This window comes from Asterias rubens, chromosome 8 (assembly GCF_902459465.1).
Source record: "Asterias rubens chromosome 8, eAstRub1.3, whole genome shotgun sequence".
Taxonomy (NCBI): Eukaryota; Metazoa; Echinodermata; class Asteroidea; order Forcipulatida; family Asteriidae; genus Asterias; species Asterias rubens.
This window is the reverse complement of record NC_047069.1, coordinates 7,572,843-7,644,931: the sequence shown is the minus strand read 5'-3', so window position 1 is coordinate 7,644,931 and position 72,089 is coordinate 7,572,843. Positions and strand designations below refer to the sequence as shown.

At 38.0% G+C, this 72,089-nt stretch overlaps 2 protein-coding genes across 2 annotated transcripts; one reads left to right on the top strand and one right to left on the bottom strand.

Moving 5' to 3' along the window:
• The first annotated feature begins 16,924 nt into the window (after nucleotides 1–16,924).
• Nucleotides 16,925–48,495, top strand: LOC117293742. The gene is made up of 15 exons (XM_033776170.1): nucleotides 16,925–17,115; nucleotides 25,238–25,311; nucleotides 31,350–31,470; nucleotides 32,124–32,198; nucleotides 35,540–35,628; nucleotides 36,571–36,644; nucleotides 37,314–37,554; nucleotides 38,889–38,966; nucleotides 41,208–41,268; nucleotides 42,482–42,593; nucleotides 43,415–43,575; nucleotides 44,492–44,737; nucleotides 45,475–45,600; nucleotides 47,315–47,374; nucleotides 48,077–48,495. Exons 1-15 carry the CDS (start codon nucleotides 17,050–17,052, stop codon nucleotides 48,296–48,298), a joined length of 1,806 nt encoding a protein of 601 aa, XP_033632061.1. The 5' UTR covers nucleotides 16,925–17,049; the 3' UTR covers nucleotides 48,299–48,495.
• A 3,283-nt stretch (nucleotides 48,496–51,778) lies between these two features.
• On the bottom strand, nucleotides 51,779–62,057 carry LOC117293549 (cyclic nucleotide-binding domain-containing protein 2-like). The gene is made up of 13 exons (XM_033775909.1): nucleotides 61,987–62,057; nucleotides 60,534–60,666; nucleotides 59,528–59,602; nucleotides 58,638–58,729; nucleotides 57,976–58,138; nucleotides 57,273–57,356; nucleotides 56,507–56,713; nucleotides 56,094–56,208; nucleotides 55,595–55,729; nucleotides 54,794–54,852; nucleotides 53,894–54,022; nucleotides 52,796–52,939; nucleotides 51,779–51,922 (listed from the first exon to the last, which is right to left on the bottom strand). The coding sequence occupies exons 1-13, from the start codon at nucleotides 62,055–62,057 to the stop codon at nucleotides 51,779–51,781; spliced, it is 1,551 nt and encodes a 516-aa protein (XP_033631800.1).
• Nucleotides 62,058–72,089: the final 10,032 nt, after the last annotated feature.

Here is a 72,089-nt window from a genome sequence, read left to right as displayed (position 1 = left end):
AACTGCCTTTAAAAACCTTGTCCTTCGTGTGTGTTGCTTTGCCGCAGCCCCCCCCCCCCCTCCCCCTTAATTATCTGGTAAGCCCGCTTCATACTTCGTGCGAATGCGAGATGATGCGACTTATTTGTAGCGAATTTTGTGAAGCGTTCGATCATATGAACCATACTTAATTTGCTAACCATTGTTCAGCGAATAGTGACCTCTCGTTTGATGCCCTTTCACGCTTATTATTTTTTGTACGTTAAATTATTTGTCTACAGTTAGACCTTTTTAAATTTAATTTAGATATAAATAAATCGACTGTTCGAAGAGGACACTTTGTCCTAAACCACTTCGTACCCTGGACACTTCTTACAAGACGCAATGAGCAAGTTTGTTCGAAGAGGACACTTTGTCCTAAACCACTTCGTACCCTGGACACTTCTTACAAGACGCAATGAGCAAGTTTGTTCGAAGAGGACACTTTGTCCTAAACCACTTCGTACCCTGGACACTTCTTACAAGACGCAATGAGCAAGTTTGTTCGAAGAGGACACTTTGTCCTAAACTACTTCGTACCCTGGACACTTCTTACAAGACGCAATGAGCATGTTCGAAGAGGACACTTTGTCCTAAACCACTTCGTACCCTGGACACTTCTTACAAGACGCAATGAGCAAGTTTGTTCGAAGAGAACACTTTGTCCTAAACCACTTCGTACCCTGGACAGTTCTTACAAGACGCAGTTAGCAAGTTCGAGTAAAGCACTAAGTCGACCACTGGTTGATTTGTCCTGGTACCCAAGATGTATTGAGTTTATATGTAACCATGGAACATTGACCGAAGGTCGACATTGTGCCCCAGTCGAACTTGCTCTATAACTTGTACCTTTTTTGTACCACACTATTTTGGCATTATTTCATTGTTTCATCGATGTGACCATAGTTTACTTTGCCAGTAATATCAACTAATCGACAAGTGAAAGGTATTGATTTATTTTTTGTGTAAACATTTGTTTAAACTATCAGGACTAGCTTACTTGTAATAACAGACTTTAAAAACCATGTACGAAAAGCTCGTCTCATTACCTGAGCGTGAGTACTCGTCAAAAATAAAATTATTTCTCGAGAATGTTGAACCCTTTGAAAAAGTTGGCATCCATTCAAAAAAGAGCCAGGGCAACCAGCGACACGTGTCGTATAGTTGTGTGTTGAATTACTATGTTTGCATATCATTTGAAACTTGCATATCCTAAAATGAATTCTACCTTTGAAAACCCCATGTCCAAACTGCTGCAACTTTGAATTGATCAAATGTTGCTTTTGTGATTATTGTAAATTGTGAACCAAATGAATAAGTACTGTTACAATCACAACTGACACGCAAAGCTTGCCGAGTCATCATACAGTGTACTTTTGATATGGTTTCAAAGCATATATTTTCCAAAGTTAGTGAGAGCTGAATATTGCGAGTCTAATACGGAGGCTTTGAAGGGCCACACAAAAAAATCGAAGTGCCGTGCTCTCGAAACATAAGCTCCAAAAGAAGGTCAAATGAGCACAAAACATCTGCACCATCGACCATAGGTTGCCTTGCGGCTGTCTGACTTCGTTCATTCAATAACGCAATGTGAGACATTTGCTGGTCAAGTGATGGTTAGTGGGGGGGGGGGGGGGGGTCGAACCCCTCTGGAGCTACCTGTGGATAATTTGCCTTGGATCTCGGGAAGCACTTGTATAAATCACCGAGAAAGATTTGTTTCCAGAAAGATTTATTGTAAACAGAATATGCCTTTTCAGCGAACTTGCCCTTTCCACCATTGCCCCCAAAATTGCGAAAACGGTCTTTGGAAACTGGATACAAGCGAAATCATCATTTTGTATGTGCGCTGTTCATTGTTTATGACTATTCAGCCAACTCAAAAATCTGTAATTTTAGATACTTTTTGCTTAAACAAGTCAATGGAAAGCAAACTATTGTCAACCTCTCGTAAAACATGTTTCGCCAGGGTACTGAGTAGGGTATGGTACTTTCGTTACTCATATAGACTTGTACGTTCCATGGACTTGCTATAGCAGGCAAGACATTATACTGGTCACATGGGAAATTTCAACATTCTGTTTCCTGATTGCCACGTATATTCAAGAAATATAAAAAACAACAGAGACAGGTTTTGAGAAGTGCCATCTTTCCTCATATCAAAAGTTTATAAAAATCGGAGTGGAGCAGTGATGCCTTGAAGACCCTCTAATGACAGCAACGGGAAGGCTGTGAGATGCGCCCAATCCTGGACAAACATTTGAAGAGTAGATGATGAACTCGAAAAGAAGAACACCAATCCTTAGAGATCTGTGAGACGATTCATGCATTTTTGTCAGATTCTTGTTCTGGGCAAAACAAATATCCAAACCACACTTTTAAGGGAATCCTTTCTCAAACTAGTTTATACTTTCAACAGCTGAAGGGCTTCTCTAACTCACAAGTAAATTGTTATGATCATTGATCTGTGATCCTCTTCAGACATCGATTGGAGAATAACGGTACACTCGACGAGTCGTCTGCAAAGGAGGGTCTAAGTCTTCCAGGCACGGATAACCATTGTGATAGTCTATTTTTGGAGAGCCGACGACTATTTCCATCTTTGTCTTTTCCATTTTATGAGTCTCACCCATGGACCTAGTGTTTGTAATGTGAGAGGTGCTGTATCTGTACTGAGGCCCTTTGCGAAACCACGGCTTCGGTTCCGGATTCGGTTTAAGGCTAGCTTGGCCCCGCGGTTGTTTTGGCAACTGTGCGTGATTTGTGCACGTGCTCAGTCAGGGTTTCAGATGAGAGGACGAAGCCTGAAGCCGAATCGAGAGCTGAAACCGCGGTTTCGTAAAGGGCCGAAGTTTCGGCTAGCGGTAACACCGCGTGATAAAATCTATACTTGATTGTTCTTGTAAGAACTTAGTGTTTTATCTACTGCATGCTCCTAGCTCCATGGTAGGAGTCGAGAGAATATCGAGCTCAGATAAGAACTGATGTTTATGTACTGACTCCGGGTAGATTGGGAACACAATGAGCTTATACTATTAATAATACTTAATGGGATTTGAGGGCGTTGCTTGGTGAGGTATCAATATATATATTGGTTTGCGGTAACACTGTACTCGCTATAGGTAGATTATGTTCTTTTGAGAACTTGTCTTGCTTTATAATACACCGCGAATAGACTTCTCTACTATACCACGGATAAGATTTTCGGAATCGTCGGGAGACTTCTCAGTTCTAGAAAGAAATGCCCTGGTTTTTAACTGCTACCTGGACGGAAGGTATGTTCTTTTGAGAACTTGTCTTGCTTCATATTTAACTATACCGCGGAGTACATTTTCTGATTCCGGAAGACTTTTCTATCTACCATGCAGAGTAGATTCTCTGAATTCGGAAGACTTCTCATTTTTAAAAAGATTTGTCCTGCTTCTTTACTACTACATGGACGGAATTATAGGAAATTGACCGAAACTACTACTTTCGCTTTTTAGAGGATCAAGGGGACTTCTGTTAATAAACTACACTACCGCTATGCGCCGAGTGAGTTCTTAATTGGTCGGTCTCGACGTTTCGACTAGCTTGCTCTAGTCATCGTCAGGAGTCTGGTTGTGACTTGAAACCGTCCAGTTGGCTTTCGTATCTTTACTGTTGCGGAGTTAGATGATGTTGTAAACTGGATGGAAAAGTTTTCGATAAAACTGCCTTTTTAATTTTTAATCCAGGTTTGAGTTGGTCTTGGGATAGGTGTTGTTGTGTGTGTGTTACTCAAGACCTTGTCGGTCGTGTCCGGTTCTAATGTCAACGCCAAGCAGTTCGTTTCTATCCATCGAAGATTTCTTTAAAGGCAATAAACACCTTTGGTAGTTGTCAAAGACCAGTATTCTCACTTGGTAATTACCTCTCTCTCTCAGCAAGTGCGTTACTTCAGATGGAGCCGTTTCTCACAATGTTTTGTATAATCAACAACTATCCATATCGTCAGACCAAAGTAAGTTTTTATATTAACAATCATTTTGAGTAAATTACCAATAGTGTCCAGTGCCTTTGAGTTAATACTGATTCCAAGTTCAAACAGCGTGACGACCAAGGTTCACCTGGCCGTGAACGTACGCTTGTTCACGGTGGAGGCTGCTGCACGGGAGAGACACGATCGGACTGCTACCGAGGTTGGTAGCAATTAACTTTGGAATCAAACCCGGCAAATATATCGCCCCCTGAAATTGATCTCTGTGGTTAATTGTTCTCCACACGAAACCAATGCTAAGGTTATGTCTATGTGTTCGGATCAACTTTCAGTGTATATTCTATACAGTTGACACCAGTCGGGCCTTGTATGGCTAAACTGTGTACATTTCTTGGGTATAGGCCTAGGTCCTATGCACAATTTAACCAGAGCGTTGTGACTAGTATCCAATTCTGCCTGTTGTTGCACTTTGAGGTTTGTCGACACTAGAGTCAAGTTAGGCACACTGTAGTAACGAATAAGTATCTTTCAACATGCAGTCGATTGGAACGGTGATAATTGACTTGCTTTTAGAGTTATCAACATATTATTATACACAACAGGAGTAAAATAATTGGCAGCTAATCACACGACGTATAACTCTGTTGATTTTCAGCACTTCAATAATTTGAAACTTGGCATGGTGGAAGTATAACTATCAGAGCAGTTTGCGGTATTACCATTTGAATATCTCTTTTTGAGTAGAGTTGGTTCTGGGAAAAACAACAGTGGTTGTTAACGACTCAACGTTTCGACCAGTATGCTCTGATCATCTTCAGGAGAATGATGGACTCTTGTGCTGGATGCAGACTTGGTACTTTGTGTTGTGATTGTGCCTCATAGTGTTTCAGGGAAATTGAAACAAAGTGTAAACATTTTAACAGCAAATAAATAAAGCACACTTTGGTTGAGTAGCTACAGGCGAGGGACAACCGCAATAGTTGGGTTTGAACTCTACTGATAAAAAAAGTTGACCCTTCTCTAAAAAGCTGACCTTGTGATGGTGCTTAATGACCTGCGCCATGCTGACAGTCAAATAAAATCATACGAATGGAACAACCACAACAACAAGGGTTTTTGTAAATACAGCGTGACTTGGATGAACCTATAAAGGATTTTATTTGTGCTCAGTGATTCCATAAATTGAAAATGTCAAGGTTTTCGGGGAGGCGAAGTTCAGTTGGTTTTTACCGCACAGAACAGACCACTGAGAGGACTAAAGTCAAACGGTCGCCCGTAGGAACGTGCCAGCTCCCCGGCGTTAACTCGGACATCGCAGAAGACACTTTCACGGAGGAAGAAGAACTCCGTATGATGAACGAGTGGGAGCGAGGGACTCACCCCGCCCAGCGGAGGAACACACTCGGGCAAGACCGGCTGCCTCCTCCTCCGCGGACGACGGCCGTGATGCCCGGACGGCGTGTCAGCCGTGCCGGTCTCGGGGACGTTTCGGACCGGGGGAAGTTGCCGCCCGTCGGTAGAAAGTGTCGGAGGTTTTCGCTGTTTAATGACGGGAGACCGCCAGCCGATAGACCCATGGTCCGGGCCATAAAGGAGATCATCCGAAGGAAAAGTTGCGAAAAAGTAAGATACAGTCCAACATTATACCAATATGAAGTTTACAATATATTTTAGGGATAGATATAAATGTTGAAAACATTTGTTTTGACCTATTTTATCTTTTGACCTCAATAAGACCTTATAATTCAAAACCATGGATTGGTATCCACCGTAAACTCTAGTCTTCTTGATCCCATGAGTCTAACATGGATGCCAGCCATTAAAGGCAGTGGACACTATTGGTAATTACTCAAAACAAATATTGGCATAAAACCTTTCTTGGTGACGAGTAATGGGGAGAGGTTGATGGTATAAAACATTGTGTGAAACGGCTCCCTCTGAAGTGCCATAGATTTCGAGAAAGAAGTAATTTTACACAAATTTGATTTCGAGACCTCAGATTTAGAACTTAAGGTCTCAAAATCAACCATCTAAACGCACACAACTTCGTGTGACAAGGGTGTTTTTCTTTCACTCATATCTCGCAACTTTGACGACCAATTGAGCTCAAATTTTCACAGGTGTGTTATTTTATGCATATGTTTAGATACACCAAGTGAGAAGACTGGTCTTTGACAATTACCAATAGTGTCCACTGCCTTTAACAAACTATGCCGTCCAAAGTGTAATTTCACACTGGATGGCCTAGGCGTATACTATAAGAAAAGCTTACAATCTTGATCTCAATTTTTTTATGATAAACTTTGTCTTTGCTTTTGCCGAGTTGAAAAGGCGCTGTGTTCTGCGTGTGTATACATTTCAAAAGGCTGCTGAGCTATGTGCATATTATTGTGAAATTTACAAATTTTTAAATTGTGTTTTTTTATATATTTATTTTCTTCGTTAGTTTTTGATGAGTCCTATCAGTTTTAGAATTTCTTGAACTTGCTATTGTGGCGTAACCAAAGGGGCGGAGCGATACTCCCCAAAACCATTGCCCCTTCATCACCAAAAATGAAATTTTAATTTGGAGAAGCGAATGGTTCGATTTACTTTAAGGCACCAGGGTACTTGTATAAACTTTGGGTAACTATCGTACTTTACAATCAAGTTAATGGCCATGAAAACTTACTTGTATAAAGCTCTGAAGAGCTGTTGTTGTTGATAAACATTGTTAGAAATGGCTCCCTTTGAAGCAATGCGGTTAATAGAGAAAGTTATAACATTCACCACAAATTCTGAGAGAGGCTTCTGTGATGAAATTACTCGAGGGTATGGGAAACACTAAATGGTAAAATTACACATGAGTATAATAACGATAACCATGCACCAGGCTGCAAAGCCACACAGCCTCGGTTTGGTTACATTAAGAAATCATTACAGAACACATGAAGGTTACACCGTGACAAAAGGGTCCGTTACCAGACCCTACAAGATAACCAAATATCCTTGTCACATAAAGTGTTACTGATTGCATAATCCTTGGATACTAACACACAGGGAACAATCGATAATCACACCGAACGATAGAAAATTACAAACGAATACAATAGCCGGTGCCGTCAAAGGGAAACCGTTTACACTGGAAGGCCGTCCAACCCATTATAAACTGCCGCTCCCACAGCATGTGTAATATCCTTGAAGCAAAATAGTGTACCTCATTGGTAACTCATTGACAACACTTTTTCTGTAGGTTTCTAACTCGCTTAGAGTCAAGATAAGGTACACCGTACGCTTACTCTGCTTTGAATCAATATAATGTACATTGATTGTGGGCGTACTCTCTTTAAATCAAGATATTTTACATCGCACGACACTCACTCTCTTGGAAACAAGATAACCTCATCGTACGCTACTTTCTATATTTGAATCAAGATAAGGTACATCATATGCTTACTCTCATTGCATCACTCTCTTTGAATCAAGATAAGGTACATCATATGCTTACTCTCATTGCATCACTCTCTTTGAATCAAGATAAGGTACATCATATGCTTACTCTCGTTGCATCACTCTCTTTGAATCAAGATAAGGTACATCATATGCTTACTCTCATTGCATCACTCTCTTTGAATCAAGATAAGGTACATCATATGCTTACTCTCATTGCATCAAGAAAAGGTAAACCGTACACTCACTCTCTTTGAATCAAGATAAAGTACATCATCGTACGCTACTTACTATCTTGGTACAGTGTACAATCACTCTCTTTAATACAAGATAGCGTACATCATACCATGGAGGTAGTTCTACCTCCACGATCAAACACTCACCCTCTTTGAATCAAGATAATGTACATCGTACACTCACTCTCTTTGAATCAAGATAAGGTACATCGTACACTCACTCTCTTTGAATCAAGATAAAGTACATCATCGTACGCTACTTACTATCTTGGTACAGTGTACAATCACTCTCTTTAATACAAGATAGCGTACATCATACCATGGAGGTAGTTCTACCTCCACGATCAAACACTCACCCTCTTTGAATCAAGATAAGGTACACCGTACACTCACCCTCTTTGAATCAAGATAAGGTACATCGTACACTCACTCTCTTTGAATCAAGATAATGTACATCGTACACTCACCCTCTTTGAATCAAGATAATGTACATCGTACACTCACCCTCTTTGAATCAAGATAATGTACATCGTACACTCACCCTCTTTGAATCAAGATAATGTACATCGTACACTCACTCTCTTTGAATCAAGATAATGTACATCGTACACTCACCCTCTTTGAATCAAGATAATGTACATCGTACACTCACCCTCTTTGAATCAAGATAAGGTACACCGTACACTCACTCTCTTTGAATCAAGATAAGGTACACCGTACACTCACTCTCTTTGAATCAAGATAAGGTACATCGTACACTCACTCTCTTTGAATCAAGATAAGGTACACCGTACACTCACTCTCTTTGAATCAAGATAAGGTACACCGTACACTCACTCTCTTTAAATCAAGATATTGCACATCAAACGCTCACCCTCTTTGAATCAAAGAAAGGTACACTGTTGTGCACTCGCTATCTTTGAATCAAGATTAGGTACATTAAACACTCAATCTCTTCGGATCAAGATATCGTACATCATACACTAATTTTCTTTGAATCAATAATAAGGTACATCGTACATTCACTCTCTGTGAATCCAGATAAGGTATATTGAATGCTTACTCTCTTTGAAACAAGATTCTGTGTACCGTACACCCACTAACTTTCAATCAAGATAAGGTACACCATACACTTACTTTCTTTGAATCAATATAAAGTAAATAGTTTACCCACCAACTTTGAATCAAGATAAGGTACATTTTTATTTTATATGTTATTACCTTCATTGCACAAATACAGAAAACTTACATTGGTGCAAAAGGGAAACCCCGAACAGGCACATACACTTTCTTCCTTTGAATCAAGATAAGGTATACCGTACACCCACTATCTTTGAATCAAGATAAGGTACATGATACACTTACTTTCTTTGATCAAGATATGGGGTCATCGTACACTCACTCTCTTTGAATCAAGATAATGCAGCTCTCTATAAGAAAAAACTCTACCTGGCAAGTAGATACGCACATGGTGTTACCGCAAACCAAATATATTGATACCTCACCATGCAATGCCTCGAATCCTATATATTGCATATCGTACACCCAATATCTTTGAATCAAGAAAAGGTACATCATGTGCTGTTGAACTTTTTTTCAAACTGACAACTTCATACACATGTAATGGCGTATAAGAAAAAAGGAGAGACATTGAGTGTCGCTTTAAAAAGGGAACAATAGAACGTTGATAAGTCATTTTAGTTTAAACGGCCTCTATTGAGTCACGACTGAAGCAATTATTATTTATTACATTATTAACAAAAACAGTAGTCATAAAATGATGAATTATGGACGTAATATAGATCGAAATCAAGCTATATCTCTACTTGATCTCAATTTGACCCAGAAAAACACCGTTTTTTAAGAGCAAGCACTTAAAAAAAAATAGATGAATAGGGGTGTTTACCCGCGTTGCCATTGGCAACGTAATCATCGTTCACGCACCATTTACGATATTGTCACCACTCGCTAAATTATCTTCTTTTGTTAACGGCCCTAGACCTAAGTTGACCCTGTCGCATTGGTCTACACGTGACACTTTTGCTTAAACAAAGTATTGTTAGCGTCCAATGAAAAATTATGTACGCATTTCATTTATTAGCATTTATTTCTATGCTGTCATTCAACATACTTAGGTTTGTAGAAATTTTAAAAGTAGCATAGTTTGATGTATAATGATGTATTAAGTTCACTAATTAATCAATAATAGCAGTTAATTAATTACAACATTTAGGTATGAGGTTAAAGGCACTGGACGCTATTTGTTATTACTCAAAATAATTGTTAGCATAAAAACTCACTTTGGGCAAACGAGCGGTGGAGAACTGTGATAGAATAACACATTGTGAGAACCGGCTCCCTCTGAAGTTTTTTTGACAAAGAGGAAATTTCTCACTCAAAAAGACTTCGGCTGAAGCCTTTTATAATGCATCTGAAAGCACATAAATTTGTGCAACACGGATGTCTTTTCTTTCATTATTATTTTTGCAAGTTCGATGACCAATTGAGCCCAACTTTTCACATGATTGTTATTTTTGTACGCATGGTCTTTGACTTTTTACCAGACGTGTGCATAGCCTTAAGCGATATGCTTTTGTTCCCACCTATATTGACAGACATGTTATCGAAGAAGTAACTATGCCATATTTGAAAAAAGAAAAATCTGTCTTATTCCTTGAAGACAATGGACACTATTGGTAATTGTCAAAGACTAGTCTTCTCATTTGCTGTATCTCAACATATGCATAAAATAACAAACCTGTGTAAATTTGAGCCCAGTCAGTCATCGAAGTTGCGAGATATATAATGAAAGAAAAAACACACTTGTCACGCGAGGTTGTGTGCTTTCAGATGCTTGATTTCGAGACCTCAAATTCTAAATCTGAGGTTTCGAAATCAAATTCGTGGAAAATTACTTCTTTCTCGAAAACTACGTCACCTCTCCCCATTACTCGTCACTAAAAAAAGGTTTTATACTAATAATTATTTTGAGTAATTACCAAATGTGTGTACTGCCTTTAAATGTTTGACTGCAGAGGGCTAAAACGTGTCATTTCTTATACGTTGCTTGCAATATTGATTTCATGAAGGGGTACAAGACAGTCATTGCGGCTGCACACAGAGGAAAGATTACACAACTTGTGTAAAATATTACCTGTTTTAGATGTAGTGGGCGAACACCATAACTATTAGGTAAAACTTTACCCAACAGGCGTTGGGTAATATCTTGCTTAATAGCTGTGTAAAAGTTTACATAAATATTGGGTAGTTTTCTTTACTGAATTGTTGGGTAAACCCACTCATGTAAAATATTACTTAATTGTGACGTAAGACTTTACCGCTTTACAATGTAAATAGTTGTGTAAAACTTTACATCAATATTGGGTATTTTTTTTTACTGAATTGCTGGGTATAAATCCACTCATGTAAAATAATTACTCAATTTTGAAGTATAGATTTTACCGATTTTTAATGTAAACTGTGTGCCTTTAAAACTGGTAATAATATACACAATGCTTGTGTTGAATACTAGCAAAGTGTTATTTCATGGAGTTTAGGGCTGTAATAAATGGACACATCATAAATACTGAGACTTGGCGACTACAACATGAATTTCAAGATAACAACTTTTTAATAAAAATTTAATGGTAATAATATTAACAATCCAAAACATCACATGTGCAAAAATGGGTTTTCTGTATGTTTCATAATCAGTCAACAATTTCAGTGAATTTAAAAAATTACAAAAAATCTACCTAATTGGCAAGGTCAGAATAAATACTTCCAGGCTAACACAGTTTAAACTGTAAGGTTGTTCCATAAATCAAAACTATCACAACTATCACATCTCTTATGATTTTGATACGTATTTGCAAACATTTTGTGCAAGAACTTTCACTGCACCACCCGAGTTTCTGAAAACCAATTTTTCAAGATTCTTGCAGTAAACAACTGGAATCGTAGTTCAATTTTTAACAGATAGCTTAATATTTATGCACAATTTTTTACCCTTTTGGTAATGTTTGTATAAAAGTACAAGCTCCCATTGGGAACAATAATCAGCTCTCGAATATTTTTTTGTAAGGATAAAATGGACACAATAGCTTTTCAAGGCTTTTATCTGGCTCAATGCTCATACTAATTAAATGCGAAGGCGTTAGTTTTCGACAACATCATCAATCATTAATGATGAATAAATACAGTTTCCTTTGTGCTTACTAATTAGTATGAGCTAAATTATTTCATCAAAGCTAATGACGATGAAATAATTTAGCTCATACCAATTAGTAAACACAAAGAAAACTGTATTTATTCATCATTAATATTGATATTGTCGAAAACTAACGCCTTCGCATTTAATTAGTTTGAGCATTGAGTCAGATTAAAGCCTTGAAAAGCTATTGTGTCCATTTTATCCTTCCAAAAAAATATTCGAGAGCCGATTATTGTTCCCAATGGGAGCTTGTACTTTTATACAAACATTACCGAAAGGGTAAAAAATTGTGCATAAATATTAAGCTATCTTTTAAAAATTGAACTACGATTCCAGTTATTTACTGCAAGAATCTTGAAAAATTGGTTTTCAGAAACTCGGGCGGTGCAGGGACTAGAGGGTTAACTACAATGCTTCTGGAATGGTCAAATTACATTAATTGGCAAGGTCAGAATAAATACTTCCAGGCTAACACAGCTTAAAGAAGAACTCCAAGGTAAAAATTCAATTTTGGGTTTGAACAATTTGTATGGGGAATTATTGGTTTATCCTCATTGTCGCTAAGCAATCAAAACGGCGTTGAATTTGACATTTTGACAAATTTGACAAAACTGGAAGGGTGTTGAATACAAATTTGAATTTGACCTTTGAGTTCCTATTTAAACTGTAAGGTTGTTCCATAAATCCAAACTATCACAACTATCACATCTCTTATGATTTTGATACGTATTTGCAAACATTTTGTGCAAGAACTTCTTTAACTACAATGCTTATGGAATGGTCAACATTAATCAGATGCATCATGAGATGAACAGTAAGCCCTGAACTCTCGAATAGTGCTGCTCTTCACACCGCCTTTGAGTTCAAACACAACCAATTCAATGAACTCCCAAACGCCAGAACACTCCTCCTGGTAGCTCAAGTCGAAGACAAATTGTGTTTTGAAACACACATCCAGTGCTTTCACAAGGGATGACTGTTCAAATGCATTTGCTCAAAAATTACGAACACTTGCTGTGGAGCCAGTGCAGACCCACCTAATATCAGCATGGTTGCGATCTGGTGTCCCTGTTGATGTCTTTCAAATACTGGTCCAAACTTGTGTTTTCCTGCATAAAGGGGAATAATATTAAACACAATAGGTTAAATTTCAATGGGGGTGCAGTACAAATTGTATGACACGTGTATATTGTCTGTAATGAACTTAAAGTATTGTAATATTACAATTAAACCAATTTTGCTGTAAAATAATGATTTAATCTGATTGTCTTAAGGATGGGGTACACACAATGTCAGATTAAACCATTATTTTATATCAATAGTGGTTTAATTATCATATTACAACACTTCAATAGAGACAACGTTCCAGTACTGCAATGTATGTGCAATACAATTTGTACATGATGTACATGCACATAAATTTAAAAAAGTACAAATACAAATTGAAATAAAATAAAATAAATAAACAAATACATAGGGGCTTAAAAAATAAACAAATCAACAAAAGGTTCAATGATGGAGACTTGCAGTTCTGGAATAAGGTGATAGGATCCCAGGAGGAGAGATAATTTTGGTGCTATTTTTATATGCAATCCCACATAACAGTAGGCTACCTGAAAACTTTGATTTTTCTTGATCTTTATCTGATTTTTCTTTTTGTTCTTTTTCTTTCGTCCTTTTTTTTTGTGTGGGGGGGGGGTGAGATTTCTTGAATAATTCCTTTAACAGGTTAAAATAAACAAAGGGTAGATGTGTTTGTGCGATTCCCCTCTCCCAGAATTTGCATTTTAAGTCAGTTGTATCATTTGTCAGTATCTTGTAAAGACAAAATGTTGAAAAGTTATTTGATTGTTCTTCTGAACAAATGAGAGATTAAAGTTAGCCCAATCATTGGCCTGATGCACCGTGGCTGTATGCAGTGGTGGTGCTTTAACACAGTGGCGATGTACATGTGTACAATGGTCTTCAACGATGCATGCTGTACGTGTACTATGTGCACAATACGGGGACCATTGATCAGACCTACGTATGTATTTGTGATATTCAAGTCACTGTTCAAAAGTGTTGTCAGTCAAAATATGACGTTCAACTGTCCCTTTATCTGTGCTAACTCGTGCTAACGAGTCGTGTATAGTCTATCACTACAGATAATAACATCAATACAGAAATATGTTATAGTACTTACCTTCAAACGTCTCAACTAAATGAGGGAAGTTCCACTCAAGAAGGTTTTTTTTTTCATGAGATCCATTTCGTTACGTTGTGTGTGGTTACACTGTGGTACTGCAGAGCGCGACCCCAGCAGACAAGTCACACGCTGCGTATTTTGCACAATACTTGAGTAAAATATCGTGGTTTACTAAACACCATGTAAACTTTTACAACCAGTTCAGTAAAATTTGCATAATATGTGTTTAAAGTTGCTAAGTTATGTAAACTATTAGTTTTACTAACTATTTGAGTAGTTTTTTATTTACACAAACATTTTGTTTAAATTTTTCATTAATTTTTACTTATGTTAAGTATTTTTTCACTTAACACATTTAACATAACTTTTTTTCACCATTCTTTTTCTGAGTGTGGAAATTGTTAATTGAACGTCTTGACAATACTTATTGAAAAGGGCCTTAATTGGAAAAGATCAAAATTACCTCGTGGTGGAGGTTTTAACAACACATTGAAATAAAAAGGTTTAAAGTCTCAATGTTTGGTGTATTGTTGACAGGCACTCCATATGACGTCACAACGTTGCCAAATTTAGTCAATGTTGCCCCTTTAATATGTCACTCAAACGCGGCATAATTTGGGCAACTAAATCACATTCGGGCTATAAATTTGTCATTGTAACTGCAGTATTGGTTGCAATGGTGAGTTTCTTTAACCAATTAGGAATCCGTGAATGGGCATCGTAAAAGAAGCTCACGTCTTCACGGAGAGAATGCGGTGTCACGCAACTCAGCTGAAATGTCACGCACACTCCACTTTTGATGTAGGCCTTTAGTCTTAATTCCAAGACAATCTAACACACAACCAACGTGGGCCGCACTACACACGTTTCAAATGATAAAACATAGAGGGGGCTTTGTAACTATTTAGTGATTGATTCCTCCATGATTGTACCCCCTTTTTGTATTGATCCATGTTTATAGACAATCGGGAAGGCCAGGCCATTGTAATAAGTGCTGAATCATCGGCATGCATACTTCAGAAATGCCCTGTTTCATCCCGTTTTTCCCGGGCAAATTATGATGTTCTTCAACCCATTTTACATTCGAGGAAATTGAATGGTTGACGGTCTTGCCGCTAGCTTTTACGAAATGGAAATAGTCTTACGAGATGTCGACATTATGTTATGAATTTGAATGATCTTATTTTGAAATTTTAGACTGGTGAACGTTTACTTAAACACTTAAAAACCTATCGTTTAATGGGTGCTTTAGCCAAGTTCAACCTTTGCGATAATTTTCAATTGTATTCCTCCAATTTCCAACCAATACGACACTTGATTATGTTTGATTATGTTGTGTGACATCGTTACAGACAGAAGCTATCTGTTTCTGCTATGCACTTCGTCTGTTTAGAACTATAGGGTCCAATAATGACAATTTCATATACAGGCCTGCATATTGATAACAAGATCCATGAAAAACGCTTAACATAATACGTAAATCAAATTAATTAAAAAAGGAATATTTTACTTGGGAAACGAATGTTTCTGTTTGATCACCGGTAAACAAAATTTACCGGAGGCTCAAAATAATTAATATGCAAAAGCAGTTTTGTGAAATCCATACAAATTGAAAAGTTGGAACCTAGTAGCCTTCTGTGCAGAATATGTTGGCTCTCCATAGTTTTCCAACCTCAGTTCGTTGCAAAAAAAAAGGTCTATACACCATCCCGAACAACAGCAGGTGTCTGGATTCCTCTTGAACAAGTGTTCCTAGAAGAGGCAATAGTGTCATACAACTTTCCATTCTAATCCAATAATAACTTCCCATAATGCGCTCAGCAAACAACATTTCCCTTCACAAGTTTCGACTGTGGGAGGGCCTGTGTTTACGGACAACAAAAGTTGCGTTCCTAAAATAGACACTAAATGCAAACATTATAATGCACGTCAGGATCATTGAAATGATATACATACGACTGTTGCGTGAATTCAAAATATTGTGACTGCCAAACTATTTATATTGTTTTTTCTATGTCTTGAAGCCATTGGACCCTTTCGGTACAGAAAGAAGGAAAAAAATCACAGATTTACAAATAATTTACAGGGTTTACAAAAGGTAATGGTGAAAGACTTCTCTTGAAATATTAGTCCATGAGATGCTTTACTTTTTTAGAAAACGTAAAACGATATAAATTCTCGTTAGCGAGAATTACGGATTTATTTTAAACACATGTCATGACACGGCGAAACGCGCGGAAACAAGAGTGGGTTTTCCCGTTGTTTTCCCCCGACTCCGATGACCGATTGAGCCTAAATGTTCACAGGTTTGTTGTTTTATATATAAGTTGTGATACGCGAAGTGTGGGACCTGGACAATACTGTTTACCGAAAGTGTATAATGGCTTTAAGTGTTAGCAAATTAACATACAAAATATGTTTGAATTGTTTCAAATTTTTGTTGCTTACAGGTTAAACTGCCTTTCATAATAACAAATGCACAATTGTATATACAAGTTTGAAGTGAAAGCGAAGAACTTAAGATGGTAAAGTACTTTTCATTAATGTTTGGCCACCCATCTAGTTTTAAATTAAACTTGTGAGAAAAAAATTTGCGGGTCAAATGTTTAATGAATTTGTTTGTTGAACATGCTTAGTCCCAACCATAATGTATATGAGGCCCTTGCTTAGTGCGTGCACAAGTATGCCTATATACGATACATACATAAAACAGCCGTTGACACACCGTATCATTGAAAGTTCGTGAGTGATTGTTAAAGACTGAACTGAGCGGATTTTCTTCTCATTAGGAATTTGTACAATGGAACATCCCGGTCTATTAGTATTTTAATAGTGTTGAATCGGTCTGAAGCACAAACCACGCCAGTTTCACGTCTTTTACCGTGTGTCCCCGTGTGAGGTTGGCCGTTGATAAGCGCTTATCTACCCGTGACTTTACGCTCGCTGTTCGGATATTACCGGGTTTGAAAGTTGGAGATTTATAAGACCATCTTGGGGTTTTTTCGACATGGGACCGCAGAGTATTTATATGTCCACAGACGGTGTCAGCATGGAGGAACCGCCACTGTATAAGGTGCGTTGATGTACTGTTATTTGACGATTTAAAAAAAAAATGCATGGTGTAGCATTTTACTAAAGTGTATATTCGTTCAAAATGTGCAATTTGAGTTCTAGTCCTGGTGCCGATTTTACAGAGAGATAAGCCTAGTCTTATATGAAGTTAGAACTAGTAACTGGTCCTAACTTGAGACTAGTCGTATCTCTTAAGCATTGCCTTTATATAGGACAAGTCCTAAGTTAAGGGACTTGTGAAATCGACCCCAGTACATGTGTTTTATAATTGCAGGTGTACAATATCATTTTGGGGGGTTTTGTTGAGTAAATTTTATTTCCACCTTTCAGTTGTGACGGTGACCATCCAACGTCTGTAAAAAAATCATACCAACATTTCTTCGGTCCTATTTGGTAAACACCGCGGTGCGGTTTATAGTGACAGGGAGTTGGCGCACTATTTTGATTGCGTCGATCAAAGTATATAACAGTCTTGGAATGCTGTTTTCTCAATACTATATCGTGCATTTTGTCATTGGTTCTCTGGCCTTTGTAAACACTGAACGCTTAGGTTTAATACTCGTCATTTTGTTGCTGTGGTTTTATTTTTGAGGTTGTTGTTGTTGTTGTTGGTTGTTATGGTGGTGTTTTTTGGCTGATAAACATGGGGGTTCCCTATTCTGTACCTCGACGATTAAGGCAATTGTGTCTGTTCTAGAGAGACGACAGGGTGGGTTCGAATCCCACCTGAATGGCTGAGAAAGCTCTGAGCTTCAGGTTGGGTTATACTCCCCCGTAGTGACACTAACGTCCTATCACAGGTACAATACATCGACAGACAAACGGTGCTAAGAGTTGAAACACATTTGCGGTACCCACTTTCTAAGCATGTTTAACTAATAACAGATTTATAATTTGGACACCTGCTTACATGATGTGTAGGTTTCCAACACACTGCAGAGTCTCAATAATTATGTTAAACATGTGGAAACAAGTGTGTGTAAAACTTGTGCTTATAGAAAGGTGTTGGAAGAAAGCACTGTTTTTATAGTCAATCCGTGATTACAATATTTAAACCATTATTAATATTACTATTATCTCTGTTGCAATAATCAATTTGACAGGCATAAGATTTCTCACGAAATTTCCTGATTTCAGAATTCCTTTTTGAAAGCTACGTGAGCCATGAACAACCAACAGGAAAACAAAAGTAGTCCACGTTGTGTCCACAATTTGTCTGACGATGAAGCACATAGTCTGTAAACCCTCCTGAATTGTAACAAAATGTGAGAGCTTTATAAACGTGAGGTTCCGGAACTAGAATAAGGGGACTCGGGCATGCAAGCCATGTTCAGGATTTTGACATTGCGCCAAATCTCATTCCCCGAATCATATCTATAGTGAGTTCATATAACCATGGTAACATTGTTTATGTTTACCTTGGACACAAGTTGTGTGTTCTGATTATAACAACTGTCTTGTTGTACAAGGTCTTTTTTGTGTGAGCATCTTTTGAATCTAAAATTGATATGAAAGTTGAAGGCGACACCTATACCGAACGTTGATTATTGATGTTTTATACCATGGTGCCCTTGTTGGGTTGTTTTCAAATTCTATGGGCCTGACACCCTGGCACGTTTTCACTTTCATTTTTGTAAAGCTTGCTTTCTTTCTGTGTATATTCTGTGTGTACTGAAGGTTTATCTTTTGGAAATAAATGGCTAAATGGAATGTACTGCAATTGATTGGAGTCTCTACAGGTTCGTTCAAGGCAGTGGACACTAGTCAAAATAATTATTAGCATTAAACCTTACTTTGTTACGAGTAATGGGGAGAGGTTGGTGGTATAAAACATTGTGAGAAACGGCTCCCTCTAAACTGAGGTAGTTTTCGAGAAAGAAGTATATTTCCACGAATTTGATTTTGAGACCTCAGATTTCGAATTTGAGGTCTCGAAATCAAGCATCTGAAAGCACACAACTTCGTTTATTATCTCGCAACTTCGATGACCGATTGAGCTCAAATTTTCACAGATTTGTTACTTTGTGCATATGTTGAGATACACCAATTGGGAAGACTGGCCTTTGACAATTACCAATAGTGTCCAGTGTCTTTTAAAGTATACCGGTACCTTTTATTTTTAGAACCATTCGAATCTTATGACCCAAGACTACAGCTAAAATTTGTTCTTCCAGAACATAACTGCCCAGAGATTTTATATAGAACACCATGTGTTTTGTTTAGTGTAACGCTGCGTTTTGAGTCCGGGGGTTAAATTTCCAAACATTTTGAAAATGTAGACCTACGTGAATACTGGTTTTAGTAAATAATTTGTATGTAAATAAAAAATAGAAAAAATTATTTTAGACCTCATTGATACCCTTAATTTTTTACCAATAAATAAACATGTAGGTCTTAAAATAGAATAAACACCTCGCTATTTTTAACTTTTAAAAATATCTTTGGCCAATTCCGTTGGAGTTCTTGGAAGGGCAAGTGTTTTTCTCGTTTCACGTCATCGATTTTCGTTAAACACAAAAACTGTCCACAACCCAATTTTAGATGATTATGCAATTCACTCCTAGGTTTACCCTGTGTTGTAAACCCTTGTGCACACTCAGAAGTGTTGTACCCTATTATACTCCTATAAAGGATATGTTGATAACTTTTATTCGCTCAAGGTTTTTTTTATCAAAATAGCTTTTGAAATTTCTCTCTAAAGCACAGCAGCACGCCAATTTATTGATCCTGATGAGTAAAAGGGAGTTCTCCGAATTATAGACAGAATAAGATCTTTGGTTCAATGTGTGGTCCGTGTAAAGATGACGTATGCGTAACCATGGGTTGCTGCTCGCTCTCAATTGGTATCTTTGTGTAGTTCCCTGTCTGCTTAATTATTCATGAGTGCTGATCGTTTTCAGCTGGAAGGGGGCCAGACTAGTATTTGCTCGTTCAGCCTCCGATAGGTGTTTACTCTTTAAAATGAGGAAGGTCTGATGGGAGGGCGCATGTTTTTCTTTGATGACGGTTTCTTCTGTCTTTTTCCTTTCCCTGGATGGCCGCTGCATGTTATAACTTGTGTATAGCTTTTTAAAATTTTACAAAATACAAATTAATTAATTGGATTGCAAATAAAGGAACCAAATTCAAGAAATACGGGTTGACAGGATTGTAGTTTTTTGGTGACAGGTCTGGCGATGCAACTGTACAGGTATTCTACAGGATGGGTAAGGATACAAAACATCATTGTTCAATTTTAGTCGGCTTCTAGAACCATTTTGTGTTCGATGTTTCCCTCTGAAATGAAGTCACATTCGAGAAAACCGTTTCTGAAAACCTACAAACACCTGATTTATCACACCAAAAAACAATCTGCGACGCTTGTCTGCTCTGCCAATGCATGTAATAGGCCTGCCTTACTTGACACTATTTGTAATTACTCAAAAGAATTGTAAGCATACTAACTATCTTGTAACGAGTAATGGAGAGCTGAAGGGCACGACCTAGCTGGGTCAGTCTGATCTTAACCGTATGTAAAGTTGACCAAGAAAGGGGTCAAACTTACGTAGAATCAGAGTTAAAAGTTCCTGAATTAGTTCCGAGCTTCGGCTGGTCTTTTTTCGTGCATGATATCTGGGGGTGCCGCGTGGGACACGGAATCCGGTTCAATTCGGACCCGGAAGATTTTAGAGTGTCAATAATTAGGTTGGTTCCGATACATGCATTTCACGGTTGTTGTTTTTTCGTTATCTATCTGTAGACTATCGGATGGGGTGTTGGAGGAGGCTTCGTATATGGTCACTGTTTAACCCCCCCCCCCCCCATAATGTTGCTTTTTTAATGTAAACCCTTTGTCTATGGTGTCCTTTTCTCTTTTGTACTTAAAATAACAAGCCTCCAAACCCTGGAGGCAACATAGACGTGTGAACCACTTAACAGTCAGCATCACTTTCTTCCTCATAGCCTGACCATCGATCGATGCAATTTGGCCCCACTGGAGAAAGCACTTGAAAAAGACTCGTCTCGTAACAATTCAGAAACTATCGAGACAGGCGTCTCGTCTATATAGCGATTGTATATCCGCTAATGATTCATTGAAGAGTTTGTAATGAGTCTCACGCTGATTTTTGCTGCTCGACTCACAAAATATTCTTAGTTGGGGAAATCTGGCCTATGCTGGGTTTTTAGATCAAGCCCCAATTTCATAGAGCTGCTAAGCAGAAATTTTCGCTTTACACTTCCACTGAGCAGAATTGAGCAGGATATTTGGTTTGATTGGTAACCTTATTCTGGTAAGCATAATTTAGTTGAGCTTAGCTACTTTTTGTGGTTAAGCAGCTCTATGAAATTGGACCCTGCTATATAGTTTTGTGTGATTAATTACCAGAACTGCGATCACAATGCCATGATTTGATTGCTACTCCCGAATTAATCAAAGTAATTATCTCTCACCCAGTAGCCTTGCTATAATTAGGTCATTGCTTAATTGGAACATAGACCTAGATTAAGTCAACACTTACATGGCAACTACTGGACTAACCTTCCGATGTTCCCCTTATTCAAATAGAAAAATGTGGTTCTGCCAACTGGGCCAGTGGGTCTCCATATGCACACATTTCATAACGTTGTTAATCGTGATAAGATAGTCAGAGTCAATAAAGTAGCCTAGTGATAAATTACTAGCAGTGTTTGCAAACTGACAACGATATCGTAACATGGATTGAAGTTTCCTCTCTATCAATTGCTGGTCGTAGATTGAGCTGCCACTAACCGAAAATAGTTGGATGAAGGAAGAGTCTCTTGAATGTGATAATTTGGTAGGAAGAAACTATAGTAAACTTGCGGGTACAGCCATGTGTACATCTCTGTTGAGGGAGTGTTGCCGCTGAAAAGAGCTGGTGTCAGATCTCGACTTTTCGAACACTATACTCCTGCTCGTCTTCAGCAGAAAATAGTTGACAGGAACAAAACTTCAACGAGAATTGGTTGTTCAGTTGCCAAGAGTTTATGTTTGTGTTTCATGGAGGACGCATCGCAGAATTGTTGGGCCAGGGTACGGAAATCGAGCATAAGGAAGGGATTGTTGTCCGCCGTGTCCCGTCGCGGCACCCCGGTGGGTCGACGGATGGGATTTTATATGGATTTGTGTGACGACAGCACATCCAGAGCGTCATGCGAGGTAATAACGTTATCAATTAAGTAATGTTTGGAGCTTTGCATGGTGTGAATATTATTATATTATTTAAAATAGGACGAAATTATGAATGAATAGTCAACTTGCGGGTACAACCAATGTGAAAATCTGAAAAGAGCCGTTGTGGTCTCGACGTTTCGAACAGTATACTCTGCTGGTCTTCAGGAGAAATCTCATATAATTACGTTTGGTTTGAGAATTATTACAAATATTTTATTTGGTTTGCGGTAACACCATGTGTGTCTCTACTTGCCAGGTAGATTTTGTTCTTTACATAACTGTCTTGCTATATTCGACTACCGCTGAGTAGATTTTTGGATTTCGGGAGACTTCTCATCAGTTCTTAAAAGAACTGTCTTTTTTTATTTCTACCTGGACGGAAGGTAGAAACTTGGCTGGGACTACACTACTCTCGCCTTTTTATAGAGGATCGTTTTTAAATTCAATATCACGGAGTGAGTTCTTAATTTGCACCAACGTTTCGACTAGCTTGCTCTCTGGTCATCATCACGATGTCCCTTACAATTACGTTGTCATGTTCTTTTTCTGGACAATACTGAAACGGGACTGTGTTTTTTTATAGGATTATGCTTTTTCTTTTTTGTGTCAAATCCCTCAAAAGACTATATTGATCGTGTCTCCCGGACTGTGATAATTTATCTTGCCATATAGAACGACATCTCCCACACCTTTTCAATGGTTGAAGTCTTGTTATGGTCACAGACCAACCATCGATCGTGTATCGGCGCGGACGGGTCCTCCACCGAGCGAGGCAACCAACCCCCGGGGCGTTTCGTGTCGTGTCCTCGGCGCTCACCCCGAGGCATCGATGGTATCCTTTCGGAGTTTGTCATTGGGGGGGAAACGTCGTTAAACTTTAATCTTTACATACGGATTGTTCGCCTCGTTGGATAAATCCTTTTAATTCGCTATGATCGGCTGACAATAGATAATCATTTCAATCCATATCGGTTTTCTTTCGGGTACAAATCCCCCCTTCACCCGCAGGTGTTAAACCCCATTTGGAAGAACTCTGTGGCCACAATTTCATAAAGCTGTTAAGCAGACTTAATACTGCTTGACAAATTCTTTGCTAAGCAAAACTTGATTTGGAGCACGAGTCACAACAATGTTAATGTAAGGTAATTTTGGGCTGGTAACCTATTTCTGTTAAGCATTACTTTGCAAGAACGGGGCCCAGTTTCATAAATTTCAGAAAGTACTACTGCTTGACGAATTTCTTTGCTAAGTAAAAAATGATTGGGGCACCAGTCACACCAATGTTAATGTAATGTAATCTTGGCGCACTGGTAACCTATTTCTGATAAGCATTACTTGTATGTGCTTAGCAAACTGTTGCGCTTTCATGCTTTTGGGCCCTTGACGTCAGGCTTTTTTCTTGAACAAATTATTTATAACAGCATTTTTTTTGATATTATTTACTGGGTGGAACGTAACGTAAATTAATTGAAACTGAAGTTAGCTTGAAGGACTATAGTCATGTTTCGTTGTACGTGTGATAGCCATCAACTATCTCTTTGATACAGGCTTCTGTATGAAAGGTTGGTTGCTAGGGTCAAAGCAAGATAGCTTGCCGAGTCTGGTCGGATCGTTAGCATGATGACGAGGTTGCCAAGCCGATACTAAAGGGTTTTGCTACCTTTTATAGTTTTATTTTTGACATGACATAAATCCTTACTCGCTCTGAATGAAGATGTACATGTATGTTATATTGTAATGTACCTGTAGAAGTTTCAGCATTATTAGTCGTCAAGTTGTTGTTGTTGTTGTTGTTGTTGTTGTTTTTTTTTTTTTTTTTTTTTTTTGGGGGAAACAAGTGAAAGTCTCAGAGCGATGTCTTCAGTTGAGTCGCGTAGTTCTGCTCCAGAGCAGACGAAAATTGTTTTCGTGACATTGTTATACTCATTTCTACAGCACCTCAGCAAGCTTTTTGACCATCATTGTCTGCAAACCGTGTTGGTCTAATGTAAATATGGACGTTATCGTTATTTCTGTATATCTTTTTAGTTTTCTGTTTTGGAGCATTTTATCAATGTTTAGAAATGTAGAAATGTAAATTTTCCATTTTTGTTTTATTTATCATTGACAAATATATTATAGTATACAAAAACTAATATTCTTCAAATTTAACATCTATTAAATATATTATGGAATGATTTGAATGAATAGTAAGTGTTTTGTGTCCTACAAAAGATACCTTTAACATTGACGTGTGATTGACGTTTCACCATAAATCATTGTAAACTCTTAATTAAAAATATTTCCCGAACACCAAAATAGGTTCATGGAATGCCTGCCGTGTATAATAGATGAGGAAGTGATGACAACCCATCATATATTGTTGATTGTTACGTTGCTATAGACCAAGCACTGTCTATCGTTCCCACACAGCATGACACACGGCGCGATGTTTGTTTACTACTTACCCAGCCATGTCACCTCAAAAGCCATTTGTTCTCGTCACCGTAGTTTTTTTTTACGATGGGAACTTGTCTCCCGTTAAATTGAATATCAAGCAGGGTTCATGCTTTGAGCTTCTTGTGTCACGTTCATAATGTCAAGGTTTCAAGAGCAATATATTTGTGTGTGTTTTTTGTAGGCTTCTTTATCAATATTAAACCAACCGTTTTGTTTAATGAAGTGCAATAAATTTGGCCATTGTCTGGTTACGTTATCGTTAAATTTATCGAAGTGTGACCAGATTGCGAAAATGTTTTCCCACATTACTTGGAAACCTTAATTGCTCAGATTACTAATAGCTAACCGTCTTTATTTTATGAATGTTTGGCCAATAAACATCACCTAATTAACATTGGTCTACATTTAAACTCTTGCACCTTGGCGCATTTTGTTGTATTTGTCATAGAGACATAGTTAATGACATCCAAATACTGAGTACAAGTTATATATTTTTGCTTATTGTTTTCAGGCTCGCAGAAGATTCGCCCATGCAATCAGAATGGTCATCCTAATGCTACGAATACACTCTATGGTCTTCAAAAAGTAAGTTTTGTTTACAATTTTCATAATTATTTTCTAAATAATGTGTCACGTAGTTTAAAATGCTTGCATTAAGATCCATTTGAACTCTTTTTGAAATCCTTTCAAATCCATAGCTGTCCACAAGAATTTCAAAACGTGCACAATCCAGGCAACAACATTTCGTTTTGTATAATATTTCCAAGAAACAAAACAGCTTCGCGGTATACCAAGATAAAGTTATAGAGCTGCTAAAGCACGGAAAAGGTAGCTAAGCCCAAATGCTTACCAGAATAAGTTTACTAGCTTAATTACCTAGTCACATGTACAACACTGGTATACTGCTTGTGCTTGCTTAGCAGAATATTGTTAATAACGTCATTCTCTGCTTAAAGACAGTGGACACTATTGGTAAATGTCAAAGACCAGTCTTCTCATTTGGTGTATCTCAACATATGCATAAAATAACAAACCTGTGTGAAAATTTGAGCTCAATCGGTCATAGAAGTTGCGAGATTATAATGAAAGAAAAAACACCCTTGTCACACGAAGTTCTGTGCGTTTAGAAGGTTGATTTCAAGACCTCAAGTTCTAAACTTGAGGTCTCGAAATCAAATTCGTAGAAAATTACTTCTCTCTCGAAAACTACGTCACTTCAGAGGGAGCTGTTATTCACAATGTTTTATACTATCAACCTCTCCCCATTACTCGGTACCAAGTGAGGTTTTATGATGAGAATTATTTTGACTAATTACCAATAGTGTCCACTGCCTTTAAAGACACTGGAATATATTGTCACATACCAGTCTTCTCACTTGGTGTATCTCAACACGCATAAAATAACAAACCTGTGAAAATTTGAGCTCAATTGGTCGTCGAAGTTGCGAGATAATAGTGAAAGAAAAAACACCCTTGTCACACGAAGTTGTGTGCTTTCAGATGCTTGATTTTGTATACTATAATCAACAGCTTCCCATTACTCGTAATCAAGAAAGGTTTTATGATAATAATTATTATTTTGAGTAGCTACAAATAGTGTCCACTGCCTTTAAGCAGCTATATTATGTAATTGAGCCCTGGTGGCTCACTCTGCACATTAATTTTTCACCAAAAAAGCGCTTAAAGGAACACGTTGCCTTGGATCGGTCGAGTTGGTCTTTAAAAAGCGTTTGTAACCGTTTGTTATAAAATGCATGTGGTTAGAAAGATGTTTTAAAAGTAGAATACAATAATCCTCAAAAAATTTGCCTCGAAATTGCGTGGTTTACCTTTTACTTTACGAACTAACACGTTTGGCCATTTATGGGAGTCAAAAATTTGTCTCCCGTAACTGTAACTGGCCGACAGTGTTAGTCGACGAGGTATAATAGGAACACCACGCAATTTCGAGTGATACTTGTGTGGATCATTATATTCTACTTTTAAAATATCTATTTAACCGTTTGCATTTCATAACAAACGGTTTCAAGCACTTTTCAAAGACCAACTCGTCCGATCTAAGGCAACGTGTTCCTTTAATTTAACTTAAAAACTTAACTAAAATGCATTTATGAAGCGTTTTAACACTGTTTCAAAGCGCTGTACAGTTAAGAAAAACATTAAAAAGCAGGATTAAAAAACATGAGAAAAATAGCAATACGGTTTTAAAAAGAATACACAACACAGTTACAAAAGTAGCAAGAAATAAGTAAAAACATTGCAATACAAACAATCATATTACACAAAATAAAATACAAAATAATAAGCGTCAGGCGGACCCAGAGTAAATCAACCCCATTTCTGATTAAAAAAAAGGAGACAAAATTGAAAAAAAAGGTACGATCCCCTCTGCGACCGCAAAACGCACACTATAAAAATATACATGACAAAGGGTCAAAATATAGCAAACCACAAAATTGAAAAAGTGAAATTGTAAAGCAAGAATACTTATACCCGTAAAATAAATATTTGATATCTCACTTGATTGAAGGCAAGCGAGGCACCAACCATCTCACCATCAGCCGAATTATAATTAGTAATTTATATGCTCTGCTCTGTTTGCCCAATTAACCTACTTAAAGGCACTGGACACTATTGGTAATTACTAAAAAATAGTTTTTAGCATAGAAACTTACTTGGTAACCAGCAATGAAGAGCTGTTGGTAGTATAAAACGTTGTGAAAAACGGCTCCCTCCGAAGTAACGTATTTTTGGAAAATAAATTATTTCTCGCTCAAACATTTCAAGCTGTTTTATTCAGGCATCTGAAAGCACATAATAACTTTGCAAGAAGGGTGTTTTTTCTTTTAATTTTTTCTTACAACTACGATGACCACTTACGCCCAAATTTCCCATGTTTGTTTTTTGTATGCATATGTTGGGATATACCAAGTGAGAAGACTGTTTTTTTTTTACCAAAGGTGCCACAGTACCTTTAAAACACACCATTGATGATTCTAGGGCACTATTGAAATTCTGTCACCAGTGTACTTTAAAGAAAATATAAATGACTGTTAGTTATTGGCAATTTTGTTTGGAATGAGCCCTTGATAATATTGTTGGTGTAAAAGCTTCGTAGTGAGCAATGGAGAGCTGTTGATGGTATAAAACATTGTGCTTTTAACCTTGTATTAGGTCTGATCGTTAATGAAACTGTCAAGGAATAATTTCCTTGATCTAGAGTTTTGTGAGCATTCGATCAAAAAAAAATAAAAATAAAATAAAAAAATAGGGCTGTATGAACTTTCTGTCGCTAATGTACTATCAGATAAATTAATAAATAATATACATCGGAACTGTTGAGTAGGTTTTGTGCCGTGTGTTTCAAGGGTCAATGTGTGATCCGGAATATGATATGAGACGATAACGTATGAAGCCAAATATTATTCGGAAAAAAATTGCGCACAAAACTCTGAGTTTGATTTTGTTTCTTTTAAAGACAGTGCATAAAACCTTACGTTGTAACGAGTAATGGGGAGAGGTTGGTAGTATAAGACATTGTGAGAAACGGCTCCCTCTGAAGTGACGTAGTTTTCGAGAAAAAAAAAAAAATTCACAAAATAATTTGATTTCGAGACCTCAGAGTTATAAATTTTGGGGTCTCGAAATCAAGCAAATGAAAGCACACAACTGCGTGTGACAATATTTGTTTCATTGTTATCTCGCAAGCTCTGACGAACAATTGAGCTCAAATTTTCGGAGGTTTGTTAATTTATGCATAGGCCTATGTTGAGATACACTGAGTGAGAAGACTGGTCTTTGACAATTACCTATAGTGTCGGATCTGGGATGGTTTTTGCAGTTTGTTGAGAATGTTGATGATATTGGCTTCAAAATCCATTACAATTTGCTGTTTGGAATTGACAGTGGCACACCTTGGCTGCACAAACCTATTCTGCATTTTGGTTGAACACGTCAAATCAAACCCAATATCAATGACCCGTAACGAACCATTTTTCGTATTATTTACCTTTTCTACTCTCGTTGTCTCGTTAGCTGTTCAAATTTACCTTTCATTGTCAGTCTTCCCATGTTTGATTTTAATTATCGCCTCAATTCATCTCGATTGTTTGAGCCTGCCTGTAATTTTGTCACTTGTTTTTTTCTGAGACAGCTTCTATTATTAGTTTCTTGAATAGATTATATTAGGAAAGTCCCTTAAAGGTTCTTCATTAAAAGTTCTAAATGTTGCATCAATTTTATTGACAATGGTAGAATGGACATCTTTACTGAAGCTTTTTCATCAACAGTCTTTTGCAATGATTTTACAAGAAAATCAACAAAGACAATTTATCAGTGTGAGTGCGTGGTCCATCATATAGTTTTGTTTAAGTCAGTTCAATGTGTTCACCAAACTGTGCCAGACACTAACCTTTCACTGTTCGTGGTTTGTTTACTAATTCGGTATTGTTGATGGTGGCCTGGAACGGTGTTGCTTTGGAGACGAGCTAATTGTAACAAGTGCGCCCTCTTATGGCAGACATCTAATCAGAGAATGTTTATATACTGTGCTGCGTTTTGGCAGTCGTAACCAATAACTGTTTTGGTCATTGGCAAGTGATAAAGAATGGCAAATTCAACATAAACGGTTGTTGGTTAATACCGCCAAAACGAAACACACCCTTGGTCTACATCTCGAGGTTTGTGAATTACGCCAGAGATTAGGGCCCAATTTAATCAAGCTGCAAGGCAGAAAACACTGCTTGACAAATTAAGTCAGACAAAAAATAAATGGGCCACAGTCACAACATGCAAATTTAATATCATTTAGACTGGTATTATGTCTCTTTAATGCACTGAACACCTTTAGTAATTGTAAAAGACTAGTCTTCTCACTTGGTGTCTCCAAACAGCATAAAATACCACAAACAAATACAACTACAAACCTGTGAAAATTTGAACTTAACGTCGAAGTTGCGAGAGAATAATACAACTATTTGATTGAGAAATTACTTATTTCTCAAAGTTACTACAGAGGGAGCCATTTCTCACAATTTTGTATACTATCAACAGCTCTCCATTCCTCGTTACCAAGTATAGTTTGTATGCTAACAATTATTTTGAGCAATTACCAATAGAGTCCAGTGCCTTCAAGCCCTGCTACTGTTCTAAGCAAGTTTTTGTGTTTTAAGGCTTATAGGCCCCTGCTGTTGAGCTTACTCACAAAATCACTTTTGGCCTGAAGTCATTTCACATTACTTTCATGTTTATGAGGATTCGCAGTTGAATCCAATGTGTACGTGTGTACACATAATAAAGCCAACACTTAAATTCTTGCGGATAGGTCAGCAATGTCCGCCAAAGCATTGGGGGCCATTCAGCCACTATAAAGTCCCTGCTTGTCAAGTGACACACGTAGACATATCATGTTCCCTTAATAGGATCTCGATGGGGGTAAATAGTGGTCAAACGTCAAATATTGACCAACTTGTTCACCTCCGGACAGTACTTGACTAATCTGTTATTTAGGGAAAAGGCGATCACGTACCCCCTATGGAGGAGAGAGGCGACTAACGGCTCTCAAAAGAGCACTGATGAGAAAAGGCATGGAGGTAGAATGAAAATGAATCCCCTTTTTGCTTTGTGTTATTCGGCGCTGACAAGTGTTCGTATTTAATTTTAAATATCTGTAGATTGTGGCTGCCCTCGTTTGTCAAATTAGCCTTTTCAAAATAAAGACAGGGTTTACCGTAAAAGAAAGTTTAATTATAAAATTATTATGAACATTCATGAACAATGATGAGCATTATATACAACTTGCCACGAAAAAGTCATTTTTGAAATCCTCATCCTCATTTTTGACACCCCCTCGTGGGCGCCGCGTTTTACTTGAGGGCGCAGTGTGTGCCATCTCAGTCTAAAAATAGTAACGGGCGCGCGCGCGATATTTGAGAAGCTGGCCACGCAGCTGCTCTTATGAGCAACCAATGAGAACCACGTATTAGCATTTGAAACGCTCATTTGAAACGCTCATAAATATGCAGCAACTCCCGTACACCTCTTTCATGCAAAAACCTCTAATTAACAATTGTATACAATGAGTGAAAGATACAATCTCTTTAAAGGATTCGGGTACTTTTTCAAAATGTCTGCAGATTTACATAAAATTTACAGGGTTTGAAGATAATGATAGTGGAAAGCTTCCCTTCAAATCTTACTTACTGAGGTGCTGTAGTTTTTGAGAAATGAGTAAAACAATGTCATGAAAATACGTGTTTACATGCTCATAATTTTCGTCTCATGGGACGAATTTCATGACATTGTTTTACTCATTTCCCCAAAACCACAGCACCTCAGCACGTAATATTTTCAGGGAAGCTTTCTACTATCATTATCTTCAAACTGTGTAAGTTTGGTGTAAATCTGTGGACATTGTGTTTTTGGTCCTACAAAAAGTTGACACTAATGGCAATTACTCAAAATAATCATCAGCACAAAAAAAATACTTGGTAACGAGCAAGGAGAGTTGTTGATGGTAACATTGGGAGAAACGGCTCCTTATGAAGTTTTTGAGAATGAAGTAAAAAATCTAACAGAAAAATGTCCTAATGTTTTTTAAATTGTTTTCTTGTTTTCCATTACAGGCACAAAACTGGCGGCAAACAATCCCTGACGTTTACTGAGATTGCTGAGCAGCTGCCGTCAAATGACTTGAAGACATCGGGACTCTCGTTTGACCCGCGAGATTTCAAAGCAAAACGAGAGGTAAGAAACTTTCACTTTAGGCGGGTCACAACTATAAATGTGCAGCACTTTAGCTTGCCCTGAGTGTTTTGTATGTTAAAATAAATAACATTTAAAAAAAGATGGGTCATTTAAAATATCAAATCATGACATCATGGGCAGATGCAATTTCATATATTTTTTTTTTTTTTTTTTTTTCTGTAGTATTGTAGAATTACCATCCTACAAAGTTTTCTCGACTTTCTTTTAAAGGATTCCCTTTTTATTCGATTTAGAAGAAAAAACAAGCATGTTCAAAGCCACTGCGACGGTGGCGGACAATTTTGGTGTAGGGATCCCACAACAAAACAACCAATGAATTGTTCTCCTAGCTAGCTCCGCCTACTTCCCGGCCGCTCGATCACCGACGATTTTTGAATGGCATGATGGGAACTTTTCAAAATGGCCGCGCTCCGAACCCAGCCAGGAAATTAATTGAGAAAGTTTGAACAAATGGCGCCACCACTTTTCACTCATTTTTACAATAAGGGATGTCACATTGAGGTAAGTTAGATTATTATTTCATATCGAATGAAAGTGGTAGCGCCACACGGAAACTTTTCCATTCATAATATGTTGACAACAACCAAACTCTCATATTTTTAGTATGACCCTATTCTTTGTTTCTATTTCAGATAAACTTAACCACTGAAGCCAAAAACATATTGAGTATGCCAAGTTCCATCCGGACAGCAGAGCAATTGCAAACGGTAAGTGATTAGCCTTTAATTGTTGTAGCATTTTTAGGGTGATTTAGTGAAGTTCAAGTCTATCAACATCGTCTTGATTATAACTAGGCCTACATGTATCTCGCAAATAATTGTTGGATAACTTTCCGTATGGCGCCACCACTTTTTCACTCATTTTTACAAAAAGGGATATATCAATGAGGTAAATTAGATACTATATTATTTCATATCGAATGAAAAAGTGGTGGCGCCATGCGGAAACTTTGTTGGATAACTTTCCGTATGGCGCCACCACTTTTTCACTCATTTTTACAAAAAGGGATATATCAATGAGGTAAATTAGATACTATATTATTTCATATCGAATGAAAAAGTGGTGGCGCCATGCGGAAACTTTGTTGGATAACTTTCCGTATGGCGCCACCACTTTTTCACTCATTTTTACAAAAAGGGATATATCAATGAGGTAAATTAGATACTATATTATTTCATATCGAATGAAAAAGTGGTGGCGCCATGCGGAAACTTTTCCGGTAGTCCACTATAGTTAATGGAGACAATAGCAGAACTAGCCTCATTCACAGTTCTAGGAGTACTCAGACAGTACTTTGCTGAGTCATGTAATGTAAGTAACAAAAATCCACAGGCATTTACTCGGATAGGATTCCAACCCACATCCTTTGCCATGATATACATAAGAGCTGCAGCCGATTTCACGAAACGCTAGGATTAATCCTAACTCGAGTTAGGACGGGCAACCCGTCCTAACTTAGGATGGGTTCAATTCGTCCTACGTACTTGGATGCGGAACTGAACCCGTCCTAAGTCCTAAGATGATTCCTAAGTTAGGAAGAGTTTGGTGAAATCTACGGCAGATGTCTTACCAGGGTTGCATTCCACTCGCGCAAACGACTCGCAACTGTTTGCGCAAACGTTTTTTAAAAATCTTTTGAAAGATTGGTGCGTATACGCGGTGTCAATATGGCGGCGCCCTGAAATGAAGATGGCGAGCACCATACATAGGTGTTTTTTTTAACTTTGTTTTTGCTGCAATAGTCCTCTTTTTGACATCATTACATTAACTAAAAACTTGTTCCACTTGAAATTGTTGGCAAACGTGCGCAACAGTTAGCAATGTTTGCGCGAGTGGAACGCACCCCTGGACCCAATTTCATAGCTCTAGATCTGCTTACCATTAAGCAGGAAATTCCGTGCTCACGTCAAACGTGTTCCTGGGTTAGCAGGGAGTTTTTGCTTGTACTTGTGCGTACTCCATGTTACTGGGTATTCTTTGCTTACACAGCTACACCATTTAAGTTCTGCGCTTGCACATTATAAGCGGGGAATGGTGATCGTAAGCACATAACTTGGCAGTAAGCAGGGCCATGCAATTGGGCCCTGAAAGACATACTGAGCTTGCCAGACCTCAATTTCACTGGCGGTGCCCCACTCAATTTGTAATAACAATAATTTATGCTAAGCAAAGCACTTTGTCAAGCAGTATATTTTCTCTGCTTAGCTGCTTTATAAAATTGGGCCCACCAGTTCAAATGATGTATATTTTAGCAGTGGGGACAACAACAGTTTTAGTACTATGCAAATAAAAAATCGCCAAACGGAGATTGGAAACATTTATCTCTCTTGTTTGCCTGTTATCTTGTATACATTGTGATCTTTCATGATTATTTGTACCAACAGTAACCCCAGTTTTGAATACTAAATTGATAAAGATGTAATGGATCTGTTTGTAATTCTCAATGATTTCAGATTAAAGCGAACACCAACTGAACCAACAAAACACACCTGGGCTCAATTCCATGGCTTTGTTTACCGTAAGAAAAGAAATTGGCGCTTGGGGAAGTAGGGAATTCTGCGCCTACATCAAGCATATTTCATGCGTTAGCAGGGAATTTTGGCTTGTGTGCATGCAAACTCCACCTAGGCATTCTTCACTTTACACAGCTAGTGCAAGAGGAAGTGGAGAATGGTGATCGTAAGAGCATAATTCCGCGGTTATCAGAGCCATGAAATTGGGCCCTGACCCAGTGGCCCAGTGTAGACTTGATAAGAAAGACTTGTTTTCTGGTTTGAATTATAAGGGTATGTTCAGAATGCGTAAGTTACAATGTAGACCCAAACAGGTTTAACTTTCAAAGTGGTCGCAAACAGTTGTTCCCATTGGGTTTAGACAGCACTGAGTTAAACCCGATACGGTTTATTTTTGGTTTTAAGAGGTCTGGTTTATTGTCTTGTTCATAGGTCACAGTGTGTTTTCGTAGTGATTAGGGAGGTCAATGGGTCAGCTGGTGTGAGTTAAACCGGATGTGGTCTTTTTTATTCTGTCCACATACAGTATTAAAAGATAAACCGAAGGGTTGAACTCGATTCGGACTAACTTAAGTACCGTTCAGACACACAGAGTTGAACTCGAGCGGGTTGAAACCATGAGGTAAACTAACTTTTAGTACTGTACAACCTCATACCTGTCTCAGCATGGAGACTGACTTGACATTCCTTCTCCATGTTTGCATGCTGTAGTTGGTTGAGCTGTCTGTAATTTCTTAAGTCAATATTTGTTGACTGTCGATTCGCTCAGCAAACAGTTGTCGCATCTTTGTGAACACTTTGTACGCTGAGTAATTCTATTGTTAAAGACATGCTGTAGCAACCACTTGCCAAATACACAGGAATGGACAAGATGTTTGCATGCGTTTCGTCAGATGAAGAAAATGTGGCTTTTTTTTTTGTGAGAGGTAAAACAGTAGGAATGTATTGAGTCAAAATTTTCAAAGATTTTGTTAAATTTGTTGAGATACACCAATTGGGACAATAACCACAGGTGTCCAGTGCATTTAAAGGGATGCTGCAGTGAATTAAAATAAAACAGTTAATTTTGCTGTCATAACTACACGCGCCTAGGTACCAGGCCACACAGTGCACACGTCTCTATATGGACACAGCCAGGGGGCCCGACGGCTCGGGTTCCCGACATGACGTCACGTTTATGCCCCTTTTAGGGGCGGGGTGGGTTCCCCTTATCTCTTGAAAACTATTTTTAAAATACTTGCGCATTTAATAAAAAATATAAAAAAATATTTCAGGTTTAAAAAGTCATGTTTAATTGTTTAAATTATTTAAAAAAACACTGCAGCCACCCTTTAAAAAGAGAAGCAAATTTATACTAACATTTCCAGGGCACCAAGGCAATGACCAACAATTAATTTTCCCTAAAAATATGCCCTTTACCAATGTAAAGCTACTTTGCCCTTTTTGGGCCTGCTTAATTTTGTATGGTGTAAAATAAATAGCGTTTAAATTCTCTCTTTTTTTCCATTGGCGTTGTTATTTATTCCCATTTGCAGGCGTTATATGGACTCCAAACTATGAAGTCTTTTGCAGAGTATCCGCTGCATATGCAAGAAAAGCTAGTCAAAGTTGCTTGGTTTGAAAGGTAAGCAATGTAAAATCTAATACCATTGATTATACACCAGCTTATCAAATGCTTATATATTATATAATGTGTTGTCATTTGAGTAGAACGCCCTCCCCTACAGGTCATATGATAATAGACCCTCTGCACAATGCGCAGTGCACATACACGCATGTCTCCTGTCTGCGATTTTGGTTGTCAAAACAGGCACAAAAAGAATGGACCCCCCCATTGTGCTTATAAGGTTGCCAACCAAAAAACCAGGTCTGGTCTACAATCTGTAACTGATATCCCTCTTAGCATAAAGTTAGCTTGCATTTTTTTTATTTTATAAAACAGCGCTATGTGAAGTACCCCTAGCAACCTATATATATTAATATTGGATTTCATATAGACACTGGACACTATTGGTTATTGTCAAAGACCAGTCTTCTCGCTTGGTGTATCTCCACATATGCATAAAATAACTAACCTGTGAAAATTTGAACTCAATTGGTCCTCGTAATTGGAGATAATAATGAAAGAAAAACCACCCTTGTCACACGAAGTTGTGTGCTTTCAGATGCTTGATTTTGAGACCTTAAAATCTAACCCTGAGGTCTTGAAATTGAATTCATGGAAAATTACTTCTTTCTCAAAAACTACGTTACTTCAGAGAGAGTCGTTTCTCACAAAGTTAAGTTTTATGCTAATAATTATTTTGAGTAGTTACCAATAGTGTCCACTTCCTTTAAGTATGAAACATGATGCACCAATCAAATGACAAGAAACTATATTTGCTGAACTCTGCTTGCTGTATAAATTAGATATGGCATACAGCTCCAGAGAAGTTACTTTTCAGTTAGCAAAGCAATTATCTAAATCATATGAAATGAGTGAATACTACCGTCTTTACATTCAAAACTTAATTTGTCAAAATAATACTTTTTGTCTATTAATTCCTATTTTGTTGTTCTCTTCCAGCGTGCCACCAAAGAGAGTTATAATCAGACAAGGTCACTATGCAGAGAACTTCTATTTCGTCATATCAGGTTCAGGTAGGTGGTTTAGATTTATTGTTCGAAACTTGGTTTCTTATCGCATTGTTTCTTTTGCTTGAATTTAACATAGCCTTTTCCTTGGTGTTGCTTGTCATAGAATTCTGCAACTATGGCCAATAGAATCACAAGCTTTTTAAAGTGCGCAATTCCTTCGCAAGCAGTGCTATGAGATTGGGCTCAGGTTAGCTCAAGAGGTTTCTTCCATTGGCTTTATCCTGTGTGGACTCTGTTCGAATCCCCTTGAATGAAGACATTTAAGTTTTAGATGTGGGTGGAAAACTCCAGAGAAGTATTCCAGGGAAAACCCACGCAGTCAAGAAGCGAACCTCGGTGTTGAAGTTAAGAGTTTTCAAAAAGTTATTAAGGGTATTGGGTGCATTCGATCAGGTTCCCCAGGTCAACCCCAGGCTGCCCCTGGGCATGGTACGCTCGAATAGCTTTGACGTCATTCCAGGGGCTCACCCAGGTCAGCCCCAAGTGCCCTGCTTGTGGAGTGGGTCACTTGGGGCTGGCCCGAGGTGCATGAAGTCAACGCGAGAGGGTGAGTGATCATTCGATTGGCTCTTGTCAGGGGCTCACCCGAGTGAGCACCGCGGGGTCGACCAAGGGAAGCTAATCGAACGCACCAACTATTTCAATCTGTTTGATACTGTTTGCTTCTTTCAGCTGTGGTGACCATAATGGAGACCAAGGCAGACACCGGAGAGCCACAAATCCGCACCGCTGCCGTCCTACGTAAAGGCAGTAGCTTCGGTGAGCTAGCCCTCCTACATCACTCCAAGAGAACTGCGACAGTCTCAAGCCAGGGTGATGTTCAACTTCTTGCCATCGGTAGGGAGGACTTCTTTGACATCTTCATGAGGGGGCAGCAGCCTGGAGAAGAGCCGGATCATGTCAAGTTTCTAAGGTAATTTTTTACCGGGCCTGTTGTCTGGATTTCATTCATGATTTCAGGAAATTTTTTTTTTATAGACTTGTAACATGTAAGTCTGGATGGGCGACTAGTGAAATTTACTACTCGACTAGTTGCACCTCAAGATAGTTGTGACTTTGACACTTGTCGTGACTAAATTTTAATTCGCAAGATGCATTACGGCATATTGTTTGCCGCAGGCGCAATACAGTAAAATACGCGCTGAAAGGATGGAAGGATTGTCTTACTGATGAAGATGTTGTTGAGAATAATCGTTAGCAACACACATGGTTCAAAAAGCAGGAAGCTACGACTTTTTTTGTAGTAGTAATCATGGCGGCACGATTAACAAAGTAGTTGACTACGATAGTCGCGACTGGACTAAGCAATCATTAGTTGCGACTTCAACAATAGTCGCCCATGCTTATAGTGACAATGGTTGTCAACATCTCACATGCCGCGGCCGAGCAATTTAAGCACATTGAACTACTGTAAGTTTGGGTGGCTTGGTCACCGGAGTGTGGGTTCGAATCCCGGTTGTGACACTTTTGCATCCTTGAGCTAAGAACTTTACTATAGGTGCTTCTCATGGCCTAGTCCTGAGTAAATGGGTACTTGCGAGGGTTGTTGATGTGACTCATCATCATTTCGTGTCATCACACAACTGCATCCAATTTTGGGCAACTCGGAGTCCATTGTCATTAGCCTTTGCAAGGTCCTCCATGGTGCAGGTGTTATGCAGTCACAGTTCAGAAGTGGTCCATATAGTGTTGATGTGACTAATTAACAGCAACCTGTGAGCCCACAAATTGAGATGGTTTTTAGGACTGTTTGAGGCTGGTTGAGCAAGGGGAAAAACATTGTACTAGCTAGTTTTAGATTCGCTGTTTCAAATGCTAGTTTTAGAATTGTTAATTTAAAGTCACTGGACACTATTGGTATAGTTACTCAACATAATTGTTGCCATAAAAACTTACTTGGTAACATGCATTGGAGAGCTGTTGATAGTATAAAACATTGTGAGAAACGGCTACCTCTGAAGTATTGTAGTTTTTGAGAAAGAGGTGATTTCTCACTCAATAAATAAAAGACTTCAAGCCTGAAGTCTTTTTTTCATTTAAAAAAGAATATTTTTCCTGTTATCAGTTTCTTACAACTTCAATGAAAGTCAAAGTTTTCATAGGTTTGTGATTTTTTTCATAATGTTGGAATACACCAAGTGAGAATACTGGTCTTTGATAGTTACCAAAGTGTCCAGTGACCTTGCTCCGCTCGCATTTGATCTTTTGTTTTTGACTAATTTGAATTCTTTCAATCATTTCTTGCAGGCAATTGCCCTTTATGAAGTATTGGCCAATGGAGAGATTAATTGAGCATCCAGAGATGTGTCTCTTTCATTTTTACAAGTAAGTAATCATAAAGTTCACCAAGAATCAGGAAACCGCTTCTCTAGTTCAAGTCAGAGTGTGGTTTAACAAGAGAATTTCGAAAAACAAGTTGGTGTATACAGCGGTGCCAGACTAGTCTTTGGGGCGTCCAACACACAGCTCTGGGTCAAGTTACTGATTTGTCAGTTCAAGTCAAAGGAACAGTGGTATAACCATAAAGTAAAGGGGTGGGGGCAGGAGGATGTAGGCCTACTCTCAGCCCCCCCCCCCCTCCTCCAGCACCCAAATGAGATAAACAATGCACAAATGAATCAGACCTATAATTTTATTTTTGAAAGGGCAAAGCCATTTTCATCTTGCAAAGGGCATTTCCATTGGAAAATCTGTCGAAGGGGTTTGAAGGCCAAGACCAGGGGCAACGGAGGCCATGGCCTGCTTTGAATTCCAGGCCTGATGAATAAGTCGATACTGTTACATTAAATAGCCTCTTCAATTGTATCTTTGCTCCCCCCCCCCCCCAATAAAGTTTGGCTATGCCACTGCAAAGGCAAGATGGTCGTACATGTCTTGGCTTATCCTGGTTCATGCCTAATTTTGTATTGACCCGTTACAGGGCACGCAGCGCACTTGGGCTGTAACCCCATTGTGGGAGTCTTTGGCCTTTTCTTGTTTTTATTATTTCTCCACACTAATGTCCGATATTTTTTCACTGTAATTTGTCTTGTATCTAATGCTCTTCTCATCTTTACCTGACGTGTCATTCTCTAGATTTTAGATCAAACAAAAGACTCAGTTTTGCTTCAAAGTTGTTCATTTTCTTTTTTAAAATTTTGTATTGCTCATTTCTAATTTTGTATGTCCATTTGCTTATTTGTTTTTTTGTATGTCTATTACTAATTTCTATTTTTCTATGTTTAGTGCTCATTTCCAATTTTTGTATGTGTACTGCTCATTTCCAATTTTTGTATGTGTACTGCTCATTTCCAATTTTTGTATGTGTACTGCTGCTCATTTCCAACTACTCATTTCCATGTTTGTATTTTTACTGCTCATTTCCATGTTTATATTTGTACTGCACATTTCCAATTTTTGTATGGTTACTGTCAATTCCATGTTTGTATTTTTACTGCTCATTTCCAATTTTGTATGTGTACTGCTCAGCAGTGCTTATTTCCATGTTTGTATTTTTACTGCTCATTTCCAATTTTTGTATGTGTACTGCTCATTTCCATGTTTGTAATTTTAATGCTCATTTCCATGTTTGTATTTTTACTACTCCTTTCCAATTTCTGTATGTTTACTGCTCATTTCCATGTTTGTATTTTTACTACTCATTTCCAATTTCTGTATGTTTACTGCTCATTTCCATGTTTGTATTTTTAATGCTCATTTCCATGTTTGTATTTTTACTACTCATTTCCAATTTTTGTATGTTTACTGCTCATTTCCATGTTTGTATTTTTACTGCTCATTTCCAATTTTGTATGTTTACTGCTCATTTCCATATTTGTATTTTTACTGCTCATTTTCAATTTTGTATGTTTACTGCTCATTTCCATGTTTGTATTTTTACTGCTCATTTCCAATTTTGTATGTTTACTGCTCATTTCCATGTTTGTATTTTTACTGCTCATTTTCAATTTTGTATGTTTACTGCTCATTTCCATGTTTGTATTTTTACTGCTCATTTCCAATTTTGTATGTGTACTGCTCATTTCCAATATGTATGTTTACTGCTCATTTCTATGTTTGTATTTTTAAAGCTATTTTATATGCCCATTCAATAATTGCTCGCATTACGTACATAGATGGCAGAAATTGTAAATAAGTTTCTGTGACTGCATTTCATTATTTACATTATTAAATAAGTTGAATTGAAGTTTGTTTCTGTCAATAACCTGTGTATGATGAACTTGTGTATTGTTTGTTAATTGCTCTCCTTGTTCATAATGTCTGATATTGTATTTTTCATGTGACTTAATGAGCTATTGTGATTTATACCCAATTTGCATTGTCCATGTTTTTGTACTACTAAAGCCTGGTGCAAACTTCCGGCAAATGTGAATGTTTTGCAGGAGTTGAACACATTCAAACTGATGTGAATTATTTTGTTGCGAATTTCTGACTTCAAAGCTCATAAATTATCACATTTGCACTCACAGACTGTACTACCAACTCTTGGAATTGACTCTCCATGAATTTATCTCTTGACACATTGTATGGAAATTAATACTTGATTTGGTTTGATGTTGACTTTAGACGTGGGCAAGTGGTGGTAAAAGACAGCAATAAATCAGACTGGATCTACATTGTTAAGTCTGTAAGTACCAATTTTTTTTTTAATTTAAGGAACATAAAGTTCCCCCGCTCAAACTGACCTTGTTCCCCTTCAGAATTAATCGACAGAATCAAACGACCGAAAAAATCATGTGTGCAATTCCACGTGGTACTCGGTTGTTTTAGCAAAGTAGTACGTTTTGCTTATTACCAGGGGTGGATTTCACAAAGGTAGTCCTAACTTAGGACTAGTCCCAGGCAACGCTAAGAGATAGGACTGGTCCTAAGTTAGGACCAGTAACTCGTCCTAACTTAGGACAGGTCCTATCTTTTAGCATTGCCTAGGACTAGTCCTAAGTTAGGACTACCTTTGTGAAATCCACCCCTGACCCCATATAGCTTCAAACTTTACTTGTTATTTTACCTAGAGAACCAGTAACTTGGGTGCTGTATTCCTCTTTTTGCTAAATTGTCTCTAACAGTACAACCATTAAAGTAGAAAAAGAAATTATCAAACAAAATGTGATGGTTTGATTTGTGTGTTTACTTAATTTAAAGTAGTGTATACTTTGGAATTTGATGCTTGATTTTTGCTGTCACTTGTCCTGGAGATTCAAGTATTTTAGAGAAATTGATAAAGCTTTTCCACAAATCGAGTCTTTATCAATAAGTAGCCCATGCCATATGTTCCCATTTTGATCTATCAATGATTTACTGATATCATGGCTATAGCTGTCTTTCATTACTTCACTGACTGGATTATTTGAAATTGATGTTGATTGCATTTATGTTGGTTTATTGGAAAGATTTCTTTTTAATGGGTGTAATTCTTTTAAATAAGTAGAAAAGTTTTTCTGTGTAAAAGAAAATTTATAAAGGCACTGCAGTGACTGGACACTTTTGGTAATAATCAAAGACCAGTATTCTCACTTGGTGTATCTCAACATAAAAATAAAATAGAAAACCTGTGAAAATGTTTACTCAATTAGTCATCAAAGTTGCAAGAGACCAATGAAATAAAGAAACACCGTTGTTGCACAAACCTGTGTGCTTTCAGATGCCTTATAAAAGGCTTTCAAGCCTGAAGATTTTCAATATTTGAGTGTAAAATTACCTGTTTTTCCAAAACTACATTTCCTCAAAGGGAGCCGTTTCTCACAGTGTTTTATACTATCAGTGTTTTATACTCTGTTGCTCGTTACCAAGTCAGTTTTTATGCTTTAATGAGTGTACTTCCATTCCATTATTGTTGACAGGGTTCATGTCAGGTGTTGAAGCAGTTGAAGGCGGTCAAACCAAGTAAAACCCATCGCTCTGAATCTATCAATGACCTACGGCTACCAAGACTACATACAAGACATCATTCAGGTTAGTCATTGATAATTAAAGACACTAGGACACTACTGGTGATTGTCAAAGATCAGTCTTCCCACTTTGTGTATCTCAACATACGCATAAAATAACAAACGTGTCAAAATTTGAGCTCAATTGGTCATCGAAGTTGCGAGATAATAATGAAAGAAAAAACACCCTTGTCACACAAAGTTGTGTGCTTTCAGACGCCTGATTTCGAGACCTCAATATCTAACTCTGAGGTCGTGAAACCAAATTCATGGAAAATTACTTCTTTCTCCCTCAAAAACTATGTTACTTCAGAGGGAGCCGTTTCTCACAATGTTTTATACTATCAACAGCTCTCCATTTCTCGTTACCATGTAAGGTTTTATGCTAATAATTAATTGAGTAATTACCACTAGTCTCCACTGCCTTTAAATAAATAATAATACCAAAACTTATCTAGCGCCTTAATCATGTTGACATGCTCTAGGGCCTGGGTTAGGGTTAAGCTAAAAGCTAAGCAGGTACAACCTTATGGACCACCTGAATAATTTTCAAATATGATGTCAATTTGATATGTCCAGTTTCTTGCCACTGAAAAAAGGTAAATGATCATCTGTTACATAGTGGCTCATATTCACCAATTCCTCATATTTTGTTATGGTATTTAATGCTTTACTATTGCGTTATATTGCTGTATCGGTACTTTTATGTTATATTGCCATATTTTAATGGATTATACAAAGTATCAGGCACCTTGATTAGTTTGCCAAACCTGTGAACTACACATGTTTTCAGTTTTGTTTTGTACTTCATTTACATTTTCTCGATTTAACCTTTGACACTTACAGCTCCTGATTTGGCAGGGTCATCGTCGTCATCGTCGAAGCGACCAATGACGACAAGGGTACGGAATAACAGCGCAGTAGCATCCCACTTACAGTTCCTAGCGCTGCCCACTATGTCTCCAGTCCACACCTCACAAAGCTTAGAGTTTGACTCAAGCTATTCGGTAAATATTGTTATCTATCTGTTTTAGTTTTCATTTGGTTGGAAAAAGTTTTAGCTCTTATAAGCATTTTCTAAAGTAGCACAGTGTTTTCTTGGGCTTGCAGCAAACTTTTAAAAAACTTGTCTGAATGTAGACGACCCAGTAACTGGGGCTCTGTGTTTTTATTTTTTATTTGGACATTTTCTTTCTTTGTATTTGACATTTTGCATCTTCGTACAGAGCCCCAGTTACTGTGTCTATAATCTTAATGTACACTTTGGATTTATCTTTGTGGAATATTGTTATTTTGGTAGGTAAAGAGTATTGAATTAATATTGATTTCCAAGCTTAACCCATTAGACTGCTTTTCTGTATAATAATTATCACCAAGCATATACCCAGACATGAATTTATAACAATTAAATTTATAAAATATGATATTAAATTAATATTATATTTAATATTAAATTATAAAATATGATTTTCGTTTGATATGTGAGATAGAAGCTTTGTTATAAAAAATTATGATGCAACTAAAAAGATTATTTGGGGTTGAACAAAAAAGATAATTTACTAGAGTGACACTCCAACCAACAACCTTCGGATTAACGTGTCGGCACTCTACCTACTGAGCTACATGTATGTAGCCCTATGATGGCGGTCTCCCTATTTTGTCATATCTTTGTTTGGGGTGCCAGTCATAAGCCATAAAACCGTTAACTTTTGTGTAGCCAGTGATCGAACCCAAATTACAATACAACCTAAGAAGCGGCATCCAGGGAGACTGCCAACATATTGCTAGATAGCTCAGTTGGTAGAGCGCCGGCACGTTAATCCAGAGGTCGTTGGTTCGAGGTTCAAATTTACCTAGTCAGTTTCCCTTGTGGATTATAATAAATGGTAACTAAAGAATTTCAATTTTTTTATTTTTCTACAGTCTCAAGATCCAATGGATTCTAACCGGTCACTCCCCGATACTTTCATGACGCGCCAACGATCAGCAGTAGAAACAGCGCCCTCAGAGTCTAACTTCAGCCAGTACACGTCCAACGATGACCCCGCCCTGTTCAGTTTACCCAACATTGACTTCAGACGTGGTGCCACGCCAGCAAGACAGTCTTTCTCAAGAAGCAAGTTCAGAAGGATATCCAGTATGAACCCAAGTCCCTCACCGGAACGGACGGTAAGATTGCTGGAAGATATTTTTAAAGACACCGGACACCTTTGGTAATTGTCAAAAACCAACATTCTCACTTGATGTATTCCAACATATGTACAAAATTTGGGTTGATTGCAAGAAAAAATTGGAAGGAAAAACACCATTGTTGCACAAAGTTGGGTGCTTTCAGGTGTCTAAAAAAAAAGTCTTTAAATATTTGAGTGAGAAATTAACCCTTCTCTCAAAAACTATGTTACTTCAGAGGGAGCCATTTCTCCATTGCTCATTCCCAAGTGAGTTTTTATGCTAACAATTATTTTGATTAATTACCTTTAAGTGCCTTTAATTGTCAAGTGCCTTTAATGGTCGTAATAATTGCATTTGAGATAGGAAACATTATTTGATTTTTGTCCTTTTTCACACCAGTTTTGTGATAAGACAAGAAACACAATCAAGTTTCTTTTCTGCCGTCATTAGTAGTTTTTCCAATGGTTGTAACCTTGTGTCGACTACTTGACACCAGCGGTTGGTACTTGTTTGTTACTGCACTTGGAAAAACCTGAAAAGTTGTCATGATTTGATTGCCTGTAAAGTCTATTACAGCATACACCAGGTGAACAGGAAGGCCTTCCACTTACTCAATCACATTTCCCTACTTTTTCCCCCAAGAACCATAAACCACGCCTCTAATGAATTCTTAATCCCCAGTGCAAAATATAACATTGACATTGTTGTTGTTGTTGTTGTTGTTAACATTGCAGTCGTTCATTCCGCAAGTGACAGTAACAGAAAGTAATACAAACGGCAGCGATTCCTCTTCATCATCTGATAAGAAAGAAAGCTCAGTCTTTGTACAACTTGAACTTCTTCTGCCCAAAGATGTCTTTGTAAGTTATCAATATTATCTTGAATAGGATTTGAAGCTTTGCATGGTGGAAGTATATTTAAGAGAGGTTTGCTGTAACACCATTTAAAAAAATTGTATGCAAGTCGCCAGACACACAAGGCCTGAAGGCCACTTCACGGTGTGTGCTACAATCAACTCCTTTTCCAGGGGCCGTTGTGACCTACTCCTAGGGCTGAAACAGGGTTACCCCCTTTACAGTCTATACAGATGTAGGCTTGGGTGTCATCAATCAGAAGCCTGGTTGGTAGAGCAGAAAGCACTACCTCCCAATCTTTACCATGTGAATATCTCTTTTTGGTGTTGGTTAACGGCTAGAGTAATGAACTACCGGTTCTTTTCAGAACCAACCCTACTCAAAAAGAGATATTCACATGGTGTTACTGAAAACCGCACTTACCAAGGTTATCTTCTTCTTGTCTTTACAAACCATTTTTGGCAATTGCAATAAACTCATTGGCTTTGTAAAAGGCATTGCCATTGTCAACAAACTTTGAATTTATGAACCATTTCTCTTCAGCAGCACATCTCAGTTTTGTATTCACTGGTTTATTTTGTGTGTTTTTTTTCTATATTGCAAGCTTTTTGTATATTGTTGGATTTGTTGATGTTGCTGGCTCTGATTTGTTTAGCTGGATCTGGTATATTACTGGATGTTGTGTATCTTGCTGGATTTATAAATGTATATTGCTGGGTTTTTGTTTTTATGGATAATTCTGTGTATAATTGCTGGGTTTTTGTTTTTATGGATAATTCTGTGTATAATTGCTGGATTTGTGTATATTGCTGAATTTTTGTGCATTACTCGATTTCTGTATAATAATGTATTGCTGGATTTGTGTATAATGCTGGATTTTTTTAATATTGCTGGATTTTGTATTATTTTTGCTGGACTATTGTATATTACTGCATTTTTGTATATTGCAAGTTTTTTGTATATTACTGCATTTTTGTATATTGCATGTTTTTTGTATATTACTGCATTTTTGTATATTGCAAGTTTTTTGTATATTACTGCATTTTTGTATATTGCAAGTTTTTTGTATATTACTGCATTTTTGTATATTGCGTGTTTTTTGTATATTACTGCATTTTTGTATATTGCAAGTTTTTTGTATATTACTGCATTTTTGTATATTGCAAGTTTTTTGTATATTACTGCATTTTTGTATTTTGCAAGTTTTTTGTATATTACTGCATTTTTGTATATTGCGTGTTTTTTGTACATTGCAATATTTATTAATATCACACTCTTGTCGCTATGGATTGACCAATCAGAATTGAGGATTCAAGTTTCCTTTTAAGAGAAATATATCTTTGACTTGTTGGCCTATGATGATATATTTTGACATAACTGGTTATAACTTACAATTATTAAGTTTGGTTTTTACTCATATACAATTGCTTTATAATTGTTTTTACAATTAAGTCTTGTGTTTTGCTTACTGACATATTTTGTGTAGGCCTAACTAATTTTAATAATTATTTTAATAATTATTGTTTAAAAGGTTTTCAGAATTGTATTGTAAATTATATTTCCATATATTCTTATTCAAAAATGTCGTATGAACATTTTAGTCAACATTTTCGTACAATAGTATGCAAGCAGATCAGGCCTACTGTAGAAAAAAAATTATGGATGTGTATTTTCGAGGTTCACTTTATCGACTTACTGATTTGTGCTTATTTCCTACCAGGGTCTCTCAACGCTAACCCTTGATCTTGGTATTGATCATGAACAATCAAGTGTTAACTTGGTAAGTCAAATATTGATATGATATTTTGAAGGTAGAGTGGTAGTTTAATGTATAATATTAATCGTAGGTTTTGAAAAGGGCTTCAAAGGCACTGAACACCTTTGGTAATTGTCAACGACCAGTACTCTCACTCGGTGTTTATCAACATAATGTAATTATGCATAAAATAACAACTGTGGAAATTTTTACTCAATTGGTCAACGAAGTAGCAAAAGAATAGCGAAACAAAAAACACCATTTGTGTGCTTTCAGATGCCCAATAAAAGGCTTCAGGTCTGATATAGTGTTTGAGAGCTCTTGATAGTGTAAAACATTGTGAGAAATGGCTCCTTCTGAAGTTTCTGAGAAAGAGGTAATTTCTCACTCAAATAGTCTTAGACCTTTTTTTGGCATCTGAGAGCACACAAATTTGTGCAACATTGGTTTTTTTTCTTTCATTGGTCTCCTTCAACTTTGATGACCAATTGAGAATTTGAGGTCTCGAAATCAAGCATCTGAAAGCACACAACTTCGTGTGACAAGGGTGCGTTTTTTTTTTCACTATTAACTTGAACTTTTATAATTTGATGCATTAGGTTCACCAAGTGAGAAAACTGGTCTTTGGCAATTACCAAAGGTGTCCAGTGTCTTTAAAGCGTATGTATCAATTGATTTACAGTCATGTTTTACATCTTTATAAACATACCGTTTGTTCCTTTATAGGTGAGCAGAGGTGCAGAGTGCATCATGGTGCAGAAGGATTTCTTTGCCAAATACTGCACCGAGCATGTCAAACGCCACATCCGTAAGCTGGTCAAACCCTACCCTCCACCGGAGCTTCTTCAACATAACCTGCAGAACCACTCCAACTGGACCAACTACAAACATGAGGCCGTGGCTAGTCTAGTAAAGGATAGATCCAAAGCCAAGACATTGAGATTATGATGATGATAATAAAAACAACTAGGAAGCCATCTCCTGTTGGGAAGCCATCTCCTGTTGGGAAGCCATCTCCTGTTGGGAAGCCATCTCCTGTTGGGAAGCCATCTCCTGTTGGGAAGCCATCTCCTGTTGGGAATCCATCTCCTGTTGGGAATCCATCTCCTGTTGGGAAGCCATCTCCTGTTGGGAAGCCATCTCCTGTTGGGAAGCCATCCCCTGTTGGGAAGCCATCCCCTGTTGGGAAGCCATCTCCTGTTGGGAAGCCATCTCCTGTTGGGAAGCCATCTCCTGTTGGGAAGCCATCTCCTGTTGGGAAGCCATCTCCTGTTGGGAAGCCATCTCCTGTTGGGAAGCCATCTCCTGTTGGGAAGCCATCTCCTGTTGGGAAGCCATCTCCTATTGGGAAGCCATCTCCTGTTGGGAAGCAATCTCCTGTTGGGAAGCCATCTCCTGTTGGGAAGCCATCTCCTGTTGGGAAGCCATCTCCTGTTGGGAAGCCATCTCCTGTTGGGAAGCCATCTCCTGTTGGGAAGCCATCTCCTGTTGGGAAGCAATCTCCTGTTGGGAAGCCATCTCCTGTTGGGCAGCCATCTCCTGTTGGGCAGCCATCTCCTGTTGGGAAGCCATCTCCTGTTGGGAAGCCATCTCCTGTTGGGAAGCCATCTCCTGTTGGGAAGCCATCTCCTGTTGGGAAGCCATCTCCTGTTGGGAAGCCATCTCCTGTTGGGAAGCCATCTCCTGTTGGGAAGCCATCTCCGGGACCTACCTCAGGAGGACGGCAATGATGATGATGATAATAAAAATAAAAATAATAGTGGCTTCTTGGAGGTGGCATATCCGTCACTCGGTGACGCTTGAGGCACTTTAACATACAGTATTTTCCTGCAAGGTATGTTTAAATTAAAGACACTTGGACACTATTGGTAATTGTCAAAGACCAGTCTTCTCACTTGGTGTATCTCAACCTATGCATAAAATAAAACTGTGAAAATTTGAACTCAATTGGTTGTCGAAGTTGTGAGATAATAAGAAAAACACCCTTGTCACACGAAGTTGTTTGCTTTCAGTTGCTTGTTTTTCGAGACCTCAAAATCTAATTCTCAGGTCTCAAAATCAAATTTGCGGAAAATTACTTTTCTCGAAAACTACGTCACTTCAGAGGGAGCTGTTTCTCACAATGTGTTATACTATCAACCTCTCCCCATTACGCTTTACCAAGTAAGGCTTTATGCTAATAATTATTTTGAGTAATTACCAATAGCGTCCACTGCCTTTAAAGAGACCTACTCCTTTTACATAGCATGTGGTAAAACCCTGTCACTGTTCACACCTGTAATCTTTGAGAGGGCAAGGCCTGTTCATTTTCAAAAAGGCACTTCCATTGGAAAATCTTGAAGTATATGGGAAACTTTTGAAGGGGCACCTGCGTACACTTGATTCTCATATATGTTTCTAAATTATGTATTTTTATTGGGAAAAGTGTTGGGCTATTGTGAACACATTTGAAAGCCGCTTGCGAGACTGCTTTTTTAACTGTGGCATTTTCAGCCAAAGGTTGTCTTTTCAAATCCCAGAAAAGGAGCATTACAGATGTGCATTTACAAAATGTTGGTTGTGTGAACTGTTGTATGCATTGACCTGTGTTATACAATACAGCGCCATTTTCCCAAAGACGAAAAATGCTGTTTCTGGGCCGCGTCACTTGGTTGTGTGCTCCCTCTAGTTCATCTACATAACTCTATGAACTTTACTTACGGGTCAATTTCTCTAAAGCTGTTATAAGCAGAAAATACTATAAATGTATTGCTAAGCAAAAAATGTGTGGGGTACCAGCCACAACAATGTAAACTTAATGAAATTTTTTCTGGTAACCTGTTCCTGCTAAGCAATACTGTTCTGTGCTTAGCAAGTTGTGTGCTTACAGGCTGTATGAAATTTGGCCCGGGTGATCCTTCAAAGTCAAAAGGTTATCTCTATTTTATAAAAATAGAGTTATTTGACTGTTGTTCTTCCAGAAATGTTTCAATCTGTACAATTTCAGAGAGCTAGATCTTCCCTAACAGTCTCAGATTCCTAGCTATTGTATAATCTAAAAGTTTTAATAATCAATATTTAAGAAAGTAGAATTCAACTTGTTGTAGACTACATTTTAAAGTTTTTGAGAAAAAAACACCGTCCATCATTCCATTGTATATAGTTTTTATTATTGTACATAAAATATTCAGTGCAATATGTTATTTAATTAATGACAAAACGAACAACTCTTAATTGTAAACTTTGTATTTCATTATGATATTTTTGAACATTAAAATGTTACATCACAGAGTTTATTTTTGCAGCGTTTGATTGTCACCATTGTGACTTTTAATTTCAGCGTATCAATTATTTATTGTTTCTTTTTTTCCCACTGCCATCTTGTTTTTTGTTTAATCTTTTAGGGAAACAATTTAACCAAAACGAGGCTGCAAGGTTAAAACATAGTCTGGCCCTATTATGTTGTAAGAAAAGTACTATCATTGCCATGAGGTATACAAGGTACTACCTAGGTCTATTTATCTACGGCCATTTTCTGATTTGGACAGCCGTGTTGGTCTTTTTGGTCTGTCAACAAGGTACAACGTAACCAAATAGTTGATGTTACAAATTATCTGTTGAATGTTGTTTTAAATTTGTCTTTTACCAAATAACCCATCGGTAATTGCAACAGGGCCCTCTTTGAGTTGATATGACAGTTACCAATTTTTTCGAATTGTTTTGGTAAGATCCGAGTTCAATTTTTCTCTGTAGAAATCCAGTATTTCAAACTAAGGCCTTTTCCTGTTCATAACAAGCAACAAGCAAGTTGTGAAAGTGATTTCTTTATAGTCACAAAGTTAATTTGATAGTGAGTCTAGCTGTGCTCCGTGATCATAATGGGTCGATGTGGCTGGCAGCCAAAGGCGCCCTTGCATGCCTGCTTCTCGAACACGTTGTAGCTGCGTCCTTCGCAATTCAGCTCTTAACTGCGAGTAAGGATGATAGCCTCCCAAATTATATGGTCATAAAATGAAGCTCGGTCGTGGTGATTTTTCCCGACATCAAGGTGAAATTGTTGGCATTGGTTTTGTTTCCATATCACAAGTTTAAGAGCACCTGATTCAAGCACTGGTGTTTGATCAGCAGGGTGTGGGTTCGGATCCCGTTCGTGACACTTGCTACATAAAATTGGGGAGGCAGTGCTTTCTGCTCTACCGGCCAGGCTTCGGACTGATGATACCCAAGCCTACATCCGTATGGACTGTAAAGGGGTTAACCCTGTCTCAGCCCTAGGAGTAGGTGGCAACGGCCTCTGGACAAAAATAATTGTAGCCCACACCTTCAAGTGGCCTTCAGGCCTTGTGTGTCGGGCGACTTGCATAAAATAAAAAAAGAAAATAAAAAGTTGAAGCTTGTTGGTAGTGATGTCTAAGCTTCCCTCAATCGAAAGGGGGGAAGTTTGTCAACTCACAAAGTGAACTTTTCGGTTTGCGGTGATTTCTTCCCATGTGTATCGATCAATCTCTGCATCATGTGACACTTAAACTCATCCCAGTCGGTTTGTTCTTGTAACTGCTCCTGTAGTTTTTCATCTGAGGGGTAGGGTCGTAACTGAAATTATACACATTATGTAATGATTGTTAGTTTTCCTTTGTAACTAATGAGACTTTTTCTAATTCTTCTTCCTCTACCATGAAGTACTGACTCAATTACATGAGCAAAATTGTACTGCGTCCATGCACGCGTTGGCTCGCAAATGACAAGACATGAAAGCAAGTGCACTAATAACTTACAGTGCAGTTAAAAAGAAAGAAGAAAAACATAGAATTCAAACTGCCTCTAGCTGCCGGGCAACCTCGGTAGTCGAGTAACATGGCTGTGATATTTTTTCACAGGACTCGGGAAAGTACTGAGTATACAGTGCTAACACACATCGGTGTATGGGTAAAAACCAAAATTAATAAAAAATTATTGGTGGAGCTACATCAGCTGGTAAAGAACAGTTAAACCACACTCCATTTTAAGAGAAAGGTTCACTTATGCCTTGGTACTGACGACATTTTTTCTTCATTTTTTTTATTTTTTTTTTTTACTTTGAAAGCATGGGAAATCTTGTGTCTCTGCAGACACACAGTACACATTACTTCAGAAATGCAGACTGATACAGTAAGAGGTAACCCAATTTTCTTGTGGGTAAAAAAACTTCAAATTTCCCCCCAATACACACCTAAGCTATTATGATTTAATGTGAATAGAGTAAAAGGCCACTTGTTTTGTCCGCCATACCACTCTTACAAAGAGCCATATAACAACAACTATTTCAGAGTGAAAGACGGGTACTTTTAACATGATTCAGAGAAAAAGTTTGTTCCAATTTCACTCAAAAAGAGTGACACAGATTGACTTCCACTCTCAAAAGAGCGAAAGTGACACCACTCGGACATGAGAGTGTAATTTTCTCTCTTTCACACTAGTGTAACGTACCGTTTTGCCGAGGGATTTTCTGTGTTTTTCACTGAGATGATGTAGGAAGAACCTCTTGGATATGACCACACACTCTGCCCCCTCTGATATTAAGGTGACGCTTGGGGCGCCCTCTGTCTGGCCAAACACCAGCGGCTTCAATCCCTAGACACACACCAAGAAGACAAACAAGGTGTTAGAAATAAGAAAACGCAAAGTGTGGCTTTAATTATTCACTACTGGTCACGCAGGGCCTGGTCTCATTTCATTGAGCTGCTTTAAAGACAGTGGACACCATTAGTAATTTTCCAAAGACTAGTCTTCACACTTGCTGTATCTCAACATATGCATAAAATAACAAACCTGTCCAAATTTGAGATCAATGTTGTCGAAGTGGCGAGATAACAATGAAAGAAAAAAAAAAACCTTGTCGCACAAAGTTGTGTGCTTTCAGATGATCCAGACCTCGAATTCTAAATCTGATGTTTTGAAATCAAATTCGTGGAAAATACTTCTTTCTCAAAAACTACCGATACTTCAGAGGGTGCCGTTTCTCACAATGTTTTATACTATCAACAGCTTGCACGTTACGAAGAAAGGTTTTATGCTAACAATTATTTTGAGTAATTAACAATAGTGTCCACTGCCTTTAAGCACACAATTACATGTACCATTTGTGACTGGTATCCTGCTTACTTTTGCTTAGCAAAACATTTTTAAGCATTTACTTTCTGTTTGAACAGCTCTATGAAAATGTCCAGTTTCAAACAACTTGTAAGCACACAAATTTGCTTAGCAAAGACAAACATTGCTGAGCAGAATAGGTTTCTAGCCAACATTCCATGAAGTTTACATCATTTACACAATTTCAGAAAGTCTGTCAGCACAAACAAATGCTAAGCAACGGAAAGTATTGCTTTACAAGACACAGGTTACCAGGCACACTTAACATTGTTGTGACTGGTGCCCCACTCAATGTTTGCTAAGCAAAGAAGTTTCAAGCAGTATTTTCTGCTTAACAGATTTTTGAAATTGGTCTTGGTACCCACTCACTTTTTTGCGTAGCCAATTAATTGTTCTGGGGGGGGGGGTGGTGTTCTCCAAATGTTTGGTACTTACAAATGTGTCTTTTTCTATGAGTTTCTGGACTTGAATGAAGATTTTCTTATCGGTGGATGGAGTAGCGCACTCCAGTGGTTCGAACCTCGTTTGCTCCAACTTGTCCTGAATCAGATCGATGTGATCTTGCTGTATGGAAAACAAATTATTAAAAATTCAAAATCATGTTAATAGGCACGGTACACCTGTGGTAATTGTCAATGACCAGTTTTTTTCACTTGATGTACCCCATCATATATATGCATCAAACATAAGAAATCTGTAAAAAATTGTTCTCTACTGATGAACTCAGAACTCGGGTTTCAGAAAACTTGCTACTCGGACACTAATACTCATACTTAATGGCCCAAGTGTTTGTACCCATTACTACTCAGCCACCTCGGTAGTACTTGATACTAAACTAAACTTGAATCCTTGATAGCAGAAGTACTTGTACACAAATGCTACTCGTCCTCTCTAGCACTCGGCAGTACTTGTACTCATACTCGATAGCCTAAAGTACTCAAACTTGAATACTACTCTGCCTCCCTAGTGCTCGGCACTACCTGATACTCAACTGCAAAGTACTTGAATACTCAATTGCCAAAGTACTTGTACTCAAATGCAACAATACTTGGTACCTAACTGAAAAACACTTGACTACTTGTACTCTTACTCGATAGCCTAACTTGAGTACTACTCGGTCACCCTAGTACTCGGTAAGACTTGATACTGCAACCTATATGTCTCAAGGACTATTGAGTTGGTTAATTAAAGACCCTGTCCAATTTGGTGTCTGTGGCTGTTACTAGGGCTGTTGCTAAGGGCAGCCTATGCTTCAACACATGTTACCATGGCGATCCAACTGTAGCCAAAGCCCTAACCCAAACCAAAACACTCAAAGTTTAATTGAGAACTCACCACTTTGTCTACCATATCTGTGGGTGACTCGTTTATCGGAGTTTCTGACAACACTGCACCTGTGGCAAATAGTTAATAGTTCAGTTTACAATTATCTGATAATTTCATATCTCAGCATGCTTGTCCATATGGGGCCAATTTCACACAGAGCTAAGATTGATCTTTAAATGCAAGTCAATCGTCGTTCAAGTATGATATCGCAATACAAATTACTACTGAGTTACTGACAAATTATATTGTGATGAATTTATTTTATTGCTTTGTGTGTTTATTGTTATGTGTCTAAAAACTACAGAAATCTAACAACTTTATACCGGAAGTATTTTTTTTATATTCATATTGCAACTGGTTTGGTTCTCTGAAAGTCATGGAAGAAGATAAAAATGTCATAATTTGTTTTCTTCAATCATTGTTAGACCACAATGGAACCCTGCAGGATTTAATTTATTCAAGAAAAATGGTCTGCATAACAAAGAGGATTATCAATGGTCTTTATGTGTCGTATACTTGGACAATTCCAACATGAAATACTTATCCTTACTTGTTTTTGCCCAAGGCTCAAAGCCTGTTAGCACAAAACCTTGCTAAGCACAGAAAAGTAGTGCTCAACAGAAATAAGTTACCAGTCAAAATTAAATTAAATTTGACTGTAGTGCCCCACTCAATATTTGCTTGGCAGAGAAAATTGATGAGTAGTATTTTGGCCTCAGGTCCCAAAATACCTTGACAATTCTAAACATGCAATTTTACTTTGAGCTCAGGTATATATTGGCAATTGTAACATGAACTAGGAATTCTTACTTTCGGTCCTGGCGGTTTGATTGATGTTCGGTAGTTTGGTGTACTTGCTGGGTCTGCGGAATTCTTTATGGAACTCGAGTTTTCTCTCTGGCAATGTCCGGCAGTATCTGCGACCATCGTATGGTGGTGAAGCAACTGTTACGGGAAGATAAGAAAACAGTACCGTTAGGCTACTTGTCTAAAAAATAATAATTAATCGGTGGAAACTTTGACCCAATATTGCTCATCAAAGTTGCAAGAGAATGATAAAAGAAAAAACACCCTTGTTGCACAAATGTGTGTGCTTTCAGATGCCTAGTAATAGAAGGCTTGAAGTCTGTTAATATTTAACTGAGAAATTTCCCTTTTCTCAAAAACTATACAACACATCACATGAAGCCGTTCCACACAATGTTTTTTTTAATATTTATTTTTTACTATCAACAGCTTTCCTTTGCTCTTTTCCAAGTAAGTTTTTATTTGAGTAATTACCAATAGTGTCCATTGCATTTAAACTCACCTCTATTGTTGTATTTATCGATTTGTGGCACTGAGTAAAACACGTCTATAAGATCAGCCCTTGCCTTGAAGAGACGTTTGGGCGCCCTCAACTTCTTCAAGACTCGACATGTCCCCTACGTTGGACCAATACAAATAAACAGTTACTTATTCATGATAATAATTCCTTACCCACAATTGCTCAAAATCAGTCAAAAATAAGAGCGTCGGACAATAATTCTACTGGACATTATTTTTTAAGTGAATTGTAATGAGGGGTGGATGTCGAATTCAGTTCAGTTGTTAGAATCACGTATTTATAAACAAATGAAACCATCTGTGTGTATTGAACTTTAATATACACAGCGGCAAAACAACAAAGAAAACTTCGCTTCTATTAGTATTAGTCCAAACAATTTGTCTGGCCGGACCTACCGTTTTGATGACGTAGATCCAGTCCGAATTATTACTGTCTTTACATATCACTACGCCTCGCCGGAAGTAGGTGAACAGGCACGTGCTTGCGTCGTCGTGTGGTAGTCTGTGCACCGGCCAGTCTTTCAACTCATCCACTGTTCTAAGATACCGAATGAAGTCTGGTTCCACACCCTCGTTGCGGTGCATGAAAATGTCAGTGAAATCCTGGGTTTTCAAAAAGACAGTGAAAATAGTTCCACATTTTTGTTATCGAGAACATTAGTGACAAAATAATATTGAAAGCACAATGTAAGTCATAAACGTGCTTCACACAGTCAATGGATATATTTCATGTTAAATTCATGTTTCATCTAAAAGCCTTTTAAAGGCACTGTACACTTCGTAAATACTCAAAATGATTGTCAGCATTAAGGCCTACTTGGTAACAAGCAATGGAGAGCTGTTGATAGTATATAAACATTGTTAGAAATGGCTCCCTCGGAAGTAACGTATTCTTTGAGAAAGAGGTAATTTCTCACTCAAATATTAAAAGACTTCGGGCCTGATTTATAAGGCATCTGAAAGAAAACCAATTTGTGCGCGGGGTGTTTTTTCTTTGATAATAATTATTCCAACTTCGATGTGCAATTTTTGATTCAAAATGTTCACACATTTGTTATGTTATGCTTATGTTGGGATACACTAAGTGAGAATACCGGTCTTTGACAATTATAAGTGTTTAAATGGTGCCTTTGATTAAACAACGAATGTAATGTTAGCATACCTCTCTGTCTATTGAAAGTAGCTCTACTGAATCTTTACATGAAACAGTGGCGTTTCTGTTGGCATGGTGCATCAGAGCCAGCTCCTGTGTACAAATATAACACGGTTTAGAATGAATGTTTTAACACATTAGACCTACTACTGACAATCTCGGCAATAAAGAGTCAAACTTGTAACCCTTCATTGCCACCCTCAAGTGGCTTTAGTGTCTTGCTCTTTTCCGACAGACTTGAGAGTCCCAAGAAAAGGGAACCAGTGTGCCCAATTGTGGTCTGGGGGTTGTTGACTTTCAACTTTTTTGGGAAGATAGGCCCTGATATAAGAGGCTTGGCTGGAGAAATAGTCTGGCACCCTTTGGTGAAATGAGAGTTATAACTATGTTTTGCTATTTGGCATTCGGGTAACCTGCCAAAGATTGCAGCAGGGTGGTGAAGCTAGACTGAATGACTTGCAAGCACAATGTTATGGGTTCGAATCCTAACTAAGCTAACTACTGAGTTTACAAGGACTAGAGTGTTGCCGTTTTCTTGGTTTGTGCAGTTCATAATCTTAGAAGTTAAACCAATGTTTGTATGAGATAGATTGTCCGTTGCCAGCTTTGCGTTTATATCCCCTTTTGGAAGTTTGCCGAGTTAGTTCCCATGACGGTAAGATCATCTAAACAAACAAACAAACAAACAGACAGACAAACAAACAACACTAACCCCAAAGCTGTTTCCTCTTTTCAAAAACGCCACGGTTTGTATGTTTGGTTCTGACGTCACAGGGTCAGGTGACGACACAGTGACCACTGCAGTGCCTGATAGGATTAGGTAGAAACTCTCTGCCGTCTGGCCCTGCCGGATGATCACGCGCTTGGCGTTGAAACTGAGCAGGGGGGAAACAAGACGGTTTTCAATTTGACGGAAGGTTCATCGCATAATAGGAGACTTTCCAACGCTAGGCGGCAGCAGACATACCGGGTAAATTTCCATTGTTTACGTAGTTCTGAACATGCGCGTAATTCTGAGAACAATGGATTTACCCGGTAAGTCTGCTGGCCTCTATCGTCCCAGAAAGTCTCCAATTTAGTCTGATTAGAAAGTTAAAGGCACACAGTCGATATCACGAACACTGGAATTAATCCCATCTGGAGTTAGTACGAGTAATCCGTCCTAACTTATAAGATTGGCTCAATGCGTCCACGTTATCCTAAGTTAGGAAGAGTTTGGTGTAATCGACGGCTTGACAGTTTCTAATTATTTGTGTGAGAAATTACCTCTTTCTCAAAAACAACGTTTCTTCAGAGGGAGCCGTTTCTCACAATTTTATTTGCATAAATTAGTTATTGCTGAATTGATTTGAGGTTTTATTTGAGTGAGTTTACCTCTCGTACCATCCTACTCTCGTGATAGACTCCTGCATCTTTATCGGGAATTCCCCGAATGCTTGCACGGCGTTCTTCAGAGCCATTAATACCTGCATATGTTTCAACAATAACATTTTCCATTTTACAATTCAAGAATCGGGGGTACAATAGTCGTGAACCAGACAAGAAAATTGTTTTAAAAATGCAGCACCACACATCAGATCAAGTTTATGCAGACACCAGGGCCCACTTTCATAGAGCTGCTTAATCAGAAAGTATTGCTTAACAAATAATTGTCTGTCAAGCAGAAATGAGCAAGATATCAGTCACAAATTGTGCAAGTGATATGGTAGTTTGACTGGTAACCTCAATCCGGTAAGCATAAATTTGTTCTGGTGAGCAACTTTTTGTGCTTATGAAATTGTGCCCATGAATTAAATCAAGAATTTAGTTGTTACAATGTGAATGAAGTTGATATAAACTAAATTGAAAGTGGTTGTAAACAATCAATTGAAAGGGAAGGTACACGTTTGGTAATTCCTCATAACAAGTATGACTCAAAAGCTGACTTGGTAACGAGCATTGGGGAGCTGTTGATAGTATAAAACATTGTGGGAAACGACTCCCTTTGATCTATAACGTAGTTTTTGAGAAAGAGGTATTTTCTCACTAAAATAATAAAAGACTTCTAGCTTTATGTCTTTTATTCCTATCTGAAAGCACACAAATCCGTCCAACAAGGGTGTTTTTTTCTTTCATCATTTTCTCGCAACTTTGATGACCGATTGAGCCCAAATTTTCACACGGTTGTTATTTTATGCTTATGATGGGATACACCAAGTGAGAACACTGGTCTTTGACAATTACCAAACGTGTACAGTGCCTTTACGATCAAGCTTTGATTATACCATGTGCATATCCTCTGCAGATCGTTCGCTCGGATATTGAGTTAGAATTCTCTTGGTTTCTGTGCTGAGTTGAACCTGTTTGGAAATACAACATGAAATCCATAGAGAAATTAGGATCGTATGGAAATCTTTATTTTTGAGATACATAGAGTTCAATTGTTGTAGTAAAGCCTACTTTAAAAAAAAAAAACCTGATAGTACTTGAACTTTTTGAAGGAGAAATTTAGCCATGTTTCATGCTGCTTTTTGTTGTGTTTTGTTGGGTCGTTGGTGTTTTGCTATTTTGAGTTACACTCGTGAAGGTGTTGTGGTATAGCCTCTACCGTTAACTTTTCGCAGGAGGATTTTAACAATGTTGGTGTTTTTTGAGTTGTTATATTGTGAGTTACATATGAATGAAATAATTGTTGTGTTTTGTTGGGTGTCGCGATAGTGCCAAGGTTTGTCTTTTTGGACGTTGTTGCAGATAATGATAAAAGTGGCAATTTATAATGCGCCATGTCTGTCCAAAAGACACTCCTGGCGTAGGAGAGGTGTCGAAGCCAGAGTGCAAAGAGTATAAGCACAAAAATAAGTTTTCAAATGGGTTTTGAAGCTGGAGTAGGTAGTGATTTGTCGGAGTTTAGTGGGGAGTTCGTTCCATAGTGATGGGCCAGAGTGTGAGAGATCGGGCTTGGTAATGTGTTTTCTGTTGTATAGTTGTAGTTTTTGTCGTCCTAGTTTTCCCAATCAGAAACGCAATCAAGAGAGGGCGCCATCAGGATGAAATTTGTACACAATTCACCGTACAGTATGTTTTGGGAGGGAGGACAACATTATCTCGAGGAGGAGAATCTGGGAAGAACAATTACATAGGGAGGTTTTTTTTTTTCCAGGACGAACGTGTGCAGATAATTACCCACGTTCGTCCTGGGGAAAAAAACCGCCACACACCGGGGTCGACCCATGCAGGGAAGCTAAACGAACGCACCCATTGTTTTGATGGGTTACTACTTTACTCCCCTACCTCTTTCTTGACCTTGAAGTACGTAGGATCAAACACTAGTCCAGAGTTACGTAATGCACCGTTGCCATCCAACTCGTCCTGGAAGTCAGCCAGGGAGCCCAGCTCTGCTGGTCGGTGCGTGTCACGGCTTGACCTAAATCACACGAAAAATGCCTTCAAAATTATCTTAATTATTATTTACAAACAAACAAAACTTAGACATTACTGCATGTATCCCATCTCTTTAGAACTCCTTGCCTGATGCATGTTTCCCTCCATCCTACAATGTTGACTGTTTTAAGAGGAATATCAATTCCTACCTTCAGCTCCCCTGAGTTCTTTTCAGAACTGTTTAGTGCTTTTAAACCTTGATAGTTGTTTTTAGTATAACATGCTTTGTAGTTGTTCTGATTTAAAGATAGAGGACTCTTGATCTTTGACAAACCTTTTTTTTTCACCTAAGTATGCCTGAAAAAAACCTAAACCTGTTCTTCACTATGATGATCATACTAAATCTAAAAGGAAACTTAAAACCAGAATAAAGGTCATAGGGGGACATATGGGGTGGGGGGGGGGGGGCTTTTGATGTATTGAACCATTCATCTTGTACGTTTTGATCTCATATTTTGGGTGGGGGGATTCTGCTACCGCCCCGCCCTCACCTCCATTGCGGAGCAGAGACCGTTAAGTTGGCATAGCGCCCTCACTTTGCTCCGTGATCCTCACTTTATTCATAGTTCTTTTTAGTTGAAGGGCCTCCATGGAGGTTTTAAACTTGCAATAGAAAAATATAATGACAAACAAATCCTTTAAAAAGACATGTCAAGGCTTTTTGTGGTGTTTATGTTGACATCGGTGCGTGAACTGGCCTATTTGCTGAATATAACAATATTTTAATTTTAAATTAAAACCTGGTAAAAACTAATTAATTCCGAATACAATCCGGAAACACAGTACAATAATTTTTTTTACTAAACTATGTAAAATAAAAATGAAATTATTCTTGTCCGTTTAGGATGAGGAATTTTTTTATTCTCCAGTGTGGTTATAGTTTGTTGGTAAAGATATAAATTTTTTATGAAAAAAAAACAATAGCAATTTGGCGAGGCCGACATTCGAACTCAGACACGTCGTCTGAAGTTTGGCAGTCACTGCGCCACAACTCACTGAGCTAATCTGGTAGTGCTGTCAGGGAACACTATATAACGTATCCTATGGTCTTCTGTTCACGTCTTAGTGATCAAACGACCGTCCCACAATGCACCTGGATTCATTTTGCCTTATAAGAATTAAAATCGGATCTGGCAAGCACCAACGTGCTAGGGCGATTCGTTAGGCGCTGGTACTGTCTCTGAATTCCGGATCGGTATGAGCCACCGGTCCCGAGTTCGATCCCGGCCCCTCGCAATAATACGAAACAAGGCATTAATTACTGGGAAAGACACCAGTATGGTTTGGGAGCCGCTTTGTTTACCCTGAGCGAGGGGGGCAAGGACTGCTAGGGTTGAGAGATAGGGAAGGATATACTGTGAAGTCGGTTGTCATACCAGAAGGGTGCTATATGGAAGCCGGTAAGGGGCCTCTGTTTGTGGTGTATGTGTTGCGCGGACCATACATTGCAATGGGGGAATAACCCGAATCGCGGCTCCTGAATACCTGACAAATCGCAGAGTAACTTTTTGTCTTTTTTTTTGACAATATTTTTATTGTTCCATCTTGTATGTTTTATTTAATCGGAAAGATCGACGGCAAAGACAGGCACCCTCCTAAACATAAAATAATTGAAGATAATATAAAAACAAATTAAATAATAATGATTCTCGTCGCAATAATTAATTTGAAAAATTGTTTTATATGTTTGGTGTTAAAAAAACAAAACCTTTAGGCGCTTACCACCTCAAGCAATTATCCAACAAATAGATGTTTAAAGGCTTTGTCATCCTTTGGTGTTTTTGGACTGTTTTAATGTTTTAATCATATAGTATAAAACCGAACTCGGGTAAGTAGTGAATATACAGTGCTAACACACATCGATATATGTTGGTAAAAACCAAATTAATATTCTTTATCCCCGATCACCCGATGCAAATTTAACATATATTAAATTGTTTGCAGTACCTGCTGCTAAAACATAGGATTTGAAATGCCTCTAACTACCGGGCAACCGCGGTGGTCTAGTTGGTAAGACATTGCCTTAGAATTGCAAAGGTCGTGGGTTCGAATCCCACCCGAGTCTTTTTTATTTTTTTTCACAAAACTCATATTAGTACTGAGTATACAGTGCTTTAATATTATTTATCCCCGATGCAAATTTAACATCTATTATTTATATAATAGAGTTGTACAATTGTAAACATTTTATTTCAACATGTGTTTTTTTTTTTTTCGTTTGAGTTATCCTCGAAACTCCTGTGCTAGTAATGTCCAGGTAGAAAGAATAATCCCTTTAGGAATACACAATCTAAGAAGCGTTCATATTCAAACTCATGGGGAGAATAAGTAATAACATCTTTTTCCATAACTGCAGTACTTTGAAGTGAAATGACTCTCCAAATGCATTTTATACTATCCAAATCTGCTTTACTTCTCTTTATAACACGTACGTTTTCTGGCTAAAATGTTAGGCCTATTAGCATAATATATAACTTACAGTTTATTTTCTACACATTCCGCCCAGAGTAGTTTAAAGGCAATGGACACTATTGGTTAATCTCAAAGACTAGCCTTCACAGTTGGTGTATCTCAACATATGCATAAAATAACAAACCTGTGAAGATTTGAGCTCAATCGGTCATCGAACTTGCGAGATAATAATGAAAGAAAAAATACCCTTGTCACACGAAGATGTGTGCGTTTAGATGGTTGATTTGGAGACTTCAAGTTCTAAACCTGGAAAATTACTTCTTTCACGAAAACTACGGCACTTCAGAGGATGACGTTTCTCACAATGTTTTACACCATCAACCTCTCCCCATTACTCACCAATAAAGGTTTTACGTTTATAATTATTTTGAGTAATATCCAATAGTGTCCACTGCCTTTAAAGGCAGGACAGCTCTTTTCAGAACTGGGAAGTCTCCCGAACAATCCAATAAATCTACTCCGCGGTAGTAGAATAACTTAAGACAGTTCTCTAAAACAAATTCTACCTGGCAAGTAGATACATGGTGTTACTGCAAACCAAATATTAATACCCACCATCAATGCCTCAAACCAGAAACCCTTTACTTGTTCAACTTTTTTTCAACAGTTTACTCATCAAGGAATAGTTATTTTAGTATTTTCGTAACAAGCAGAAACTGCTTGACTATGACCACCAAACAACTTATCCCCCCCCCCCCCCGTCTCTTTTTGGTCGTGATTTTCAACGGGCTAAAAAGTTGTCCCAAACCAATTTTGTCAAAACCTTCTCATCAGCTCATGCTCATTTTAGCACTATTATTACAGGGGGAATCTAGCATCCTAGACTGTAGCCGGCAAAATCTTAAACCAAGTGGTTGACAACATTACAACATGTAAGGACTGAATCTGTCTATGTCCCCGCTATAGTGAAGTAAAAATGAGACCGTTAAGTTGGCATAGCGCCCTCACTTTGCTCTGTGATCCTCAATTTTTGTATTGTTCTTTTCAGTCGTTGGGAGTCATAGAGTTATAGGGGTCCTACAATGACCAATGTGATGTTGAATTGAAATTATGGAATTCTTTATTATTTAATTGCTCATAGTTTCTATTGTGCTCTGTTGCCAGTCCAAACAAGCTTCACACAAATAATTGCCAGTAAATTAAACCAAGTTTACCTTGGAGAAGATGCTATTAGGCAAACCAATGAGCTTTGCACACGGTTACGTGCAACGTCGGGACGAGCACAAAACAAACCATTTACTTAATCTCGTTATACACAAAATTAGAACTATGATTCTGGAAAGGAAGAATATTCCTGAGTTTGTAACATGAGACCTTACCGGTGGCTGACGATGCCAGTAATGGGTAAACACAGTTTGACCAATGTTCACTCGATGTCATGTGTTTGTGCACGGAAAGTAAATGGTTTTACATTGCCCTCATTGTAATGATTTTGCTACCAATATTTTTAATAAAAATCTCTCGGAGAAGCTGCAAATCCCTTTATTTACAACCTCAAATTATTTTATTAGAAGGGATAGCTGTCAGACAACTTCGCGATCTCCCTCATCACAACCCGACTTCACGCCGTACACAACTCAAAAACCACGGCGCTTGGGCTCGCTCAAACCTCAGTAATTTACGTAGGCTAACCATACTTTCAAAAGAAACCTTTTTTGTAGTAGAATACTGGAAATATTAAACAGCAAAAAAAAAGAAGCTACTTGACTATGACCACCAAAATCCAAACAACGTTACCCCCCCCCCCCACCTTCTTTTGGGGGGCAAGTTTCAACGGGCTAAAACGCTTTCCAAACCAATGTTGTCAAAACCTTCTCATCAGCTTATGTTAATTAATAGTTTAGCACTTTTATAACAGGTGGAATCTAGCAACCTAGGCTGTAGCCGGTAAAATCTTAAACCAAGTGGATGACAACGTTACACCATGTAAGGACTGAATCTGTTTATGTCCGTAGTAAAAATGAGACCGTTAAGTTGGCATAGCGCCCTCACTTTGCTCTGTGATCCTCGATTTTTTTATTGTTCTTTTCAGTCGTTGGGAGTCATAGAGTTGTAGAGGTCCTACAATGACCAATGTGATGTTGAATTGAAATTCTGGAATTCTATATTATTTAATTGCTCACAGTTTCTATTGTGCACTGTTGCCAGTCCAAACAAGCTTCACACAAATAATTGCCAGTAAATTAAACCAAGTTTACCTTGGAGAAGATGCTATTAGGCAAACCAATGAGGTTTGCACACGGTTATGTGCAACGTCGGGACGAGCACAAAACAAACCATTTACTTAATCTCGTTATACACAAAATTAGAACTATAATTCTGGAAAGGAAGAATATTCCGGAGTTTGTAACATGAGACCTTACCGGTGGCTGACGATGCCAGTAATGGGTAAACACAATTTGACCAATGCTCACTCGATGTCTTGTGTTTGTGCACGGAAAGTATATGGTTGAAAAATGCCCTCATTGTAATGATTTTGCTGCCAATATTTTCAATAAAAATCTCCCAAAAGGCTGCAAATCCCTTTATTTTCACCCTCAAATTATTTGATTAGAAGGGGTAGCTGTCAGCTACGAGTCGGACAACTTCGCGATCTCCCTTATCACAGCCCGACTTCACGCCGTAAAAAACGAAAAAACCACGGCACTTGAGCTCTCTCAAACCTCAGCAATTTACGTAGTTTAGCCAAACTCTCAAAAGAAACCTCTTTTGTAGTAGAATACTGGAAATATCAAACAGCAAATGTGATTTAAATCATTGTGACCAAAAAAAAACCTACTTGACTATGACCACCAACATCCAAACAACGTTACCACCACCCCCCCCCCCCCTCTTTTTGGTCGCAAGTTTCAACGGGCTAAAAACGCTTTCCAAAACAATGTTGTCAAAACCTTCTTATCAGCTCATGTTAATTAATAGTTTAGCACTATTATTACAGGGGGAATCTAGCAACCTAGACTGTAGCCGGTAAAATCTTAAACCAAGTGGTTGACAACATTACACTATGTAAGGACTGAATCTGTTTATGTCCGTAGTAAAAATGAGACCGTTAAGTTGGCATAGCGCCCTCACTTTGCTCTGTGATCCTCGATTTTTGTATTGTTCTTTTCAGTCGTAGGGAGTCATAGAGTTGTAGGGGTCCTACAACGACCAATGTGATGTTTAATTGAAATTCTGGAATTCTATATTATTTAATTGGTCACAGTTTCTATTGTGCACTGTTGCCAGTCCAAACAAGCTTCACACAAATAATTGCCAGTAAATTAAACCAAGTTTATCTTGGAGAAGATGCTATTAGGCAAACCAATGAGCTTTGCACACGGTTACGTGCAACGTCGGGACGAGCACAAAACATACCATTTACTTAATCTCGTTATACACAAAATTAGAACTATAATTCTGGAAAGGAAGAATATTCCGGAGTTTGTAACATGAGACCTTACCGGTGGCTGACGATGCCAGTAATGGGTAAACACAGCTTGACCAATGTTCACTCGATGTCATGTGTTTGTGCACGTAAAGTAAATGGTTTCACATTGCCCTCATTGTAATGATTTTACTACCAATATTTTCAATAAAAAAAACCCGAAAGGCTGCAAATCCTTTTATTTTCACCCTCAAATGATTTGATTAGAAGGGGTAGCTGTCAGCTACGAGTCGGACAACTTTGCGATCTCCCTTATCACAGCCCGACTTCACGCCGTACACAACGCAAAAACCACGGCGCTTGGGCTCGCTCACACCTCAGCAATTTACGTAGTCTAGCCATACTCTCAAAATAAACCTCTTTTGTAGTAGAATACTGGAAATATCAAACAGTAAAAAAAAAATACTTGACTATGACCACCAAAATCCAAACAACGTTACCCCCCCCCCCCCCACCCTGTTTTGGGGGGCAAGTTTCAACGGGCTAAAACGCTTTCCAAAACAGTGTTGTCAAAACCTTCTCATCAGCTCATGTTAATTAATAGTTTAGCACTTTTATAACAGGTGGAATCTAGCAACCTAGGCTGTAGCCGGTAAAATCTGAAACCAAGTGGTTGACAACATTACACTATGTAAGGACTGAATCTGTTTATGTCCGTAGTAAAAATGACACCGTTAAGTTGGCATAGCGCCCTCACTTTGCTCTGTGATCCTCGATTTTGTTATTGTTCTTTTCAGTCGTAGGGAGTCATAGAGTTGTAGAGGTCCTACAATGACCAATGTGATGTTGAATTGAAATTCTGGAATTCTATATTATTTAATTGCTCACAGTTTCTATTGTGCACTGTTGCCAGTCCAAACAAGCTTCACACAAATAATTGTCAGTAAATTAAACCAAGTATACCCTTGAGAAGATGCTAGTTGCAACGACGGGCCGAGCATTAAACAAACCATTGACGTAGTCGCATTATACACAAATTTAGAAATAGAATTCTAGAGTGGAGGAATATACACAGAAGCTAATTAATGTGCGACAATATAAGAAAACTGTTGCTTTGTCAAACGTGCCCGCTGGCGTGATCCCCATTTATGAGTATTTCAACGCTAACAGCTACTTCTTTTTCAACATGACCTGCCAAGTCCAAAACTGTGTCCACCAAAATCCTGAACGTGGCGTTTAAAAAATTACACAATTGTTGGCCTTCATCACGAAATGATTATAGCAATTTCTTAGTAAGGAAAAAACTAAGTCCTCCCAAAGTCGTAAAGTAACCCAGTTGAGCCGCTAAAGTTCGTTGTATAGCGCTGTTTTATCAGATTAAAACACTGTCCCAAACAATTCACTTTGTCAACAATACCTTCTCATCAGCGTATAATATTATTTAAGCATTTTTAGAAGAGAAGGGGAAACAGGCATGCTAGACTGTAGCCGGCAAATCCTAAACAAGACGTTGACATACATTAACATATTATTATACTTGAATTTACGTCCCTGCATAACTCCGCAGTAAGCGGAACCGTGACATTAGACCATGTATTTTATACCCATCGCTAAGTTTGCTCCACGAATTAAAAACTCTGGCTTACAATCTTAAATGTATCATTTCATTCTTGCAATTGTTTTTCAAGAAGTGCGGATTGAGATATGTATAATCTTGAAGCGGCTAAGTTTCCCATCAGACATACTGACCTTCCAGGCCCCTTTACTCACGGTCAAGGAAATACTGTCGCTTTTTGAGATTCTCGGGGCAGAAAATCGAATAATATTTAGATGTCTCGACTAGACAGTCGTACTTTTTTGTGACCGTTAAACTGACATAGCGCCCTCACCGGGCTAAGTCATTATCCATTGTCCTTGTCGGTGCTTTTTGTTCAAGAATTTGGTGGAGTCCCATAAGGTCCAATGTGATTTGGACTTTAAATTAAATCTCATACCACGGGAAATCCTTAGCATGGCCTCCATTGTTGTTTCCTCTCAGCCTCGATATGAAGGTTCGCATAACGAGTGCAAAGATTGTTGTGTATCAGAAGTAAATGAAGAAATGGGAAATGTACTTTGTAATGTGTAATAGGTTATACGCCGACTGTATGCGTGTGTGTACTTCTGAAGGATTTAACTTGTATCTGACAAACTTATTGTTCACGCCTTAGAAGAAAACAAAACAAAATAAAGTTAACAATAATTGTGCTCATCAACAAATTAATACTGGGCGACCCTTCATATCCTTATTTGTTTTACCAAGATGTAAACTCATGTGGTAGGCCTACTATTTTAATGTTTTGTTTGTAAACCTTTATTGGCCTTCCCTCTTACTAGGTTGCAATACAACAAATATTCTAACTAGATCACTCATTTACAGAGTGTAAAACAATTCAAATTTTAGGTGCATTTACTGCTAGTGTTACTTCAAAAACATAGCAATCGGATGGTTAGAAACTAGTGCCACCATTTGTTTGTCTGAAACCAAGTGTAACCAAACCGAGGCTGAAAGGGAAATTAGTCTGGTCCCTTAGTTCTAACTTCACAATCCGTATTATGTTATTGTTATTGCAGTCAGGAAAACGGGACGGCAAAGAAAGATGGAAGGTGCGTCGATTATGGCTCAGTGGGGATTGACATGTTGGTTGGTGTTCATACTTAAAGTGGTAAGTCAAACAAGATTTTTTATTTTACAATACGAAAGCGCCAAATAATGATTTATCTAGTCAATAATGAATGGTTTGGAAAACAACTGCTTGACTTGTCTTTCCTCGGTTGCAATCACTTTGCAACATGCGTTTAGGGACTGTGACAATTTAGGGGCCTTAAGCCCTTTTCACACGACGAAGTCAAACTAGGGTCCTTGGTCCCCGGTGCCAGTTGTCTTGACCAAGGACGTTAGTCAAACTCAAACAGGACCTTTCACACGGCGCAGAAACCAACGTCCCGTGTCTCAGAACATTCGTCTTTTGTGGTGCTAAAGGTCAACATTGTTCATCGCCATTTCACTGATATCCGCATCGCCAACGTATGTACCATTCATTTTTCTGCACTGTCGTGAATCAACGGCCCCTAAAAAAGATTTTTGTTTTGGACGAAGAATGAACGTGTAGTTGAGTTGCTCGAACCATTCACTCATGCTCCGACCACCAATTCCAAACAGAAAATGTAACAATCGATTATAAACTGGGGAGTGCAGATTCTTACCGATGAATGTTGTCATAAATCTGGCTTGTTGCACACTGAATTTTTTTTTATATAAATATGTCGTTCTATGCTCGATCATGAAACTTATCGAACGAATGCTACGTAGGCCTACTCCTAGAACTATGATGGAATTTCAGGGAAAATCAAATTGATTTTCGAGAGTGAACTTTTTAAAACATGTCTCAACGATCTCATGCTAAACATTGAAAACTTGCTCTCTTGAAGGAGTCGTGCACACACGTTCTCATAAACATGCTCAAAGGTTTAACGTTATCGCACAACGGGGTCGAACATCTCGATTTTCTTGCACTATGTGTTTCTTCTTGCGCGCATGCGTGGTAGCTCCAGCCACACCAGGGTCCTTCGTTACGCAAGCAATGTTCATTCACACAGCACACACGGGCGATCGTGGTATAATTTTCACAACGTTGTGTTTTTAAGACGGAGGTCTGGACCTTGGTCTTAAAAAGACCAGGGACCCGTGCCTATTTAAGCAGAGGTTCCTTTCACACGATGTGGATTAAACAACGTTGTGTTCCTAAGACCAAGGACCCCCTGCTTAATTTCCTCGTGTGAAAAGGCCTTTAACGGCTATGTATAGACTCATAGAATCCCACAATGACACTGCTATTATTCTATGCATGGGAATTATGTAATACTACAAAGGATGGTTGCAGTTGTCATTGTTCCGATGGTAGTAATCAATCTGTACAAGTCTGAAATCGTACATCACACTATGGTTAGCTTGGTATGCAATAGGTTCATAGTGAATACACCCAGTGCAAAAGTATTGTATTTTTAACAATTGTCCGTTTGCCAAGTGCTTCTGTCAGCTCGTCATTGCTTCCCATAGCTATGTCAACCACTGCGATAATGGAAAATGCACTTTGGCTGGTCTTTTCTTAATGGACTGGCTAAGGTGTTTTGACCCTTAACCTCGATAGAACACATTCCATATATAAACATCACCTATGACCTTTGTTTACACCGAAAAGGGAAATAAATTATTTAAAAAATTGTTGAAAAGCGTTTTAAAAACTTGCGTTATAATATTATTGCTATAGAGAAGCGTGCTTGTTTGTAAAGCAGATCAAACATTAAAAGAGGGGAACCAATGTCTATTAATAAAATCTGCAAATTTATTGCAAAGTTAACACAGATTTGTACACGTTAGCATGCTCTGTTCTTTAAAAAAAATGTTTATGTTTTTTGCTGCGAGGGACCCTGTTCACATAGGATAGGAACCGTAACAATGAAAACAAATAATAACGTTAAACATTTTTTTTATTTTTTATTCTTGAAAGCTTGAACTACGGTTTAATATATTTTGTTTTCATGGTTTTTTCCTGCCTCGAAATAAATGTATCTAAACCTATATTATGAAAGGGCTATTGGCTGGCCCTTTTTCGTTTGACACTTTCATTTGTTGCGAGGGACCGTGTTCACATGTAGGGACCGTACAACAAACTTTTTTGTATATGATTAAAGGTTGCCCGAACTTAGCATTGTACTGGTCTGGTCTGTTATATAATGTTACAATGGTGTGGTTGCCAATTCCTTTTGAGCTAGTCTTTGCTTCCCATAGATATGTAGATCACTGCCAGTAGTACGAAAAGGCACTTTAGCAAGCTTGGATATAATAACACAAAAAGGAAGAAACCAGTGTCCATTGATAAAATCTTTGAAAATTAATTGCATTACAAAATATTGAATTGTCAAATTAAGCTTGCCCGTACATTTTTAATTTTGTGAACAAATAATATATATTGTTTTTATTCAATTCTTAAAAGATTGAACTACGTTTTAATATAATTTGTTGTCATGTTTTTTTCTGCCGCGAAATAAATATACCCAAAGCTATATGAAAGGGATATTGCCTGGCCCTTTTTTTATCAGTATTTGACACTTTCATTTGTTGCGAGGGACCGTGTTCACATATAGGGACCGTACAACAAACTTTTTTTGGATATGATTAAAGGTTGCCCGAACTTAGCATTGTACTGGTCTGGTCTGTTATATAATGTTACAATGGTGTGGTTGCCAGTTCCTTCTAGCTAGTCTTTGCTTCCCATAGCTATGTAGATCACTGCCAGTAGTACGAAAAGGCACTTTAGCAAGCTTGGATATAATAACACAAAAAGGAAGAAACCAGTGTCCATTGACAAAATCTTTGAAAATTAATTGCATTACAAAATATTGAATTGTCAAATTAAGCTTGCCCGTACATTTTTAATTTCGTGAACAAATAATATATATTGTTTTTATTCAATTCTTAAAAGATTGAACTACGTTTTAATATAATTTGTTGTCATGTTTTTTTC

Excerpts from the sequence above, each read along its gene's own strand:
- LOC117293549 (XM_033775909.1), bottom strand. The coding sequence starts at position 62,057 with ATGACAACCGACTTCACAGTATATCCTTCCCTATCTCTCAACCCTAGC. Across the intron at positions 56,209-56,506 it reads GGATCTACGTCATCAAAACG|GGGACATGTCGAGTCTTGAA; the intron begins GTAGGTCCGGCC and ends GGTCCAACGTAG. Across the intron at positions 54,853-55,594 it reads TCAAACCGCCAGGACCGAAA|GTGCAGTGTTGTCAGAAACT; the intron begins GTAAGAATTCCT and ends TATTTGCCACAG.
- LOC117293742 (XM_033776170.1), top strand. The coding sequence starts at position 17,050 with ATGGGACCGCAGAGTATTTATATGTCCACAGACGGTGTCAGCATGGAG. Across the intron at positions 25,312-31,349 it reads CACTCTATGGTCTTCAAAAA|GCACAAAACTGGCGGCAAAC; the intron begins GTAAGTTTTGTT and ends TTTCCATTACAG. Across the intron at positions 36,645-37,313 it reads TTTCGTCATATCAGGTTCAG|CTGTGGTGACCATAATGGAG; the intron begins GTAGGTGGTTTA and ends TGCTTCTTTCAG.